The 72089-nt window shown below is 35.1% G+C and overlaps 1 protein-coding gene across 1 annotated transcript; it reads left to right on the top strand.

The window, feature by feature from the left end:
* The first annotated feature begins 26828 nt into the window (after positions 1 to 26828).
* Positions 26829 to 34517, top strand: LOC149143121 (phospholipase A1-Igamma3, chloroplastic-like). Its single transcript, XM_089451686.1, has 3 exons — positions 26829 to 27487; positions 33933 to 34024; positions 34126 to 34517. Exons 1-3 carry the CDS (start codon positions 26829 to 26831, stop codon positions 34515 to 34517), a joined length of 1143 nt encoding a protein of 380 aa, XP_089307812.1.
* The last annotated feature ends 37572 nt before the right edge of the window (positions 34518 to 72089 follow it).

Genomic DNA, 72089 nt, shown 5'->3' with positions numbered 1-72089 from the left:
ATACCTTTACTTATGAGACTACCAAACAAGATTAAAAAACATATGAACAAAGAAATATGCACGAGAAAGTGCTTAATTCCTAGAAAGAAATTCCCATAACCAATACTTTTACTTCATGTCATTGTAAATTCCATCCTCCCACCTACATGCATCCTTTAAAGATAGATAATTATAATACTAATCTATGAACAAAGTGCGAAAAGATATAGATAATTATAATACAAGTTATGAACAAAGTGCGAAAAGGTACCTTATTCATGGTGTTTATTAATTTTTGCACTTGGGTATTAATTTATCTTTCCCTATTAAGATGATACCAATTTCAAAAATTAAAAATAATAAATTTATTTTGAATGAACCAATTTTTTATCACATCAAAGAGATCTCTTTGCATATTCAAAACAACCTAATTTGTAACATAAACCTAACAACATTTTGAAATGTACAAAATATAAACTTGCGACATTGAAATATTTTCTTTAATATATTTTAGTATATTTAAAATATTAATAATTTCAAATTAATTAAATGTCTAAATAACTAAATTCAAATTTAACCACAATTTCTTTATATCGTTATTTCTATATATTAATCATTTTACCTGAAAAAAACATAAAAGATGTGACGGATATAACTAATCAACATGTGACTTGTTTGATAATATTTGTTGAGTTCAGAATAAATAGATTTATTAGGTTTTGCCGCAATATCAAAGGTAAATTATATCAATATGCGTCTTTGCATAATATCGGTTCAAGATAAAGAGAGTTGTTAGGTTTGACCATAATCCCAAAAGTAAATTCATAAATATGTGCAGTTGCATAGGTCAGGATTTAAAATGTGTATAAAACTAAATTAAAGTGCATGCCACCAGTGACGTGGTTGTAAAAGTAAGCTAGTGTCATAGTTTTATATAAAACCATGATGGGTTTATCTTTAGGCGAGGCATAATATCGAAGAGGAAAAGTGTAAAAGTGTGATGGGGTGATTTATACGGAAAAATTTGCCGCTGTTAACAGACAGGTAGATACTATTGCACACTTAAACAGAAACAGTGACATTCTTAAAAATTAAACTCCACGTGACGGAGAAAACAAGAAAGATGATTAGACCGCAGAGGTTATGATACAAAATTCAACAACTCATTCATTCGCAAATTCTGGATAGATTCACTTACTCGTATCATTCCTAACGGCTGCCACCTGCCAGAAGAGCTCTAGTCCTCTCCAAATCGTGAGAGAGTTGTCAATTAAAATTCTTATATCACTTTTTCGAGCACAACCGGAACCTTGACGGATACGTCCGTGCCCATGTTGGAATTATAACTCGAATCTAATTTCTTCCTCGAGGACTGTTAGGTAAATACTTCCAAGTCAATGCCAATTTCTAGCCTCATGTGTGTCCCAACCATGTGGAAAGTCGGAATGTTAGGTAATGAATTCTACGTCAATGTCAATATTTTTTTTGCAACCATGTCAAATTTTATGACGACTCGCTACTGTAAATGGATTTACTATATGTCATCCAACCGCGCCTTCATAAGAATCACTATTATGAGGATGGCATACATATGAGGGCTCAGTTTGTGTGGGGTCCACTTTCTAATAGATCAGTTTCAAATCTCATATTAGCTAATATTAATGGATCGACTCTTAAACAGAAAAAAAATAAAAAAAATCCTGATTGATTATTGATTACAGTTATGCTAATAAATTTAGAATTTTCTGTTTATAAATAAGGTTTTGAAAATTTTATTTTAATTATTAATAATTGTTAAGTGAATGTAGAGATTTAATCTCAATAATATTCTAGAATCTTCTTAGTTAGTAGTACACACAAATCAAAAACGTAAATAAGTGTTATTCTAAGTGAGGTCATTATTTCATCTAACATTACTAAAAAACTGAAAATTTTGGATAAGAACATTTATTTTTTTCATTTTATCTAAAATTGATTAAACGTAATTAAGTCAACAAGTCACTCTATTTAGGAATAAAGATTTTATAATTTATTTTAATTAACACATAATATTTTAGAATATTCATAATAATATACACAAATCAAACTTTGATATTTATCTCCAAATTAGTTATGCCATTGTTTTCATTTTAATTCAATTGATTAATTTAAAAGAAATCATGTAAATAAGTTCCATGTGAAGTGAGTTATGGTTTTTTGGGAGCCTACTCTATAGTAAAGTGGGGTACATGTCTGTGTTTAATAATCTTGTTCGATTTTTAAAAAACTTTACTAGGGAAAAATATCAAGGGGATGATGGGAGATGCTATTGCCCTTGCACTAAATGGGGGAGCTTGCATTTTGTAAGTGTTTTAAAATAGAAAACTAAAAGACATGGAAAGAGACATGGGATCATTGAAGGGAGACTAAAGTAATGTTATCCCTTGATAAGCTATATATTCATATTCTTTTTATATTACTCATATTTGTAAAATTTTGTATTGTTAAAATATTTTTTATGTAGACTCATTTTGGATGAGTGTTTGTAATCATAAAGTCAAGTTTTCCCCCTAGGTGGCTGAACGCCCCAAGTAATATTAAAAATGATGTTGTACAAGTTCATGAATATGGGGCGAATATTGAAGATCAAGTCAATGATCTTATAGAAGAAGATGACAATAATAACATAGATCAACATGATGGGATAAATGAATTGACCCAAGACTTGTTCGCTTGACTTGTCAATGATAAGGATGAGGACAATGATTTTATTTTTGATGTACCTCTACTAGAAAAAGAAATGACACCACTTTATGAAGGCTCAAGAAAAAATATTCTCTGCTATATTATTGCCTGTGAACTTAAAGGTTTTGAATGGTTTGTCAAACACTTATATGACACAGATCCTAAGGTATGTAGTATGTTCCCATATTATACATAAAGGTTGCTTTTTTCTTATTTTTTATTGTTAATTAATTTGTGATTTCCATAAATTCTTGAGGAATTTTAGAAAAATTAGAGCAGAAAACCCACCAAAAAAACTTCCAAAAAATCTTACTAAAGGCAACTCAATTTTCATTCACACATAATATTCATCCTCATTATTAGTTTATTTTAATTATAAAATAATCAAGATATTTTTTATTTGTAGATTATTGCATTTATCATTGTCAATTTATAAGTGCATGTTAGTACACGATAGTCTTTATATAAATAATGCTTATAATATAATCCAAATAAATAGATTAGGGTTTATGATATTATAAATTTATATTGTGTTTATATATACTAATAATTAGATTGATTTTAAATAGTGTCTACATTAGATTAAAAATGTTAAATGTTAAACATTACGTTTACATTTACATGTTTACTTTTTTATGTGAGATTTACCCTATACGGGTTGTTTACATTTACCATTTTCTCGGCGCAATTAAAAAAATATAAAATATAAAAGTAATAATTATATTTGTATTTATATTTAAGGCATTTTGAATAGCTCAAGAGTGATAACCTTCAATCTTAAAATTTCACAATTAATGTAATATTACATGTTCAAACAAATTTTTTTAATACAATTTTTTTATTATAATTTATTAAAATAGAAAAAATGATTAACAAATTATAATTATATATATATATATATATATATATATATATATATATATATATATATATATATGTGGATGTCATATAAATAGGCATCAATTTGTAAGAAGTATTAAAATAATACTTACCACATGATACATAAAAAAATTAAAAGAAATCATAACTTTATTTTAAATTAGTATTATCATTATTAATTGTAAAAATAATTGATATATAAGTTAAATATTTATACATTTAAAAAAACATGGAACAGATTATTGACTATAAAAATTTAACATACCATTGGGTGATGTCATGGCTTATTAATACCACATCAGTAGAGATTTACAATACCATTGTGCAATATCATGGCTTATCAATACCAAATCCCAAAAAAGTATGACTATCTTCATATGACACAATTTTTTTTTTAATTAACCAATTTAATTAAAAAGATAAAAAAGACGTAACTACTTTACAAATAAATATCAGCCTTTAATTTGTGTATACTAATTTGAATATTATATTCTAAAATATTTTGTGCATGTCAAATTTCTACTTTCTATATGACAATTATTAATTATTAAATTAAATTTTTAATATTATAAAACATATAACATATTTTAATTAAACATAATATTCGCATTCTAATTAAACGGATAAAATTTGGAGGCTTTTGATGATGTTGAATTTATATCTACCATAAAAACACGATTCAAACAACGCTACCGCAAGATTTCTAGACTTCCCACGACCACGCATATCCTTAGCTCGGTAAAAAAATCTTTGGACATGTGTCCTATTGATAGTACGGCAGTGGCCACGGTAGTGTAAAGTTGATTTGACAAATTCAACGACCTTATCCATTGAATTAAAAAGGGGACTTTGTCATTAAAATTACCATTGAACCAATAAGTGATTGATTAAAAGAAAAAACCTGTAGAAGAAAAATATTCAACAGAATATATTGTTCCGATGATACGCATGCCAACTAGCGTCCCGCCTCGATATTGCTTTCGCACTTCTGATAGCCACGCAGCTTATGAAGGTCAAAGTTAGTCACATACTTGGAAGGGGAAATTACATATTTCGACACGTCAAAAGTGATTCTGAATCCCGAGCCAGAAGAACACCGGTGATTTCGAATTCTCCAATGAAACAGGAAAAATATGTCCATTAAAGTTGTTGTATCATTGTTTTGCTTGGAACCGCTCACTCCGAACAGCCGGGGATAGCCTCACAGGGACGTCAGCAATTAGAATTGGGGGAGGGGGCCTCAAAGAGACGTGCGCACGTTTGAACGATTAAACTTTTAAAAGCTTATGCCAGAGGAATACCACGTAAATAATTCATAGTCGAAGTCAATTTTATGGCCTCATTCATTCTATTATCCATTCATTTTTTATACATTATGTTAAGTATTAGCTGGATAGATAAATTATTGCTAGGGAGCTTTATTGAGAGGGGCTAGTACGAGCACTCAAACAGATAAAGATTTTAGCTGCCTCAATCAATCCTTAAACATGGGTTTACTTTGCACAAGAGATTTCCCTAAAGGATGACCTACTAGATGGACATTGTGGCTACACTCCAATCTGCTGGAGACACTTTTCAAGGCATTGGTGGCATTCCAAAACCTTAATGAGATTTCACATGTTTGTTGGTTGATGCAAGTACAACTCACAACAGCAAAGCTAGCGGAGGCAAAAAGCTCTTGTACATTCTAGAGTGTTGTAAGAGAGCACTATTTTGAGTCCATTTCCATTAGCTGCATGTAGTGTGAGTTTTATTTTCCTCTTTATTGTTGCAAAACTAGTCTTATTCCCCTCTCCTTTTCTATGGATGTATATTGTTGAGCACATGTGGGTCTAAATATAAAGTTACATTATCCATCCCTTGTTGACTTGTCTCAACTTGCCTTTTACTGCCCCATGAAGCATTGGGAATTGACATCCTGTATTCATCAATTGCTGAGGGATTAATGTCTTGGAATCTAATCACCAATCTTCTTCTTTTCGAGAATAGACATTATAATTTTGTAACTTTATCTGCCAAACCTGTTGGCAGTGCGAGCATATCATTTACTTTTTCCAACTAGAATATCCCTCTGATTTAGGTTTGCATATTCATCACATACACTATTGGTAGTAAATTGGATCAATAAATAGTCTTCACTATTGGTTTTACATTGTAGAAAACTGATAGGTTTTCTCTCCTCAGATTTATTGTCTTTTACTAAAGAATTCAACTCTGCAATTTTCTTGCAATGGCATGGGCACAAAGATCTTTTTGGAAGGAAAACGTGCACCACACCAAAGATGTCGATTCTTTCCCACACACCGTTATAATGTATAACCATACAAACTATCACTTCAAACAGCAACACCGAACTCCCTGGAATGACAAATGTATCAAACCTGAATTATAATGAAGTGCGTGCTTGTTGGGTGATGATATTCAACTCCTATCCATGCAAGCTCATTTAACCTTCATCCAAACTCAATCTGATTTAGATACTTCATTCATCATTTAGTTCAGCGCATGAGTTGAGACTGTTTTCATTGAATTTAGTCTTCTATTTTCCCTTATGGTGTGTCTTTTTATGGGCCAATTCAATTATGTGGGGATGCATTATGTGATTTTGTAAGAAATAGCAATGAGAATTTTTATAGTGGAAGTTTTGAAATAGTTTTTTTTTAAGATGTTTTTTTAAGTACGCATTTTAATATCTATTTTTAGTTAATTTTATATCACACTATCGATAAATTTGAAAGTCCACCTTCTTCAATCAAGCTTGCCACTTTAAGATGATAGTTAGAAATTTATTATGCAATTTGCACTTTAGAGAAAATGTAAGCTTTATTTTATTATCTATGATTTTTGTTTATTCTTGTAGTGTTTTTTGGTTCCTTTTCTTATTGCATTATCAAGTACAATATCACTCTAGTGTGTTTTGGTTTCTTTTCCTATTGCATTATCAATTCCAATATCTCTCTACTAGTGAAACTCCTTTACAATCAATATCTCTCTAGATTTCCTACTTCTCCAATGCTAACGCATGATAACTTTGGCATAATTGCATATGAAAAGTACATCTTTCCATTTAAGTTTTCAACAAATTCTCAATTGATGTCACTCTTCAACAAAAATTCAAAGCACTTTATAAATCCTTGATAATCCAATGGGATTACTCAAAATAATATAAATGGGGTCTACATTAGAGTTTCATTTCCTGGGATAGAGTTTTTAATTATCTCTTACGTAGATCCTACCCTCTTTTGGCACTAGCAACTTGCCTCTTGGTGTGGCCTAAATCTTTAACGATGTACTCTTTATAGAGTCTATATTTATAGATGCCTGTATACATGAACATTTAACTTTATACTAATATAAGATCTTGAATTTCTTTCTAGAGATATAATCTGCCTCTCTTTGCACCTTTTGGGGCAATTGCTAGTTTTAGTAAGTTAAAAATATGGTCTGAATGATTATAGTTCTTTTAAATATTATAGATCATGTGTCATTTTTTTTTTTTTAAATCAATGGCTATAAATGTAGTTTTCAGGATTGTCATAACTCTTCACGTAATTCTTTAAAGTGTTCTAGCTCAATGGAAGAGCGTCTTCCTTACAAGGAGGTTGGTGGTTCGATTCCACTTTGCACTAACATGAATTAATCAATGATTTTGTAGTTTACTTTTAATTAAATGTTTTTTATATTGATTTATTTCAATGCTGAGATATTTCTGGATTCATTGTTCTATATTGTCTCTAGAGAGACAAAAGTGATCTTTAAATACAAATTTTATTGTCTCTAGAGAGACAATAGATAATATTAAAGACATATTGTCTCTAATCCAAGTGTTGTCTCTAGAGAGACAAAAATGAAATTGTCTCAAGAGAGAAAAAAATGAAATTGTCTGCTAAGAGACAATAATGATTGCGTTATATATTTTCTTTATAGAGACAATTTTTTAAGACAATAATCTTTAAGACAATATTTTTTAAGACAATAATCTTTAAGACAATCATTTCTAAGTAAAATATTGTTTAAAACAATAATTTTTTAGACACCCACTTAAAAACAATATTTAAGTCAATACACAAGATTTTTTTTTGTCTCAAGTTAACACCATTTACCCAAAAATAGTCTCAAAGATTGTCTTAAACCCCCCTTTATGTAGTAGTGTAAGCTGATTTCAAGCTAGGTGTGATACCCTCCTTTGTGGGTTAAACTATTCTGAACCTAAGCCGACGAAATCTAGGTGATATGTAATATGAAAACAAAATGTGTTATTAAATAAATTAATAAAATAAATCACCTGGAGGGTGGAGCACCAACAGAGAGGAGGTGCTTGCAAATCCCATGAGGAATGGGATAGAGATGAATATTTCATGACAAGATTCTAGATGTGATTCTAGATAAGCTTGGATGAATTGGATATCCATCGGATGGATGGGAGATAAATATCCATCGGACATAAAAGCTTTGTAGGAGATAAAGACAAGATTTTATGAGGAAAAACCTCGTGGTGAATAAGGCGAGCTTTCTGAAAAAGACCTAGGAAAATGGAAAAATCTATAAAAGCATGATGCCTCTAATGGTAACTAAATCATGAAAGAGGGTATTAAATACCCAGTGCATTGATCAATTGAGGACAGTTGATCCTTGGCAAGATGTTTAGCTCGAGGGGAATCAGAGGTGATTCATGGTTGGGTGTTGGTGCTCCTCCCTCCAAGTGATTATTTTAGATGGATTCACATGCGTGGGATGTGTTGTACATCGGTCTCTTACCATTATGTTCTTATTATTTGTTTCAGTTATATAAATGCTACACTATGTATTGGTACGGAAAGAATTGCAGTTTATGCATATGACATTTATGGCTTTTAATTAGGGAAGAGTACAATATGTTGAGTTGTTTGGGATAGTGGATATGTATTACTTCTAGCTTATGTGCTATCTGGATAATGATTCTGTATTCATATTACATAAGTTATTTTGGTAGTGTAATTTGTAACTATGTCAATGGTTTCATCCTTATCCATGTTACGCTATGTTGAAGGGAAGCATAGTGCATCAACTGGCTATGCTCTCAACAATGCATTCAAATTGTCTATGTAAGAAAAAGAAAAAAAACACTTACCTAGTGGGTAGAAAATTAGAGCAAAGACTCTTTGCGCATAGTTATGCATGGATTCAACCATCACTCTCAACCGAGTTAAAGGAAAAAGATGACAATGAGCACACAAATGGATCCATCTACGGTTGAAGTGTATTATTGATCCCCAACCCCGTTCCTCACCAAAATTTTCTCAAGGTCATGCGCTCGCGTGCATACAGACATATATGCTGGTTTTTCTTACTGTTCCCTGCGATGTTTTGATACAACAATAGTATATACTTGAATCTATTTCATGATTTGGTGTTTTAAATGCATATAATTTTATTGATTTTTAAACTAGTTTTTGAATCGTGATTTAGTTTCTAAGAAGTAAAGTATGTTGGCATCCTCTGAGATCCTTCCAAGGGAAAAGGATAAGTGAGTTATTTGCAAGCGTAAAGTGAATTTAGCGGCGTTGTCTCTTGCAGAGCTGTGAGTTTGTTCACATGAATATGCATCTCTATCTGAATAAGGCCGATTTGAAGAACTTTTTTTTTGAAGCCTATTATTGTTATGGATATTGGTCCTTAATGTGCCTCGATTCAAAAATTGTTTCTTTCATCTTTCTATGAGGAGAAGTCGCAGTGTTCATTCAATTAGAAATAATACTTGGATAATACGTAAAGTCGTTTTACCTGGGGAATTTGAAAAGCAAGGAAAGACCACTTATGAAATTTTGGCAAAATATGGATGCTCAGAAGCACTCGACCTTCCATGCTGAAGGAATCATTACTGAAAACCTATTTAAGATGGTGAAATTTTTGAAAATAAATTTGCCATACTTTAGAAAAAAAAATTGGTTGTTCTCATGTCATTCGATTGCCCTTTCTTTATTGAAAACATTGGGAAAATTTGTTGCAGACATGCAGAATAAGACACCCCAATCCTTGTAGTTTGGATATTCACGATTGATTATGTGTTACTCTCTTATAAGAGATATTTTTTGAAAGCATTTTTTTCTTGAGGCTAGATAAAGTTAAGAATTTCATAGGTCGACTAAATATGAGTTTTTGTGATTGCCCAGAAGAAAAAATCTCTTAATATAGTTTTTTCCATGTTAACATTTTGGAAATGGAAAAGTTTCTTTGAGTGAAATGGCTCAATAAGCTAGCGACTAGTCGTGAAAGTATGATTATATAAAGGAGGAAATGTTAAACCTTAGTAATGTGTCATGCAATGGTAAAGATTCCCATGAATAACAATAATAGTATAAAGAGCATGAAATGGCATAACAAAATCCTTGTGTTAATACATCTATATACAACGGAGTGTGATGGTTCTTCGAAAAAGTGACTAAGGAGAATCTAATGTTAACATGTTATATGGAAGCGTCCTTGAGTGTGCTAAGTTTATAAACACCTCTTAACAATATGAAACTTTGCAACTTAATTGCATACTTTAATGTATAAATCTCATATAGATAAGGTTCTCGAGAAATATCTAACCGATATGAACCCTTCCAGTTTGGAAAAGAAATTGAGACATGACGGACGTACTTCTTATAAGAAGTGAAAAGAAAAAATTAAGTTTTGAATAGTGACACTATGCATATTTAAAAAAATAAAAGAAAAATGGTACATTTAGATGCATGGCTAAATAAAATCACCTAATACTTTAAAGGAGGATTCTATAATAGAGAAAGTCCATAATTGTATCATTATCGTTATGATACATATACCCGTGTATGAACATGAATTCTTTCTATACCATAGTTTGGTTGAGTGGTCATTCAGATAAAAATGTCTTAAAAGGGATCATGCTTAATATCTGTGCATAGTAATGAGTCATATGAATATTCCATGTAAGCACTTTCTGATGAATGATGGTATTGATGGTCTCTTACATGTCGAAAGAAGGTAAAATTCATTGCTCAACAATCATAAAGATGTTGGTTACATCAATGCCTATTAAGGGGTAGTATGCTCTGTAGAGGAAAAGTGTGTGATTGACCTAATGATTATATTGGTAAAATAGTGTGGAGTTCTTGTTTTGTTTTGATAGACTGTAGGTTTTGTTGCCTAGATGTTGGGCATAGTTGTGACTTGTAGAATCAATGTTAGACTGCTACCAATGCTTACAAATATGCGTAGAATGTATAAATTTGGTGTTTCCTCCATGCAGGGGATTTGAGTTGCTTATTGAAATTATATTTTGTTAGCATACATGCATGGATTTTTATGTGCCAACAATAAATAGGCAAAATGTGCATGATTATGTTTAAGAGTCAGGCTGGACATGGGAATTGTAGGTTATTATTCTTACAGGAAAAATCTTATAATTAAAGTTGTTATAGCATGCAATAGGGAACAAATTACCTAAAAGTAAGTAATGCACATAGGGGGAAGATATCATTACTTGAAGTAACCCACTTACATATGTTGCCTTCATGAATGCAAGAATCCCAATTCTCATAAAACTAGACTATAATTCTTGATAGAGATTAAACAATGGTCATCATGCTATAAAAACAACATATAAATGGTATAATTTCCATCAAAACATTATACCAAGGTAAATGATGGTGAGAACATGTTATAGTACAGAAATATATAACCGGTACAAATTGCCACTCAAATTAATCCTTTGATTAATGCATCTACATACAATGTGATTTGTTCTTCGGATGGAAGAAAGGGGAAATCTTAACCTAAACAGATTCTAGGACATATGCATCTTCTGATGGATATGCATAACAAAACCTATAAGTATCCTTGAGTACAAACCATAGTAATTTATGAAGTGCTCAAATGGTATGGACCACTCGGTCAATTAGATGGTATTTAACAATATATTTAAATAGATTGATATCATATCAATTGAAACGAATAAATTGTATCAAGAAATTTTGAGAGGTTCACTTATTGGATTGCAGAAGACAGCAGAAGACTCACCTAACAGTCAGACAAATCGCTGCCGAGGTTGAAAAGGATAATCCGTAAGATAAGGTCACACCGCCATATGCGTGTTCCGAAGACCATTGTATTAATACAACTATGTGATGAGAATGACGGGGATTTCATCCACACTTCACAACGATGAGAAAAGGTGATTATCTTGGCTATTGTGAGAAGATAGTCGGTGAACTTCAATGGCTATTCTCACAATCAACATAAAGATCTGGCTACGTCGGGAAAGGCAAACCTTTCAAATTTTCAGGGAAGGCAAACTTTTCAAATTTCATTATGAAAATGTAAGGATAATTGTGAACTTGGCTGGGCAATAAAAGTAATTAATTTATTGTAAAATATTAAAAATAATTTTCTCTATTTATTATCTTGCATATAAAAGGGTTGCTTGAATGGGTATTTGCAGGCTGCCCACTCCATGCCATCTAATTTTTACATAAGATTTTATCAAATGTTTAGTCTAACAAAATTTTGCAGTATAATATTTTTTATATAAATATTAAATCTATAATATATATTTTTATATGACCACATTTAATTGTAAATAATTAATTAGATATTAAAAAGTTTTAATTTTTCAATATATTTCTTAAAATTATATATTATTAATGATGGAAAAAATTCCAAAAACATCATAATATTAATAATTTAAAAAATATAAGTTTTTTTTCTACATGTTAGGACTCGTTTTCCTTCCACAGAATTATAAAATTGTGCTTAATGATGATGGCAGTGTAAATTAAGAATAATGATTTCATTAAGAATTCCTTCTGAGATGATCATAATGGTAATGGCCACTGATTTTAATATTAGATGGTATCTCTGTTGTAAGATTTGCATAAGACCATGGGGCATGCAGAACAATTTAGGTGTAAATGCATCTAATTATGGTTCAATCATCTATGCCATGTTTGTCATAAGGAATTCTAAATATCCCATCACCAACCTGCAAGAGGATGTAGATAAATATAGTTGTAGAATTAATAAATGGTCATGACATAAAGAGGAACATAACACCTGTGTTAAGGGTGAATTTTCACCGTAAACAAAGGAAAAAAGTTAAACTTGTGGAGCCTAGTGGAGGGTTTTTGGGTAGGCTCAGGAGGTTGGTTACACTTTTAAAGTAAAAAGAGATTTGGTTCCTCTCAGGGTATGGTAGATCCCGACTTAATATGGACCTGTGTTGGTGTTATTAAAAATGTATGATAGAATTAGATATTATTAATAGCTCAAGAGTGATAACCTGCAATCTAAAAATTTCATAGTTAATGTAATGTTACATTTTTAGGCTATTTTTGTTTTATATAACTTTTTTTTTATAATTTATTAAAACATAAAAAATAATTAACAAATTATATATATATATATATATATATATATATATATATAATGGATGTCATATAAGTTGAATGGTGAACACTTATAGGGGCCAATTGGTAAGAAATATCAAAACATTTACTACATGGTACATCTCATATAACGCAAGAATATATATATATATATATATATATATATATATATATATATATATATATATATAAAATTAGTATTATTATTATTACTTGTAGAAATAATTGATATATAAGTTAACTATTTATAAATTTAAAAAAACATGGAACAAGGTTAAACATTTATACATTTAAAAAAGTATGGAACAAGATTATTAACTATAGAGATTTACAATACCATTGGGCAATATTATGGCTTATGAATACTACATCCCAAAAAACCATGAATATTTTCGTATGACATTAGTTGATATGACATTTTTTTTAATTAATCATATCAACCTTTAATTTGTCTATACTAATATGAATATTATATTCTAAAATATTTTGTATAAGTCAAATTTCTATTATCCACCTAACAACTACTATCCACTTGACAATTATTATTTATTAATTAAAATTTTAATATTATATCTCAAATTTCTATTATCCACCTAACAACTAGTATCCATTATGGTTTATTAAATTATACAAATTAAAAACTTATACTACATTTAAATTAAAATAGAACTAAGAAATATATTATTCACATTCTAAATTAAATATAAAAGTTAAAAAATATTATTCACATTATAATTGTGTTTCTAAAATTTCCAAAAATAATATTCACATTCTTATTGGTTTTTTAAAATTTAAAAAATAATATTCACAATCTAATTGTGTTTCTAGATTCTTATCCACTTTATTTCAAACAATTGAGTTAGATTCTTATCCACTTGATGTAAAATAACTGGCTATTATTATTTTGCAATACGGATTATGGCCTGACCAAATCAGGGAAGCACTGTGATGAAGATTTCCATTAAACAAGCTAGTTATTGATAGAACAAAATTCTGATTTGACTTGAACACCTAAACAATGTTATCATAATTACCATTGAACAGCTGAGCTATCGATGCTCGACACACCTACAAGGAAACAATGTTATTAAGATTACCATTGAACGTGTGTTTAATTCATAATACCGGCTGTGGCCACGGAACTCCAAAATAGATTTGACAAATTCGGCGACCTTCTCAATTGACCGAAAGAAGCAAACACTGTTAATAAAATTACCGTAAAGTTGTCATTGTACAAGTCTCCTATTGGTAGTACGGGCAGTGGCCACGGTAACTGTAAAATAGATTTGATAAATTCAACGACCTTCTCCGTTGAAAAAAAAGAAAACTCTGTTATTAAGATTACCGTTGAACAAAGAAAACCCGTGGAGGAGAAAAATATTCAATAGAGTGATTTGAAAAAGAAAAAAAGAAAAGCAAACTCTGATATGCAACCGTGTCAAATTTACTAACTTGAAAACCAGGAACTCAATGCTATGATTTCCAAAACTTAGGGTCAATGCTATGATTCGTACCACTTAGGATTGTAGGATGAACCTAAGACCAAATAATGATTTTTTTTTAAATAATTGATGAATAATTAAAAAGATGGTACACTTAAGAAAAAGATTTTGCATATTGTAAATCATTCATCTTCTACATTTAAATGACATCTGATTTACTAATCCTTATCTTCGATCATCTTTTACACCTGATGGTTCTTCTCGAATTAAGCTTGATCGCGTTTCCTCCACAACTTCCAGTGCAATTGCTAGTTTTAATTGAGGGCCTAGATTGATTCTCAAAGGGTATCTACTTATTAGGGTATATATATGAATTTTAGATGGAAGGAGGTTTTTTGCATTTTTTAATTTTCTTAATTGAGGGCGTAGATTTATTCTCAAGGGGAATCTACTTATTCTTAATGTTTATCAATGGATGTAGTGTATTACAGAGTTTCTTAGGTTGCATTGACTTTTAATAAATTTAAACGCCAAGTGGCTCACCGCCCACCAATTTCCAAGGGATATCTCCAATTCTAATAAGTTCCTCCATGTTGATATTATTCCAATTCTAATGAGTTCATCATTATTATTTATAACATTCATCTATATATATATATATATATATATATATAGATATATATAGAAAAATGGTCCGTTGCTTTTAATAAATTTAAAAAGTTAGATTGGTGCAACCTGGCTCCCCACCAAGCCATTTCCTAGGGATTTGAAATGATTCCAATTCTAATATGTTCATGTTGAGATTATTCCAATTCTAATAACTTCCTCAATATTACTTATAACATTCATTTATATATAAGCAAATTTTATTTAGTAAAATGGTCCATTACTTTTAATAAATTTAAAAAATTAGATTTGTGCCACATGGCTCCCCAACCACCAATTTCCTAGGGATTTGAGATTATTCCAATTCTAATAATTTCCTCATTATTATTTATAACATTCATTTATATATAAGAAAAATTTATTTAGAAAAATGGTCAATTACTTTTTATTAATTTAAAAATATATATTCGTGCCACATGTCTCCCCACCCACCAATTTCCTATGGATTTGAGATTATTTAAATTCTAATAAGTTCCTCCATGATAAGTTTTTCATTATTATTTATAACATTCATTTCTATATAAGAAAATATATAACATGGTATTTTCCTATGTCTTCACTATGATGCAAATAAATTCCATGCATTATGGGTTTAAGATGTCCCTCAACATGTTTGAATATCATATTGTCTACTCCAATCTCCTGCTCACCTTAGAAGAATGTGGTCTACAAGTTGTGAGTGAAATGCCTTCTTCGATTAATAAAAAAGTTTTCTATACCATATATAACAAGGTATTTTCCTATAATAGTGGCAACAACTTACTTCCGTGTCTACTTTACCAGTATCGGATGATACCTATATTTGTACACTACCACATGTGTCTTTTAGTGGAAAATTCAGCATGGACAACGTCTATGAGAAGTTTGGGAATTTGATACTGGAACATGAGACTGACTTATGGGACATTTACCCTCAAGAGGAATATGCATCGCCGCACAAATGAGAAGTAGAAGTTTTGAGCAGCTTATGCAACGAATCTCACGAAGATCAATTATGTATCGGGTGTAAATTTGGTAACTGAGTATTATTTAGATGTTAATAGTTTGAAGGAGTGTCCTATGGAACATTAATTTAATTTTAAAATACAAATGTATAAAGGTAGCTAAACTATGAATTTGGTTTGTCCTAGGTTTTTAGTGTAGGATTAATGGAGAATTAGGCAAAGTAGCATGAATGAATTATTAGCAACCATTTAATAACAAATTTACAAATTGCAAGATCTTATTAGTTTTTTTCTTTAAAGATCAATATTGATCTATTTTAATCTAAAATCTAAGAAGTTTTTAGACTGATGTAATTTTTTTAAATGCAAAATTTGAAAAAAGAAATTGCATTTCAAACATAAAATTAACAAAACAATATAGCCCAATATTAAAATAATAACATTACTCGAAATTCTTAAAAATGTTTTAACCATGAAAATTTATTTCTTTTTTGTTGTACATATTAGTTGACATTGAAATATTTTACTTAATATGACATTCAAATATCTTACTTATGAAGTACATTATTTATATTAGTAAGTTCCATGATAAGTTCCTCCATGATTAATAAATTATGAAATTTAGAAATTAAGATTGATGTTTTGAAATGTATTTTTATTTTTAAAATTTGAAATGAATTATATTGTAAATTGATTTTATATATATATCAATTTTTAAAATATACCATACATTAAAAAAATTGTAAATTTGTAGATTTAAAATTCCATCAATAATGTTGCACATGATATGTTTTTTTTAAATTTAATATATTCAAATGAGATTACAGTAAATGAATTTATGAATTTACAAATTCTTATTTCGTTTCTTTTTATTTTTTACGAATTTACTTTTGAAAAAATCATTATCTATTATTCATTTGTTTTTAAGATTTTGCACTATATTTTGAATTTTTTCATTAAAAATGTGTATAAATTAGTAATTTATAGGGTTTATTAATTTAAGGCTTCATATTCCAAGGGTATAATATTGTTCACAGGGTTTTTAATATTAATATTTGGGTTTAATATAAATACCTTGGGTTTACAATCATGGTCAACCATTGTCCACTGTGATAAAGATTTTCTCAATATGAAAATCAACCAATATTGCATTGTGACAAGCATTGTCTCAATATGAAAATTAACCATGGTCAACCATGTTCCAATGTTGCATTGTGAAAAAGGTTGTCTCAACCATGATCAAACATGGTCAATCATGGTCAACCATCCTCAATAACCCTTGTCAACCATGGTCACGTTGAGACAAAGACTGTCTCATGGTCCAATGTGACATTGTCACAACCATGGTCATCCATGGTCAACCATGGTCGAACATCGCATTGTGACAAATAATTTTTCAATATGGAGATCAACCATGGTCATCCATGGTCAAGCATGGTCCAACATCGCATTGTGACACATAATTTTCAATATGGAGATCAACCATGGTCAATGATTGTCAGCCATCGTCCAATGTCGCATTGCAACAAACATTATCTCAATATGAAAATATACCATGGTCAACCATATTCCAATTTTGGATTGTGACAAATATTTATCTTAGGGTTTATGTTCCTTCGGTGTATAATATTTTTTCCTTGGGTTTAATATTATTCCCTTGGGTTTATAATATTTATCTTAGGATTTATATGACTTGGGTTTATATGAATTCCCATCCTCAGAGTAATGCTAACTCAAAGAATATACGAAAAATCTCCAGAATCATATCGATAGTAGACACAGTATGGACACAGCCATCCATTTATGATTTTGTCTACATAATCATGAATATAAAACTCCTCGCAACCTGGATTGATGAAAGTAGATCTAGGGTCTTGATCTTCATCTTCTCTATCCATAATATGAATCTAACCATGCGAGTGAATGTCTCGAAGTCGAACATGGTAGAAACCACTTGATTACCGACCAATGATATGAATCGTTAACAAGTGCGAGAGAAACCACCAATAATGACAATGGCTCTCAAGGTACTTCAAGTACAATATATAAAGTGTGAATAAGTGATCTAAACACTCATAGAAACATTCGATTGAAGGCCAATGATGGGAACCTATCGCTGAAGGCGAGAAACCTACCATTAACGCATGCAGGCCTCAAGGTAATGAAGGTTTCTAGATAAACTTCCTAGACAATGAGGTGAAGTCGATAGGAAGTGACCCGTCGTAGGAAATCTTGCGACACAAATCATTGTTTCAATTTTTGAAAAATAGCCTACAAAGACATATTCGGGGATGGACGACGTGATTTAAGGTTAAAATTTGAAAAGGAACATGAACTAAGGTTGAACTTCTCTTTAAAACATTACGACATGAAAATTGACTTGGCAGCATTTGACTTAACAATAATACTCAAAACTAGCTGAAGACTTTCAATGGTGTTCGATTAACTGTAAGACAAATGGATTTCCCAACCCGGACACTAGTGTGATGAAGTGTTGTATTCAAGAGCGACATACTTCCTTTATGATTAATGTAAAATGAACATCTTTTCCCAATTTTCCCCCACCATTGCTGGCAAGTACCTCTTTATTTCTTACAAGCTTGAGGAGGATAACATATGCTTGTCTTGTAAGCTCATCCTTCAGATGAGTCCACCAAAGTATTTTTAACGAAGCCTAAGAAGGAATGGTTTGGTCTTGTTATGATCATTGAGTCCTATACTGTTTAATTTTAATGAGTCTAGTCAAGGGGTAAAAGGCATGAACTTATACTGAGTGGACTATTGTTCATTTACTTTTATATTTTCATATTTCAAGAGTCTAGGAAGGGCTCAAAGAGGACACCATGATTTCACTTTTCGTAATTTTTTAAGAGCATGAAAGGTAATAAAAGTTTGTTGATAGTCAAAATGATTTATCTTTACATTGTAACATGTTCTACACATTTAAAACTCAATAAATCATCATAATTGATCCGTATTAGGGAAAAAACATAAAATTTTCACTTTTAAAGGTCCCAATCATAAAAAATAATATTTTAATTTCTCAAAAACCTATAAAAATTGAAAAATTAATTCAATTTTTACCATTTGAGAGCAGATAAAATGGGCATTTTTACCAACGAACTTCCGAGACTAATTTTGAGCCAATCGGTGGATGAAATTGCGTACCATTTCCTCAAGGTGAAGGGTATCCTCATGATCTATCGTTTCATCTATTCAGATTTTCATTTTAGGCTTGCAATATTTTTTTGGAGAGATTTTGTCAAAATATGTTCCCTTGGCCTTGCGCGGGCTGTCTCCATCAGGCTAGTGCAGGCCGATAATCTTTTAGACATAGAAAAGTGCAACCTATGCGGAAATATTCCTATAAGTCTATGCAGTTGCGCCCTATTTATAAAAGACCGGCAACACAGACACCGAGACTTTTTAAACAATTAAAATAAACCCAATAAAATGAGCTTTTTGGCTTCAAGATTGATTCTAACTCTTTTTAAATGTTATTTCATGTCTATTGATTATTCCAAAATGGAATGGAGGGAGAGAGAACATGAAGCCACTGATTTAGCAGCTTTAGCAAATCCAACTACTTTGCAGTCTTTGAGAACCTATGGCCTTTTGAAAAATTGGCTTTCCTAGGATGAAAGCTCAGGTAGATCTAATGACATGGTTGGTAAGGACCTAGAATGACCAGGAACAATGATTTGTGATCATAGATCATCGTGTTACCATTGATGTTGATGACATCTACTTCCTGACTGGGATTTCTCTTAGAGGAGATGATATTTATTTATTTGGGCAGAGAACAGATGGAGACACTATTGATGGGTACCTACGATGTTTTTGTGGGAGCGCACAACTCAAGGATGGCAATATTGACATTCAGACCATCAGGATCCTGCCTTTGAGGACCGTAGTTTTTACTGTCATCAAATTGTGTGGTAGCACAACTCTTCATTTGACCACACGGGAATAGATGCAGACTGCCATGGAATGTTGGGAATCCACGGTATTTAACTGGTCGGAGGTAGTGGTTATGCACATGAAAGGATAGCTAACCAGATGCAAAAATGAAAAATTGAAGAACTTCAGTTATGGTTAAATTTTGGTTTCTTTTTCCCTAGAGAGGATTCCACAACTTTGGCGAGAGAAAATTTTAGCGGATGAGGGAGGTCCCAAAGATCCACGTATGCTGAGATGGGCCCCACTTATGGCGCTTCATGGAGGTGATGGACTGGTGGTGAGATATACCCCTGAGTTTTTTTTTCTGGTTGGCTCAACAAATCATTTATATTGATGACTTACCATATGTGGTGATGGATTACATAGGTGACCCTGATATCCCACATCCAACAGGAGTGTAGTGGGGCGACCTAAGTAATAATTTTGATATTTTGATATTTTTTTTCTAATTTTAATATTTTATGTGTTTTTTAATCTTCAAAGGCTAATTATCTGAAATGCATATGTAGATGTGTGCCTAATCTGACCAGCAAGGCTAAGACACTTTGACAGGCGAGGTGAGGAGCCTATAATAGTTGCGGCAACTAACCTAGATGCAGTGGAGGCATTAACAGAGCTAGAACACAACCTCGAGAGGTTGAATTTAGACATCCCAGAGACTAGGTAGATGATATACCTCTTTGATACCAACGACACATGGTTGGAGTTCCAGGACCACTTAGGTGATTGTTGTGTCGGGTTGACAGTGCCATAGTTTTCTATCATGAGCATAATCATGCTTAGTTGTTTATTTATTTGGGTCACATTTTGATTTTTGTATTGACATATTCGGATAATAAAGGCCACGGGCCTTATTTCCTCGGATGACATTTTGGTATGGTGTAGGTTTATACCAACTTTATACTAATGAAGACTACTACTTTGATTCCAACTTATATTTGATCTGTATGTGGATGAATTTTTTTTTACTTTATAAATGTAGCAAATGTCTATTTAACACATGATTAGCTATTGCATCAGTTTATGTGTTTGAATTTCTTGGAATGTGTTGATATTTACTGTAATCAAACTGCCTTTCCAAAAGACAGACCTGTAAAAAAATTCTTAACATTGACGAACTTCTTACTACATACACATTGTTGAAATGTAATACTACAAGTTGCGAATATAACCTAACAATCAAACATCGAATACCAAATGAGATGGCACCATATAATAGTTCAATAACTACACTATATTCTGCTATAGTATTTGTTGTTTGATCGAGCCATATTCCATGAATAGAGACTAACTCATCACTCGGTGAATAAATAAACCAGGTTGCAAAGGACAAATTTTGAGTTATATGACTAGCACCATCAACAAATCCAACGTAAGTTTGAGCGAACATCGACATCTACAAATCAAGCGCAAAATAAGATAAGTAGGAGAAGTAGCAAGAAATTGTAAAATATAAGCTATTTCACACACCTAAAAACTACTAAATAATGTATAAATCTCCATGAAATATTTTATGTATAATATTTCTTTACATAAAGACCATTTCGAGGATTTGATAAAGGAGTACCATGATAATCCACCAGCTCATAGGCTCCTTTAGCTAATACACATTTTATAATGTAAGGGCCATGCCACATGGGCTCAAATTTTCTTGCACCTAACTTGTCATGAGATTGATCATAAACTAATACTAGGTCACCTTATGCATATGAACGAGGATTCACATTTTGATCAAATTGATATTTAACTCATTTTTTGTGAGCCTCGCTAGCCAATGCAACCTCAAAACAAGTTTCATCTAAACGTGCTAAGTGTAAAAAACGCTCTTCCTCTGCAGAGGTAGCTGGTAATAATTCGATGGCTAGTTTCAAAGATGGAATTTCACATTCAAGCGGAAATAATGCCTCCAAGACATAAACAATTTGGAAGGAAGTAAAATCCATAGATGTTTTTATGGTAGTACGGCATGGACAGAGTGCTGGAGAAATCATGGTATGCGAGTTTCCTTTATGAATACCAATTACCCATTTAATCATGTTTGTTAAAATTGTATCGAAGGCTTTGACTCCACCATTTTCTTGTGGATAATAAGGAGTAAAGCTATCATGGCATAGGCCAAGATGTTTTGATAGTTCAGTGTTTAGAAAGTTAAAAAAATGACCACCATGGTCTGTAACAATAGCTTGTGGGAGATCAAACCAAACAATCACATGATTGAAAATCAAAATTGTTGCAGTTTCATCATTGTCTTTATATGTAGGCATTGCTTCAGCCAGTTTCATAAAGTAATCAACTCCAAGGATAATATAGCCATGCCCCCCGGCCAAGTGAGGGTTACAGGTGATGAAATCTATCCCCTATTTCGCAAAAGGACCAACAACTATAATAGGGTGAAGAGGAGATGGAGGCACTGGCATCTTATGATCATAGACCTGGCAATTATGTCATTTTCCAACTGCAATTATGCAATATTTAAACATGGAAGGCCAAAAATAACTAGCACGTAATATGTTTTGGGTAGTGGCATGCCCAAACAAATGACCACCACATGCTCCAGCATGGAAATCATTTAATTCTTTTTCAGCCTCTTGGTGAGTTAAACAATGTCGAAAGAGAGAATAAGTACCGCGGCGGTAAAGAGTGTTGCCAACATATTGTATTGCAGGGATTGGTACTCGATTCGACGATGGTACCAGATTTCATCTTGGTACTCTATTTCCACAGACTCTGAGAGGGATTGTGATATGTTCATGTAGACACAATTCGAGTGCAGGAGGAGAATGATCGATGCCTGGTGATATTTGAGAATTCGACAAAGTCACCTATGGAGTTTCCAATTGTTTCCAGAATATCCATTCCCATAAATCCTCTGGCAGAGAATACAATGAGACACAGATGGGGGTAGCTAAAGATTGTTCGTTCTCCGAGCTGTAGCAGGGTTGCCAGTGCCTCATGAACAACTCAACGTTGTTCATGAAATATGGTCCATTGTGCAAAATGCACTTATGGTCATCGAGATCTTCGAAGATCACTGTGAAGAAACCCTTGGCGCAGAGACGAAGATCAAAAGGAGCTTTCAACTACCACTTGATTTTGATCCATCGAAGAATATTCGATTCTCTGGGCCAAATTCCCATAAATTTATAGATTATGGCATGATCCTGCATGAATTATCGAGATTGTTCTAGGCGATGGTTAGGGATCACCACTCATGGATTCTTTGCATATTTTGAAATGCATTGACCCTGTATTTGGGACTTCCATTAAGCTCTCAGAGAAGGTGTTTAAGTTTTTTTACCCTTATGTTCCCCTAAACTAGAAGATCAATCATTGTGTGTTCGGTGTGCACCGGGTAGTATCGATCTGAAGGAGGGGGTTGATCTCCCTCACCCGGGAGGGCCCAACATGTGCTCGCTCAGTCAAAGGACGATGTCAGGGAGCGGTGAAAGATGCGTGAGTGAGGAGGAGAGCCTGCTACGTGGTATCAGGTGGCCCCAAACCCTAGTGCTACCAAAACCCTTATGGAGTGTCAAAGCGTTTTATTTGTTAATTTTTTTTAACCATTTTGGACTATAGATTTTGAATATAACATTTTAAAATATAATATTTTTATTTTAAAATTTAGAATAATATTTTTCATTTTTTAAACAAAATTATTCATCTTTTAATAGGCTAAGAGGCATTCTCTAGGCCAATATGCTAGGCATAACATAACATAATGTAATGCAAATATTTAGATACATAATTAACTTTAGAAAATGATGGCACTGAATGCATGTAGCTTGTAAAGGTAATTTTTTTTAAGGATATGTTAGTATTGGGAAATTGTTTGGATATGTTTGCTTTGTTTCTATTATTGAATGGGTGAATACATAATGTGTAGATATGTATAGAAGCATCAAAGGTCTGTATTTCATTTGTTGATTAGGACCCTTCCCCTTAACTCGCAACATGTCCCTTACAATAGTTACTTCTTCATTCTAATGGATTCTTTGATAATCACTATAATATAATAATTGTAATATATTCTTTTGATTTATGTCTAATATTAAGAATAATTGAATAAGCTTAGCTATGAAAGTGACCTAGGGTGAGTGGAGGAGGTGGGGAAATATTAGGTAAAATGTAATTATTACATTTTACTTAATATTTTTGCCTACCCCCATCCAATTTTTACTAATTTATATTGTGTAAAACATAATACTATAATATTACATTTCATGGAGTATTTACCTCCACTAGTCCACTTCTTATTGTAATTTTTCATCATATTTGAAGTTTAAAAGTAAACAAACTAAATTACAAAATTAACATTGGTTAGGTGAAATACTAAGTAAGATTTGATATTTAGGTTGGGGTGATCGGAAATATTATGTCAAATGTAATAATATTACATTTTAATTAGTATTCTGCCCCTCCCCCCCTCCCGCGAAGTTTGGCAAATAAAGATTGGGAAACTTGCAATATTATATTTTATCTAAGATTTCCCCTCACCTGATCCACTTTTTATTACAATTTTTCTTTATATTTGAGGTTCATAACTAAACATAACTCCTATATAAACATTTGGTCCAAGTATAGTAGAGATGTAATCCTTAACATTTTGACTTGATAAAAATAAAATTAAATAAAATTATAAAATATAAAAGCAATAATTATATTTATATTTATATCTATAATTAATAATAAAAAAAACCTATATACATCTTAATACGTAGTGTACCAAACCCCCGGAAGGAATCAAATGCCTTGAGTTGCAAACCACTTTTAAAGTGAAAAGAGATTTGAAATGGGTATGGTAGATCCCAAATTAAGATGGATCTAGGTTGGTGTTATTGAAGATATGTGATAGAATTGGACGTTTTTAATAGCTCAAGAGTGATAACCTGCAATCTTAAAATTTCATAATTAATGTAATGTTCAGACAATTTCTTTAATATAATTTTTTTTTTAATTTTTTAAAACATAAAAATTAATTAACAAATTATATATATATATATATATATATATATATATATATATATATATATATATACAATGGATGTCATATAAATTGAACAGATGATAAACACTTATAGGGATCAATTGGTAAAAAAGTATCAAAACGCTTACTATATGGTACATCTCATATCAGAGAAGAATATATATATATATATATATATATATATATATATATATATATACTTTATTTTAAATCAGTATTATTATTATTACTTGTAGAAATAATTGATATATAAGCTAGATAAGTTAAAAAAATATATAGAACAAAGTTAAACATCTATACATTTATGAAAGTATGAAACAAGATTATTGACTATAGATATTTACAATACCATTGGGTAATATTATGACTTATCAACACCACATCCCAAAAAACCATGAATAATTTTGTATAACATTTTTTTTAATTAATCATATCAACCTTTGATTAGTATATAGTAATATAAATATTATATTTTAATATATTTTATACAAGTCAAATTTCTATTATCCACCTAACAACTACTATCCACTTGACAATTATTATTTATTAATTAAAATTTAATATTATATCTAAACTTTTTATTACCCACCTCACAACTAGTATCCATGTGATAATTATGGTTTATTAACTTAAAACATATAATACATTTAAATTAAATATAGAACTAAAAGATATATTATTCGCATTCTAAATTAAATATAAAAGTTAAAAAATATTATTCACATTGTAATTGTGTTTTTAAAATTTGAAAAAAAAAATATTCACATTCTTATTGATTTTTTAAAATTTAAAAAATAATATTCACAATCTAATTGTGTTTCTAGATTCTTATCCACTTTATGTCAACCAATTGAGTTAGATTCTAATCCACTTTACTAGTTGTTATTATTTTGCAATACCAATTATGGCCTGACCAAATCAGGAAGCACTGTTATGAAGATTTCCATTCAACAAGCGAGTTATTGATAAAACAAAATTCTGATTTGACTTGAATACCTAAACACTGTTATCAAGATTACCATTGAACGACTGAGCTATTAATAACAGGAACGTGTGTTTAATTCATGATACCGGCTGTGGCCACGGAACTGCAAAATATATTTGACAAATTCGGCAACCTTCTCAATTGACCGAAAGAAGCAAACACTGTTAATAACATTACCGTTAAGATTATCATTGGACAAGTCTCCTATTGATAGTACGGGCAGTCACGGTAACTGTAAAATAGATTTGACAAATTCAACGACCTTCTCGGTTGAACAAAAAAGAAAACTCTCTTATTGAGATTACCGTTGAACAGAGTGATTTGAATGAAAAAACGTGGAACAGAGTGATTTGAAAAAAAAAAATTAATAAACTATTGTTCCGAGGAAGAACACCGGTGATCTCCAATGATATGGGAGAAGGATGTCGATTAACTTTCTTATCTCATCGTTTTGCTTGGAACCCCTTAGAATTGGGGGAAAGGGAGTGGGGAACCTGAAAAAGATGTGCGCACGTTTGAACGATTAAAAGTTTAAAATCTGAAGGCAGAGGAATCCCATGTAAACAATTCATAGTCAAAGTCAATCCTTTGGCCTCATGCAACTGTGTCAAATTTACTAACCTCGAATCCAGGAAATCAATCCGCTTGCTGCTGCTAATGAATTTCGTGTATGATATCGATATATATACGCGTACCAAGCTCTGGTAAGATACACATATTGGGATTGGCATTGCACATCAGAAAAACTAAGCTAACAACTTGCATAAAACCACAGAAGCAGAACTGTCTTTTAAGATATCCGGCCTTTTTATACTTGAGGACATTGAGATTCAGAAATTCATGTCTCGCTTCATAGATCACCTGTATTCAGTACTACGAAGGATGGGGATGCTCCCTTCATTCCTTACAGCTTCAAGCAGCAAGGGCACTCTTCTCCATAAAAAGTTGATCCGGACCCAAAACCGAAAATCGATCGCCTGTTCTTCAAGACACCCACTAGTAAAAGAGATGGGCCGATACAAAAACATAGCGCTTGCAGATATGTGGCAAGATATTGAAGGAGCAGAGTCGTGGAATGGGTTATTAGATCCCATTAATCCAGTATTCAAAGCTGAGATTCTCAGATATGGTGATTTTGCAGAGTTGTGCTACGATGCGTTTGATAGTGAACTTTTGATGAATGGTTATGGTGGGGCTAAGTATAGTCCTGATAAATTGTTCGATAGCAGTGAAATGGCCGGTGATTCCCAGTATTACCCCAAGGGCTATAAAGTGACCAAATATTTGTATGCGGACACAGATATCTTAGGGAGGAAAATAGAGCAATCTGTGTGGATTGGGTTTATTGCAGTTTGCACAGATACTCAAGAGATACGAAGACTAGGACGGCGGGATATTGTAGTAGCGTGGAGAGGAACCCAAACGGCTCAGGAATGGATAGAGGACGCAAGAGATATTTTAGTTCCTGCCAGATTATCAATTACTCCTCTCAAACACAAGCGCATCGGAGCCGGATTATCGTCTACTGTCGGGAATTTCTGGTTATTCCAAACAAAATAGAGTGGAAAAATCCTCTGTTTCCACTGTTGAGAATTTTCTGATAAATTCCGAAACAACAAAAATATGAACAGAGAGCAATACTCTGTTTTCTGATAATTCAAAAACACAAGAACAGAGCATAAAATAATACTCTACTTTGCCTCAGGATCAAAAACTGATCAAAATAATACTCTGTTTTTGACACAGAAAAATACTCTGTTTTTAACTCAGAAAAATAGAAAAATTCGTTCTCTGGAAACGGTGTTGCAGCAACACAGTTTTTTTTTAGTTGCTGTAACTTGTGTTGCAGCAACGCTATTCATGGTGTTGCAGCAACGTAATTTTTTTACGTCAAGTATTTTTTGAGTTACGGTGTAACAGCAACAGGAAAAAAGAAACTTCTATTTATGAATGATAAACTAACTGATAAAATAAGTCTTCCTCACGTAGAGGGATCTTCACAAAATATTATGCTAAAGAGCATCTTCCTCTTGACAGAGGGATTACAACAGGAACGCTTCAGTTCCACAAAACAACTATCTCAGAAAATTTCAGCACTGCTGTGCAATACAAAAAAAAACTCTCTTGTTCTACACTGCTGTGTGTTACAAAAGGACTTTCAATCTATGTTTTTCTACACTGTTGTGTCTGCATTTTATAGTGCGGGAAAGGGTCATCACTGCTTTAACTTGCTGATGAAGTCTCTGCTGCTCATGATTAACAGATTTGATCTTTTGCTGTATTTCTTGAGTCGGTGGTGATGAAATCTATGACTGATAAATGCTACGTCGGCTCGAGGCTGGTTCTTTTCTCTTTCAGCCATTCTGCTCATTAATATGGTTGTTGAGAAGTAATGGTGTAGCGCTGGATCTGATCTTCTTCCTTCTGGAAACACAAAAATAATTAAAGAGTGAAAAGATGGTAATGGCGGTGATTTAAAAGATCGGGAAAAAATGTGGGGCGCCGGATCACGACAAATGAATAAAGTAGCTGCTGCTGTTCTGTTCACTGCAGTTGAAATTATAATTTCAACACTCCCCTTTAATTTCAACTGCTGGGTTATCAGTCATACCCAGAAGTTTCCTTAAAAACTCAAAACTTTTTTGATCCAATGGCTTTGTCAGAATATCTGCAACCTGTTCCTGAGTCCTGCAATGTTGTAAAATGATTTCTCCATTGTTCACCAATTCTCTGATGTAGTGAAACTTTGTGTCTATGTGTTTCGTTCTCTTGTGGAATACAGAGTTCTTGGATAATGCAATAGCTGAGCTATTGTCACAAAAAATAACTGTTGTTGTTGCCTGCTCCTGGCATAGACTTCTCAACATTCTCCTCATCCAAACCGCTTGACATGCTGCTGCTGTAGCTGCCACATACTCTGCTTCTGCTGTAGACAATGCCACAATTGGCTGTTTCTTGGAAGCCCATGAAATGGCTCCTGAACCTATGTGAAAAATGTAACCAGATGTGCTTTTCCGGTCATCTACACTTCCAGCCCAATCACTATCTGTGTATCCAACTAAATCTGAACATTCTGAAACCGTATAAAATATGCCATACCTTTTTGTACCTTTAACATACCTCAGAATTCTCTTTGCTGCCTGCCAATGTGTTTCTTTTGGCTTCTCCATGAATCTGGAAATTAAACTAACAGCATACATTATGTCTGGCCTAGTTGCAGTCAAATACATGAGGCTGCCAACTATGCTCTTGTACACACTAGGGTCAAAATCTTTGCTGTTGTCCTCTTTGCTGAGTTTTAATCCCATCACTGTGGGAGTGATTACTGCCTTGCTGTCCTGCATGTCAAATCTGCTCAACACTTCATTTACATATTTTGCCTGTGAAATAAAAATTCCATTTTCATTTTGATCTACTTCTATTCCTAAGAAGTATCTCAGCAAACCCTTTGTCAGTCATCTCAAATTCTTATTTCATGACTGATTTGAAATTTTCAATGAGGTAGTCATCATTACCTGTAAAAATCACATCATCAACATATAACACAACAATTAAAATTTTACAGTCTTTTTCTTTGATGTAAACAGTGGGTTCTCGCTCACACTTCTTAAATCCATTTTCCAGTAGATAGGAATCTATCCTACTGTACCATGCTCTTGGCGCTTGCTTCAGCCCATAAAGAGCTTTCTTCAATCTGCAGACTTTGTGCTCTTGGCCTTTCTTTTCATAGCCTAGAGGTTGCTCAATGTAAACCTCTTCCATTAATACTCCATTCAAGAATGCTGACTTCACGTCCATTTGGTAAACTTTCCATTTGTTTTGTGCTGCTATGGACAACACTATTCTTACTGTTTCCATTCTTGCAACCGGTGCGAAAGTCTCCTCATAATCTCTCCCATACTGCTGCTTGTATCCCTTGACAACAAGTCTTGCCTTATGCCTTTCTATCTTTCCTTCAGCATTACTCTTGGTCTTGTAGACCCATTTAACTCCAATGACTTCTTTACCTTTTGGTAGCTCAACTAAATCCCATGTCTTATTTCTTTCTATGGCATTCATCTCCTCATCCATAGCTTCTATCCATTTCTTATCTTTAATTTCATCTTCGAAATGAACAGGGTCATCAACGTGACAATACAAAGCAAACAAAGAATTCATTCCTTCATCATAAATATCACTTAAATTTCTGAATTTCTTACCTCTTTCATTCGGTGTGCAAGTGCTTGTAGATGCACTTGAATTTCCTCCTTGTGGTGTGCTTGGAGAAGCACTCTCATTTCTCCTCAAGGGTGTCTCTTGCTGTTCTGTTGTTGGCGCTGCTGTTTGGGGATGTGTTTCAGCCAACTCCTCATCATCATCATCATGAGACAAACAGTTTTTAACATTAACTGTTCTCTCTATGCTTCCATCCCAAGCTTCCTCTTCAATAAATTGAACATCTCTGCTCACAAAAAGCTTCTTGGTGGATGGGATATATAATCTGTAAGCTTTGGATTCTTCACTCTATCCAATGAAAATACATTTCTCCCCTTTGCTGTCCAATTTCTTCCTTAGCTGATCTGGAATGTGTGCATAAGCCACACAACCAAAAACTTTCATGTGGGTGACTCCTTGCTTTCTCCTACTCCATGCTTCTTCTGGCACTTTGTTCATCACTGCTTTTGTAGGACATCTATTCAAAATATATACTGCACAGTGTACAGCTTCAGCCCAATAATCATTTGGCAAATGCTTTGCCTTCAACATGCTCCTTGCCATATCCATAATTGTTCTGTTTTTCCTTTCAGCAACTCCATTTTGCTGCGGGGTGTACCTTGTTGTAAATTGCTTATGAATTCCATTTTCTCTGCAAAAACGTAAAAATTCTTTGGAGATATACTCACCTCCTCTGTCAGTTCTCAAAACCTTGATACACAGCCCACTTTGATTTTCTACAAGTGCTTTGAAATTTTGAAATTTTTCAAACACTTCACTCTTATTCTTCAGAAAATAAACCCAAGTCTTTCTGGTAAAGTCATCAATAAATGTTAGAAAATATTGGCTGCTTGCAAGTGATGGAGCTTGCATCGGTCCACATAAATCTGAGTGGATAATTTCTAAGGGTGCTTTTGCCCTTATGCTTTTTCCGGTTGGAAAACTTTCTCTGTGTTGTTTCCCCAATATACAACCTTCACAAAGGTTGTCTGGCTTTTCTATCAGTGGTAATCCTCTTACCATTCCTTTTCTACTCAACAAATTAAGACCTCCAAAGTTGAGATGTCCAAATCTCAAATGCCACAACCAATTTTCATCCTTTGGTACGCTTTGGAGAGCCTCTTGTGTCATTGCTGCAATTACTTCTTTATTTTTCAGATCTGCCCTTATTCTGAGAGGGAACATCCTGTTCCTTGTCATCTTCACTTCAGCAATACAACGTTTTCTGGGTAATCTGTCCATGATGGTGCATACATCATTCCTAAAGAAAACATTGTAACCCTTCTGAACAAGCTGTCCAATACTCAAGAGATTACACTTCATTCCAGGAACATAATAGACATCTGCTATGGTTTTCTTTTCACCTTTGTTTGTAAATATTTTAACTTCTCCTTTTCCCATAACAGAAATTTTACTATCAGTCCCAAGTGTGACTTGTGATTGCACACTCTGATCTAAAGCAGAAAACAGGGCTATGTTTCCTGTCATATGGTTGCTGCAACCAGAATCTAGAAACGATATATCCTCACTGTTTGTTTCAGCCATATTACAAACTAACAACACATTATCTTGACTGATATTTTCTCTAGTGATATTTGCACTAGATCTATTACTCATATCATGCTGCTTCTTCCTACATTCATTTGCATAGTGCCCATATTTTTTACAATAATAACATTGGACATTGGATTTTTCATACCTTTGTCCTTGAGCATGATGTTGTCCACTTTGTTGACTGCTGCCATGGCCTTGGTTCTGATTTGGATTGTTGCCTCTTCCTTGAACGTTTGCTGGACTGTTTCTTCCGCCTCTGTATTGGGTTCTTCCTCTTCCTCTCTTGTTTCCTCTGCCATGACCTCTTCCTCTTCCAAATGACATCTGGGTCTTGAATGCTTGCTCTAGAGATGAGTTTTCATTTCTACTCAACCTCTGCTCATGTGTTATCAGTGATGCATGAAGTTCATCAACTGAAAAATTTGAGAGATCCTTTGTCTCTTCTATGGTGGTGACAATCACATCAAACTTTGAGGGTAGGCACCTCAATAGTTTCTCCACAATCCTCCTTTCTTCAAGAGTTTCTCCATGAGACCTTATCTGTGTGACCAAACCAATTGCTTGTGTGAAGAATGAGTCAATATTGTCTGACTCCTTCATACGCAGGTTCTCAAAATCTTTCCTCAGCAACTGTAGTTTTGCTGTCTTCACTTTCTCCATGCCTTGATAGGCTGTCTTGAGAGTTTGCCATGCTTCTCTGGATGTCTTGGCTGCTGCTATCCTCGGAAACACACTCTCATGCACTGCTTGATATAAAAGTACAAAGGCTTTTGAGTCCTTCTTCTTATTGCTCTTCAACAGCTCTTTCTCTACCTGAGTTAATCCAATAAACTCTTCTTCATTTGTTGGTTCTTCAAATCCATATTCAACAAGTTCCCATAAATCTTGTGAGGCAAACACGGCTCTCATGGTTATTGCCCAGTAGTCATAATTTTTCCCATTGAACTGTGGGAGCTGGGTATTAAACATACCCACGCTGGTGCTGGCCATTCTTACAATACTTGACTGTAAAAAAAATCACTTAATTGTCTTCAGCAACTACATAAAAAACTAATCTGAAAAATACCTTGACAGCGTTTTCGCTCTGCTAGATAATTTGCTGCAGCAACAAATCTTCTTTCAGCTTCTTTGATGTCTTCAAAGAGCCTGGACAAGCTCCGATACCATGTCGGGAATTTCTGGTTATTCCAAACAAAATACAGTGGAAAAATCCTCTGTTTCCACTGTTGAGAATTTTCTGATAAATTCCGAAACAACAAAAATATGAACAGAGAGCAATACTCTATTTTCTGATAATTCAAAAACACAAGAACAGAGCATAAAATAATACTCTACTTTGCCTCAGGATCAAAAACTGATCAAAATAATACTCTGTTTTTAACTCAGAAAAACAGAAAAATTCGTTCTTTGGAAACGGTGTTGCAGCAACACAGTTTTTTTTTAGTTGCTGTAACTTGTGTTGCAGCAACGCTGTTCGTGGTGTTGCAGCAACGTAAATTTTTTACGTCAAGTATTTTTTGAGTTATGGTGTAACAGCAACAGGCAAAAAGAAACTTCTATTTATGAACAATAAACTAACTGATAAAATAAGTCTTCCTCACGTAGAGGGATCTTCACAAAATATTATGTTAAAGAGCATCTTCCTCTTGACAGAGGGATTACAACAGGAACGCTTCAGTTCCACAAAACAACTATCTCAGAAAATTTCAGCACTGCTGTGCAATACAAAAAAAAACTCTCTTGTTCTACACTGCTGTGTGTTACAAAAGGACTTTCAATCTATGTTTTTCTACACTGCTGTGTCTGCATTTTATAGTGCGGGAAAGGGTCATCACTGCTTTAACTTGCTGATGAAGTCTCTGCTGCTCATGATTAACAGATTTGATCTTTTGCTGTATTTCTTGAGTCGGTGGTGATGAAATCTATGACTGATAAATGCTACGTCGGCTCGAGGCTGGTTCTTTTCTCTTTCAGCCGTTCTGCTCATTAATATGGTTGTTGAGAAGTAATGGTGTAGCGTTGGATCTGATCTTCTTCCTTCTGGAAACACAAAAATAATTAAAGAGTGAAAAGATGGTAATGGCGGTGATTTAAAAGATCGGGAAAAAATGTGGGGCGCCGGATCACGACAAATGAATAAAGTAGCTGCTGCTGTTCTGTTCACTGCAGTTGAAATTATAATTTCAACACTGCTCCTTTCAACGACAACGCCGTCTGAGTGGAGGAGGGATTTTTCAGTTGTTACACTTCTCATGGAGACAATTCAATATCTGCAAGAGATACTGTTATTTCAGAAATTTTAAGACTGGTAGATGAATACAAGGAAGAAAGTTTGAGCGTAACTTTAACTGGACACAGCTTAGGAGCTGCTCTCGCAACCTTAAGCTCATATGACGTGAAGAAAAACCTTAACGCAAATTTGCCGGGACAGCCTATACATGTGCTGTGTTTGCATTCGCGAGCCCACGCGTTGGGAATAGAGCATTCGCCCTGCGAATGGCGGAGGTGGGAGTGAAGGTGTTGCGGTTGGTGAACAAGAACGATATTGTTCCCAAAGTTCCTGGACTTGTTTTCAACAAGAACTGCTGGACATGGTTGAGTCAAATGTTGGATTGGTTTCCCTGGACATATTTTCACGTGGGCGTGAAAATTGTTTTGAATAATAACGACTCTCCCATTCTGAGAGAGCTCCATAATATTGATCCCGCTTACGCCCACAGTTTAAAGAATTATCTTCATCTAATTGACGGCTATGTCGGGAACGACAAACCTTTCAAATCTTCAGGGAATAGAGACCCTGCTCCGTTTGCTGCGGCTCACTGATCCTAGAATTTCGCTTTTCGGGGTAGCACTTGCAAAAGAACAAGAACTAATAAGATGACTGATTGACTCCTCCGAAACCCCCGTGAACCAGCAAGATCACTGGCTGAATTTTTTCCAAGACTTTATTATCACCATGAGCTTTCTTCGAGCAAATCATGTGATGTGATCTTTTTGAGCCAATCACGTGACCAGCACAAGTGGTTGTATTATAAGACTGCCTAGATCCCTCTATCAGAAGCTAACCCTTTTCTCTTTTATCAATTAATGTGTAATAAAATGATTCTGACCTATTTCATTATGGAAGTGCCAAGGATAAATGTCGAGATGCCATGGGGATAAAACTAGTTATTTGACTCTATCAGAATCGAAGGCAATTTTTGTCGTTCCATTAGCTTCCAGAGAAAGACTTCTTCAATGCGTATTTGCAGGCTCCGCGCTACATGCCAGGGGTGTCATGGCTATCTGCTCCAGTTGCTGCGACTTAGGATTCCCCTTCTGGTGGCAGCACCAGCAGCAAGATCAAGAAAATGAACGAGCAAGATGACTGATTCAATCCTGTGAAACCCCTGTGAACTAGTAAAATCAGTGACCGAATTTTTCCATGGACTTTATGATCACCGGGGTCTCTCTTTGAGCAAATCATGTGATCAGCCCCAAACGTGGCTGCGGTATAAGACTGCATAAGTCGTTATATCATGGGCAATTTTTTTATCCTAGGATTTAACCACCATATAACAATATATATAAATCAATGAGACTTTATTTTTGAAGTATTTATGATTTTTTTTTAATTTTTCTGAATCATCTTTTTTTAAATGTATTATGGTTTATTTTATGTATATAGTATTAATAAACTAAGTTATCGTAAAATAGTTTATTTACAAATTAAATTTCGAGTAAATGTTTATAACATATTTTTTTAATATATATATATATATATATATATATATATATATATATATATATATATATATATATATATATATATATTTATATTTATATATTTAATTTTTGATTTTTTAAATTTTAGTAAACTTAATATTTATCTTAAAATATTTTTAATTATGAATTCATAGTTCTTTTAACTGATATAAATACCTTAAATCTATTAATAATTTTGCAAAATTTATTAGTAAAATATTTTTTATTTATTTCATTATGAAAATGTAAAGGTAATAGTCAAGTTGGCTTGGCAATAAAAGTAATTAATTTACTGTAAAATATTAAAAACAATTTTGCCTATTTATTAGCTTGCATGAACTCCACCCTACAAGATCAAAAGTATCTTTCTGTTTTAACTAGCTCAAAGAAGAAAATTAATATAGCCAAGATGAGAACGAACACTCATGAGCTCCATAGTGAAACAGATCATTGGGCGGTTCCTAAAACACCATGGATGGAAAGGATCTGCCATCTCTCGGAGAATATGAACATCGATGATGAAAATCACTTCCTCTTAGAATGCCTCGCATACAACCACATTAGATCTCAGTTTCATATTCTTTGTTGCAATACTGACCTTCCTAGGCTTTTAACATGTCAAAATTTTACCATATTATCAAATGTTGTTGCCATCAAATCTTGATATCCTGCATACTACAAAATATATGCTATCTTGAGCTCGATTTCTGAGGTAAGGATCTTTTCAGTGAGCAATGAAGCATAACATGTAAAGCTAATACTGATTTTCCACCGCATACAATGGTATGATTGATACAACTTACAATGATGTGATCAATGTGGGCAATTAATTTGGAGTACTAACATTTCATGAACATAGCAAGATAGCATTCCCTTTGTTTGCATTTTATTTGGAAGGTTCATTTCTTAAGTACACGTAATCATATCACAGAGTATTTATCCTAAGGTACCTGGATGGCATTTGATGCTTTCTATTTTCCATTCTTTTTTTATACATTATATTAAGTATCAGCTGGATAGACAAATTATTGCTAGGGGCCTTTATTGAGAGGGGCTAGTACGAGCACTCAAACCGATAAAGATCTTAGCTGCCTCAATCAATTCTTAAGCATGGGTTTACTTTACAGAAGAGATTCTCCTCAAGGATGACCTACTATGATGGACATTGTGGGTACAATCCAATCCATTAGAGACACCTTTCAAGGCATTGGTGGCATTCCAAAACCTTAATGAGATTTCACATGTTTGTTGGTTGATGCAACTACAACTCACAACAACAACTCTAGCAGAGGCAAAAGCTCTTCTACATTCTAGAGTGTTGTAAGAGAGCACTGACTGTGTCACTAGACTATATAATATTTTGAGTCCATTGCCATTAGCTACATGTAGTGTGAGTTTTATTTTCCTCTTTATTGTTGCAAAACTAGTCTTATTCCCCATCCATTATCCATCCCTTGTTGACTTGTCTCAACTTGGCTTTTATTGCCACATGATACATTGGGAATTGACATCTTGTATTCATCAATGGCTGAGCGATTAATGTCCTGGAATCTAATCACCAATCTTCTTCTTTTCGAGAAATAGACATTATAATTTTGTAACTTTATATGCCAAGCCTATTGACACTGCAAGCATATCATTTGAACATCCCTCTGATTGCATATACATCACATACACTATTGGTAGTAAATTGGATCGATATATAGTCTTCACTATTGGTTTTACATTGTAGAAAACTGATAGGTTTTCTCGCCTAAGATTTATTGTCTTTTACTGAAGAATTCAATTCTGCAATTTTCTTTCAATGGCGTAGGCACAAAGATCTTTTTGGAAGGAAAACAGGCACCACACCTAAGATGTCGATTCTTTCCCACGTACCGTTCTAATGTATAACCATACAAACTATCACTTCAAACAGCAACACCGAACTCTCCGGAATGACAAATGAATCAAACCTGCATTATAATGAAGTGCCTGCTTGTTGGGTGATGATATTCAACTCCTATCCATGCAAGCTCATTTATCCTTCATCCAAACTCAATCTGATTTAGATACTTCATTCATCCTTTAGTTCAGCGCATGAGTTGAGACTGTTTTCATTGAATTTATCGTTCTATTTTCCCTTATGGTGTGTCTTTTTATGGGCCAATTCAATTATGTGCGGATGCATTATGTGATTTTGTAAGAAATAGCAATGATAATTTCTAGAGTGGAAGTTTTGAAATAGTTTTCTTTAAGATGTTTTTTTAAGTACACATTTTAATATTTATTTTTAGTTAACATTGTATCACACTATTGATAAATTTGAATGTCGCACTTTCTTCAATCAAGCTTGCCACTTTAAGATAATAGTTAAAAATTTATTATGCAATTTGAGCTTTAGAAAAAATGTAAGTTTTTTTTTTTTTTTTATCTATGATTTTTGTTTATTCTTGTACTGTAAAAATGAGCTGATTGTATTTATGCAGCCCTGTAACCTAAAAAATGTACGAAAAGTAGAACGAATCTCTCTTTCCAAAGAAGGTTTTGTAACTTGCTCTAAATCGAAAGGTCAAATAAGAGGCATCGTTTTAAGAATAGAATGGATAAACCTGTCATTAGAGAGCTTCCAATCCTCTTAAGTAGCATGTGGCATGTTCGCTATCACAAGGAAAGTCGTCCTGAAATAAAGTGAAAAAAGAGTGAAGGTTTATGACGAAAATAAGTATAAACTTGCCCTAGTTCGCTCGTATTGGTGAGAAAATGCTGACTACTTGAAAAACCAAGTTTAACCTAACACACAACCTAGTGCTCTAGTTTAGAGTTGAGCCACCAAAGAAGGAGCCCACAAGGGGTGCCATAAGGTTCACTACACATAGTAAGGGATTGAAAAGTTGTTGCGGTAGGACATAGTAACGAAACCAAAATAGGAAAGGAATATAATCGAGAGCAGTGTACCAAAAGATGGCACCGGGTATACGAAGACAGCAGAAGACTCACCCAACAGTCAGACAAATCGCTGCCGAGGTTGAAAAGGATAATCCGTAAGATAAGGTCACACCGCCGTATGCGTGTTCCGAAGACCATTGTATTAATACAACATGTGATGAGAATGACGGGGATTTCATCCACGCTTCACAACGATGAGAAAAGGTGATTATCTTGGCTATTGTGAGAAGATAGTCGGTGAACTTCAATGGCTATTCTCAAAATCAACATAAAGATCTGGCTACGTCGGGAAAGGCAAACCTTTCAAATTTCATTATGAAAATGTAATGATAATTGTGAACTTGGCTGGGCAATAAAAGTAATTAATTTACTGTAAAATATTAAAAACAATTTTCCCTATTTATTATCTTGCATATAAAAGGGTTGCTTGAATGGGTATTTGCAGGCTGCCCACTCCATGCCATCTAATTTTTACATAAGATTTTATCAAATGTTTAGTCTAACAAAATTTTGCAGTATAATATTTTTTATATAAATATTAAATCTATAATATATATTTTTATATGACCATTAACATTTAATTATAAATAATTAATTAGATATTAAAAAGTCTTAATTTTTCAATATATTTCTTAAAATTATATATTATTAATGATGGAAAAAAATTCCAAAAACATCACAATATTAATAATTTAAAAAATATAAAAATTTATATAAAAATTATTTAATAAAAAATATTTATTATAAAAAATATTTAATATTTAAATATCTACTCTATATTTTTTATATTATACCATAATAAATTTTAATTTTAATTAAATATTTTTTTATAATAAATATTTAAATATGACATTTTTCTTTTCTTATTTAAAAAATATAATAATTTATATAATAATTATTTAATAAAAAATATTTATTATAAAAAATATTTAATATTTAAATATCTATTCTATATTTTTTATATTATACCATAATAAATTTAAATTTTAATTAAATATTTTTTTATAATAAATATTTAAATATGATATTTTTTTTTCTTATTTATAATAAAATTTATTATTAAAACTGCTTCTGCTTGGCTAAGAGCTCGTCTTACGTAAGGAAACAGGTTAAAATTGACAGTGAAATGCTTTACGGATTATTACAGGTTTTTTTTGATAACATGATGAGTCAAACCGACATTATAGCAGCCAGAGATTTGTCCTCACTGTTGGTTTGACACCTGAGTTTGAGAGGTTTTGCCACCTTCGAAAAAAAAAAATTTACAGTTTTCCCTCTCGGACAAGGCGCAGCTTCCGGTCCAGATAAATATTCAATATATCTATATTTTTGACAATATATTACCTGTAGCAATTGACGATTAAATCTGAAGTTTTTTTTGCCAGTAGGAGAAGAATTCGTCTCCGCCTTTAGGAGTTTAACAACACATATTTTAATTTCTGAAATGTTGATAATAGTTGGTTTTTGTTTTTATATTAAAAAAAATTATGATATAATTAAGTGTAGTTTTATTAAATTATTTATATTATGATAATATTACTTAATTATTTAAATTTATTATTTATAATGAGTATTATGCAGCCATAATTTTAATTTATAATCTTGAAAATATAATAGTTTACAATTTAAATTTAAATTTATATAATTTAAATTTTAGTTATTTTATTTTTATTGTTACACAATTATTAAAAATTATTGATAATATGTTATGAGATTAATGATTAATACTTTCTAAATTAAAAAACAATATAAATATAAGTGCTTCTTTATTATTTTAAATAATTCATTGAATTGTAACATAAAGGTATTTTGTTTTAAGTATTAATTTAAGGTTAGAAATTAATGTATTTTGTTTCAAGTATTAATTTAAGGCAAGACATTAATGTATTTTGTTTCAAGTATCAATTTAAGGTTAGATGTTAATAAAAAATATTTGATTTTATTATAAAATAAATAGAAAATAAATTTAAGAGATAATTTTAAAAATTATTATATTTAATATGTTATGAGATTAATGATTAATATTTTCCAAATTAAGAAACAATATAAATATAAGTGTTACTTTATTATTTTAAATAACTCATTGAATTGTAACATTATGGTATTTTGTTTCAAGTATTAATTTAAGGTTAGATATTAATAAAATGTATTTGATTTTATTAAAAAAGAAATTGAAAATAAATCTAAGAGATAATCTTAAAAATGATTATATTTAAGTTTTATTGTTTTGAAATTTTGAAAAGTGTTTTCAAATTGTTTTTAATCAATAATATTATAGTTTTCATGTACATTAATAGTGTAAAGATTGATTAAACTTATTTTTTCTTATTGATGAAGTGTAGTGTGTTTCATTTTATGTAATTGATTTCATAAAGTAAAATAAACATTAAGAAATCGAAAGTTATTTTATTATTGAAAGTGTGTTATGGAATTAGACATTTTGAATAGCTCAAGAGTGATAACCTGCAATCTTGAAATTTTTACAACTAATATAGCCTTACATGTTCAAATACTTATACTCCTAATACAATAATTTCTATTATAATTTGTTAAAAAAAAGATTAACAATATTTATATATAAAAATTATTAACAAATTATATATATTATGGATGTCATATAAATTGAATGGCTAGTAAACACTAATAAGTAGCAATCCATAAGAAGCATCAAAACACTTATTACATGATACATCTCATATTACTAAAAAAAAAGAAAACAAAAAAACTCATAAAAATTAATTAAATTATAACTTTATTTTAAATTAGCATCATTATTATTATTTGTAAAAAAAATTGATATATAAATTAAACATTCATAAATTTAAAAATACATAGAAGAAGATTGACTACAAATATTTACAAAAGCTTTGAAGATTCTTAATCTATAAATAATGTTTCTTAAAATAGCATAATTACTATTATAAATCTCAATAATTAATTTATTTAAACAACTATGTACATTAATTTGTATAAACCATTATGAATATTATATTCTGAAATATACTATGGAAGTTAAATTAAATTAAAATTTTAATATTAGAAAACATATATTACATTTAAATTATATATATATATATATATATATATATATATTCGCATTGTAATTTAAATATAAAATTAAAAAAATTATTATTCACATTTTAATTGTGTTTTTAAAATTTATAAAAATGATAGTCGCATTCGAATTGTGTTTCTAGATTCTTATCTACTTAACCTCAAACAATTGAATTAGATGTAAAATAATTGGCTGCTAGCATGGCCTGACCAAATCAGGGAACCGTTGTTCTTAAGATTTCCAAAACAAAATTCTGATTTGACCAAAACAGGCAAACACTGCAATCAAGATTACCATTGAACAGCAGAGCCATTGATGCTACACCGACTGTCACACTGTCATAACTATATACATAAAAAAAAAAAAAAAAAAATATATTTCGAAACACCTATATACATAGTAACTCTCTCAACCATATTATCTCTTCCCTATTATGATGCTGCATGTCAATTCATATTATCATGGTCTAAGTTTTTACCGCATAGGGATTATATATATATGACGCATCAATTAAATGCACTGCACTATGGTTGAGTTTGGCGGTTGTAACATGTTGTATAACGTTAGCCTTACCCATCCTCAGTACGTGGTTTATGTTAATGGGCACGAAGATCTTTGGTCCGGCAGCTGCCTTTGCCAGCGCCGAGTCACTGGTTGCTTTTATGGCAAGGGCTCGTACCTTGACAGGTGGCTTGACTTACCTGCGGGACCACGTGACACCTCGGGCTCCGTCTACTCGTCCTCCCCGCTCCGATTTCCCGCGCTGTATCGACAGCCGAGATCCACCGTTCAGATCAGAGGGCTGGGATGAGCCAAAGGGCTTTGGGTTAATACTTAAACCCCTTGCAGCACGCCGAGGTTCATTTGTTTCACCCGGGCGCTCTCACTTCGTTTCCTTAGACCCTGGTTCGAGTCTTATTGCTCTTCCGGATGCCATGATACACCCTTCAGAGTCTCACGCAGGTATTGTATACCTCTGTCTGCATGATTATTTGCTACGTTTCAGTTCTTTATTTGGGTTAATCGCACTCAGGGTCTAAATTTGTCCACTCGTTTATCTTTTGAAGGCCTATATTAATTTCTCCCTTTCTGGTAGCGCTTGCAGGTGGATCTGTGCGAGCCTCTTAACTGTGTAACCGCAGCGCCTCGACTTCTTCGACATTTTGCAGGTATGGTTGCTCTTAATTCGGTGCTCTCTTCTGGGTGCGAGAGCTCTAAGGCTCCTTCGACCCTAATGTTTCCATTTGGTGAATGATGCAGTCCGGACCCCTGATGCGGGTTTCCTTTTGTTTTCATGCTGAAGAGGGGTTTTCCCCGTGGTTATGGATTTTGGTGGTCAGGCTTAAAGCCATGCCGGCTCCAGCAGGATATGAAATACAGTGAATATTGCGTGCTCCATTTTGCCTAACTGTGAACTAGTTTTGGGCTTTTTTCCCCATTGCGGGATCTAGGCCACTATTGCCTCTGTATATAATTTATTTTCATCTGTAATTGAGCTAGCTATGTGCCGAACTCATTTGTTAGCGGAATCGGCCTGTACATTTTCTTGTTTCCAGTTATATATACGAATGTTACATTTCCAGGGTTAAAATATCTGAGTTTTCCTTTTTCAAGAAAAATGCCTTCGAGGTTATATACTCAGTCTGAGTTCGTTCTGGGTTGCTTGCGTTCTGAATGATAATGATATGATATGATATGATTCCCGGTTATCATTGTTATTAATGATTGTCTGCCTCCGACTATGATTCCGCTGCATTACTGCGACGGCGGAGTCCTCAGGCTCACCTAAATCTTGTTATCTGTTTTTGAAATATATGGGAACATACCTCTGAATATTTTGCATGATTCGGGTAATCGAAGTTTCGTTTTGTTAATGTGACAGTGCCATAATTATTATTTGCTTCGCAGAGGTTAGATTTATACCCTGTAAGGGTTATTCGGAAACATGTACAGTTTTTTTCTTTGTTTACATGGTTTACTCCGGGGATAGTCTTTCTCACAGCCGGACTCGCGGCTGTGTTAACACATTCTCTGGGTTGTTAACCCTGTTATGACACTGTGTTATATCTTATTTCCATAAGCGGTATACATATATTGAACTTCTCTGCCGGCTATAACTCGGTTATTGCTTCCACGGCTTGATTGCACATGGTTATTGAGGTTCTGCTATTTCATATGTTTGTAGGGTTTGCTCTTTTCCTTTCCTGAGAGATATGTTAGTTCCGGAAGTCGACAGGCATATATAACTTGAGTAATTCTTCCCTTTCCATCGATGTTTATGTTTATGAAAAAGATTTATTGGCTGGCATTCCTTGCATGGCTCAAAATGTTTTAAGTTATTACTCTCAGTACATGAATAACTGGTTATGTTCTGGCTGCTTGTTTTACTGTACGCTTTTGCTTTACCAGAGACTGCCCGGTGCCTCTGTGTGTTCCTTAATATAGCTGTCGGTTAATGGTCTGTTATCTAAGTTAAACTACCCTCTGTTCAACTATAATATTCCTTTGATAATCTGGCATTTAAGTTAAACTACCTCCTGTTTAACTAAATATTTTCATGATAGTCTGGCTTTTAAGTTAAACTACCATCTGTTTAACTACATTTAATATCATGACAGTAATTAAAGAGATAGAACACACAATCATTTTCCGACTACATGAGTCCTCTGTGTATTCCACACATATTTTCCATTCAGTTTCTCCACAGTATGAATTCGTACCTGGTTCGCCAGAGTCGTTCATGGGTACTTTAGTGAATTCTTCTGCAAGCAAGTCTGCTCTACCACCCAACCATGAGATCCGTCTACATGACTGGATTCTCCCCCCGAGCCATCTTGCAGGCCTTCCGCCCTCAACAAGATTTGTGCACTTCGTGCCTGGTTATCTGGTCCTCACCAGACTTAACCACTTTTCTCTTGTCATTTCCTTTTTCCTTTTTCCTGGAAAAGGATCCTTCTGTCTGTCCCAACAGCACAGAACTTCCTCCCTACAACCAGGACTTTTCCTGTTTGGGAGGGCAGTTTCAATCAGTTATTACAACTGATCTCTTTCTTTGAAATCCACCTCCCAGAGGCTGCCAGCATTTCAAGAAAAATATTTAAATTACTCAATAAAGTAGTTTATCAAAGTTTTGTTTTTTCTTAACATAAAACAACAACTACCATACTGTCTTTTACCGTAGTAAAATTTCACATTTACATCTTCTGGGGTCATTACATCTCCCCCTCCTGTGATTGGACATCGTCCCGATGTCTGTTTCCCTTAAACAAATTTGGGTAAGCTTCTTTAAGGAGTTCCTCATCCTCCCAAGTAGCCTCTTCAGGCCCATAGTGCTGCCACTGCACTTTAGCTTGGAAAATAACCCGCTTCCGCAGCCGCACCTCTCTCCGGTCGAGAATGTTCAGTGGTTCGACCAGAACCTCGCCTTCCGGCTCAACCTGCAAATAGCAACAGATCTAGTTATTTCCTTGTTTGAGATCAAAGCTTAACTAGAACGACCAGATTAATCCTTACCCGAACATCCTGCCATTGGATCACATGTTTAGGATCGTAGACGTATTTTTTTAGTACAGATACGTGAAAAACATTGTGGATCTTAATATGACTTGGCAGGGCGAGTTGATAAGCCACTGGCCCCACTCTCGCCAGGATTTGAAAGGGTCCAAAATAGCGAGGGGCAAGTTTGGCACACCCACTCCACTGCAAGGTACTCCTTCTGGTTTGAATTCTTACAAAAACATGGTCTCCGACCTGGAATTCTTTGAACCTTCTCTTCCGGTCTGCAAAACTTTTTTGTCTGTCCTGGGCGGCCTTTAAGTTGGTACGCACCCTTTTCACCATATCTTCCATTTCCTTGAGCATTTCTGGGCCAAATCTTAACCTATCCTCAGGTCCACCCCAACTTGAGGGTGTGCGGCACTTTCGCCCATACAAGACCTCAAAGGGACTTAGCTGTGTTGACGAGTGATACCCATTATTATACGCGAATTCAACCAGGTGGAGGTATTCCTCCCATTGGGTTGGTTTCATCATAACACATGCTCTCAGCATGTCCTCCACTACCTGGTTCACCCGTTCCGTTTGGCCATCGGTCTGGGGATGATAGGCTGTGCTAAAGTTCAGCTGTGTTCCCAGTTCAGCAAACAACGTCCTCCAAAAAGTTGATGTGAACTTAACATCACGATCAGAGATTATTACCTTCGGAAGTCCATGCAATTTGAACACATTTTGCATGAAAATATGAGCAATTTGCACAGCCTTATACGTGGACTGTACAGGTATGAAGTGTGCTTCCTTACTTAACTTATCCACTACCACCATAATGGAATCATTATTCTTCCTCGTTCGAGGCAACCCAGTTATAAAGTCCATGGAAATAGTTTCCCATTTCCATTCCAGAATGGGTAAGGGTTGTAGCAGCCCTGCTGGATGCAAATTCTCTGCCTTAATCTGTTGACATTCCAAGCATCGCGCCAGATATTCAGCTACATCCTTCTTCATTTTTGGCCAATAGTATTCCTTTCGCAGTGCGGTGACCATTTTTTGGTATCCTGGATGCCCGGTGTAGTGGCTGATGTGAAATTCGTCCAGAATCAGTTTTCTAAGACTATCTTCATCAGGTACATATAGCCTTTTATTAATGTACAGCATTCCGGCCTCATCTAATTCATATCCTTGTGGTGTTTCCCTATCAGGAAGTCGCTGTACCTGCTGTTTAATTTGCTGATAAACAGCATCCTGATCAGCTGCCATCTTTATCTTTTCGAGTAGGGTACTCTGCCATCTACTGACCGAAATTTTGCACAAGCACTGCACCTTTCGACTCAACGCGTCAGCTACCCGGTTCTCCTTTCCTTTTAGATGTTTAATTTCAAAATCAAAGCCACTTAGGAAGTCTGCCCAACGAGCTTGCCTCGTATTTAAGGTGGGTTGGCTGAAATAATTTGTTAGACTATGATGGTCTGTCAACAACAGAAACTTTCTTCCCAAGAGGTAATGCCGCCACATCTTCAGTGCATGAATAACGGCTGCCAACTCCAAGTCGTAGGCAGAGTATTTCTGCTCATGCTCTTTTAGTTTCCTTGACTCGTATGCAATTACTCTTCCTTCCTGCATCAACACTCCTCCAACACCCTCTTTACTTGCGTCAGTACAAACCACGTAATCCTTATTAGGATCAGCTATGCTCAAAATGGGTGCGGTGGTGAGTAAGTGTTTAAGCTGCTCAAAGCTCCGCTGACACTCTGAGGTCCATTTGAATACCCTTCCCTTCTTTTGTAAGGAGGTGATAGGATATGCTACCCTTGAAAAACCTTCCACGAACCTTATATAATAGCCAGCTAGCCCCATGAAGGACCTAATATCTGCCACGTCCTTTGGTGTGGGCCATTCCATTATAGTCCTTATTTTTTCAGGGTCCACTGCAATCCCCTCCTTGGTGATTATATGGCCTAAGTATTGTATCTCTTCCCGGAAGAAATCACACTTACTAAACTTAGCATATAACTGATGTTCTCGCAGCGTTTGTAACACTATTCTAAGATGTTCCTCATGCTCCTCCCTTGATCGGGAGTAGATCAGAATATCGTCAATAAATATCAACACAAACTTATCCAAGAACCTGTGAAACACACTGTTCATCAAACACATAAAGGTAGCAGGTGCATTGGTCAGGCCGAAAGGTAGCACCACAAACTCGTAATGTCCATACCGTGTTCTGAAAGCTGTCTTAGCGATATCCTCCTCCTTAATTCTAATCTGATGGTAACCAGATCGCAAATCGATCTTAGAAAACACCGTTGCCCCCTTCACCTGATCGAACAGTTCATCAATCCGGGGCAAAGGGTATTTGTTTTTAATCGTGAGCTTATTCAGCTGACGATAATCAATACACATCCGAAGTGTTCCGTCTTTCTTTTTGACAAATAACACTGGAGCTCCCCAGGGTGATACACTGGGACGTATGTAATTTTTGTCTAGCAGCTCCTGCAGTTGCATTTTCAATTCTGTTAATTCTGGTATGCTCATTCGGTATGGTGCCCGTGACACAGGTGCTGCCCCCGGGGTCAGTTCGATGGTAAAGTCCACATCTCTTTTAGGTGGTAATCCCGGTACTTCCTCTGGAAAAACATCTGCAAATTCTTGCACCACTGGAATATTGTCCAGCATAACGGTTTTGTTCTTCTGATCTGCGTAGCCCACCTGAATAGCATAAATCTGACATTTCTTTTTGATACATTTAGCTAATTGAGACGCTGTAATGGGTCGGATCTGTACATGATGCTTGATCCCTTGCAGTTCTTGCTGCTCACCAAGATCATTCTTATAGTAAATGGTTTTAGTCTTGCAGTTTATTAATGACCAGTGTTTCTCTAGCCAATCCATCCCAATCAGGATGTTGTATGAACCTAAGGGTAATACGTTCAAATCCACAACTATTGGCTGGCCTGCTACGGTTAAAGAGAAATTATTTATTTTTGCCAAGACCCGTCTCTTGGCTCCCGTAGCTAGTTGGACCAACCATGGATTTCTGAATTTTTCAGATTGTAACTTACACTGTTATACTATCTTTGGGCTAATGTAACTTAAAGTAGCTCCTGGATCAATGAGAACAGCTATAGAAAGGTTTGAGATTTTACCTTCAATTTCCACCATCGTCGGCTGGTATTCTGCTTGGCGATCATCCAAGGCTGCGTTAATCCTTGGTACATTACGTGCCACATCCCCAACAGTCGATGCTTCATGAATCTGGGATATCTGATCCGTACCCTTTCGCTGTGGGCAGTTTTTAACATAGTGAGGTCCTCCACAGCCCCAGCATTGAACTGGAGGTCTGGTCATTCCTTCACCTTCTGGCCTAACAGGCTGTTCACTTACTCTAGTTTCACCTGTTGGCCTTGCTCGGGGCACACTTTTTGCTACAGTTCTGCTGTTTAATCCCTTACCAGCTCCCTTACCCCCAATACTGCGACCTCCTTTGCTGTTTCCAACAATCCGACTACTCCTTCTTTCATTCCATCTCTTATTTGAGGCATCCCCCTTCTGTTTATTCTGCTGATAGCAGATCCTTGCTTTGCGGATAGCCTCATCCATGGTCCTGGGATTGTCAAACTCAATCCTCTCTCTTATGTATGAAGGTAAGCTACTCACAAACCTTTGCACCTTGGCTTTTTCCTCCTTAATATAGGGTACATAACGTAGCAGAGAAGTAAAACGATTAATGAATTCGTCCATAGTCTACTGCCCCAGTCTTAAATCATGGAATTCTCTTGCCTTTTCATCGTAGAAGCGCTCGGTCAGGTATCTTTCTTTGAAGTATCTCTGAAACTTCTCCCATGTGATGGTCCGTTCACTTACCCCCTTGACAATCTTGATTTCTTCCCACCACAAGGTTGCTTTACCTTGTAACTGGAAAATGGCCAGTCGCGCCTTCAGGTTATGATCATACTCATACAGCTGAAAATATTTGTTCATATTTATTAGCCATGCTTCAGCCGCTTCTTCCTGTTCTCCATCAAAATGTGGAGGTTTAATTTTTCGAAATTCTCCCTGCAGCTCCATTCTCTGACGTTTTGAAGTTTGCTGTTCTGGTACATTATCAGAATGGTCCTCCTTATCTCTCGAATTTTCAGGTCCAATCTGATAGTCCTGCTCTTCTGTTATCTTCTGCTGCTCCGCGCTGGGATTAGATAAGGGTGGGTTCTGCCTGTCTGACAAACTCTTCAGAATTCTCTCCTGTTCCACCGTCAAGCGCGCGTTGTCTTCCCGTAAACGTGCCATCTCATTTTTCAACTCCTGAACAGTTTCCAGTATTGCGAGGTTGGTACTCCGTGTTTCCTCGCCCAACTGTACCCACAGCTCTGGGTTTTCCCGAGGGGTGCTGCCTGCTCCTTGCATTACGCTTCTTTTTCCTAGCTTAACTATTAGCTGTTAAATTCCTGTATCTCACCCCTAAGATAAACAGAAACAGCAGTTAAATGATTTATTAATTTTTCCTATACAGATGCATGGTGTAATCTTCTGCACAGTGAAACATGTCATTTCTGAGGCCACAGTGTTGAAACTGGGCTCTGATACCAATTTGTCACACTCTCATAACTATATACATAAAAAAAAAAAATTAAAAATAAATATTTCGAAACACCTATATACATAGTAACTCTCTCAACCATATTATCTCTTCCCTATTATGATGCTGCATGTCAATTCTTATTATCATGGTCTAAGTTTTTACCGCATAGGGATTATATATATATGACGCATCAATTAAATGCACTGCACTATGGTTGAGTTTGGCAGTTGTAACATGTTGTATAACGTTAGCCTTACCCATCCTCAGTACGTGGTTTATGTTAATGGGCACGGAGATCTTTTGTCCGGCAGCTGCCTTTGCCAGCGCCGAGTCACTGGTTGCTTTTATGTCAAGGGCTCGTACCTTGACAGGTGGCTTGACTTACCTGCGGGACCATGTGACACCTCGGGCTCTGTCTACTCGTCCTCCCCGCTCCGATTTCCCGCGCTGTATCGACGGCCGAGATCCATCGTTCAGATCGGAGGGCTGGGATGAGCCAAAGGGCTTTGGGTTAATACTTAAACCCCTTGCAGCACGCCGAGGTTCATTTGTTTCACCCGGGCGCTCTCACTTCGTTTCCTCAGACCCTGGTTCGAGTCTTATTGCTCTTCTGGATGCCATGATACACCCTTCAGAGTCTCACGCAGGTATTGTATACCTCTGTCTGCATGATTATTTGCTACGTTTCAGTTCTTTATTTGGGTTAATCGCACTCAGGGTCTAAATTTCTCCGCTCGTTTATCTTTTGAAGGCCTATATTAATTTCTCCCTTTCTGGTAGCGCTTGCAGGTGGATCTGTGCGAGACTCTTAACTGTGTAACCGCAGCGCCTCGACTTCTTCGACATTTTGCAGGTATGGTTGCTCTTAATTCGGTGCTCTCTTCTGGGTGCGAGAGCTCTAAGGCTCCTTCGACCCTAATGTTTCCATTTGGTGAATGATGCAGTCCGGACCCCTGATGCGGGTTTCCTTTTGTTTTCATGCTGAAGAGGGGTTTTCCTCGTGGTTATGGATTTTGGTGGTCAGGCTTAAAGCCATGCCGGCTCCAGCAGGATATGAAATACAGTGAATATTGCGTGCTCCATTTTGCCTAACTGTGAACTAGTTTTGGGCTTTTTTCCCCATTGCGGGATCTAGGCCACTATTGCCTCTGTATATAATTTATTTTCATCTGTAATTGAGCTAGCTATGTGCCGAACTCATTTGTTAGCGGAATCAGCCTGTACATTTTCTTGTTTCCAGTTATATATACGAATGTTACATTTCCAGGGTTAAAATATCTGAGTTTTCCTTTTTCAAGAAAAATGCCTTCGAGATTATATATTCAGTCTGAGTTCGCTCTGGGTTGCTTGCGTTCTGAATGATAATGATATGATATGATATGATTCCCAGTTATCATTGTTATTAATGATTGTCTGCCTCCTACTATGATTCCGCTGCATTACTGCGACGGCGGAGTCCTCAGGCTCACCTAAATCTTGTTATCTGTTTTTGAAATATATGGGAACATACCTCTGAATGTTTTGCATGATTCGGGTAATCGAAGTTTCGTTTTGTTAATGTGATAGTGCCATAATTATTATTTGCTTCGCAGAGGTTAGATTTATACCCTGTAAGGGTTATTCGGAAACATGTACAGTTTTTTTCTTTGTTTACATGGTTTACTCCGGGGATAGTCTTTCTCACAGCCGGACTCGCGGCTGTGTTAACACATTCTCTGGGTTGTTAACCCTGTTATGACACTGTGTTATATCTCATTTCCGTAAGCGGTATACATATATTGAACTTCTCTGCCGGCTATAACTCGGTTATTGCTTCCACGGCTTGATTGCACATGGTTATTGAGGTTCTGCTATTTCATATGTTTGTAGGGTTTGCTCTTTTCCTTTCCTGAGAGATATGTTAGTTCTGGAAGTCGACAGGCATATATAAATTGAGTAATTCTTCCCTTTCCATCGATGTTTATGTTCATGAAAAAGATTTATTGGCTGGCATTCCTTGCATGGCTCAAAATGTTTTAAGTTATTACTCTCAGTACATGAATAACTGGTTATGTTCTAGCTGCTTGTTTTACTGTATGCTTTTGCTTTACCAGAGACTGCCCGGTGCCTCTGTTTGTTCCTTAATATAGCTGTCGGTTAATGGTCTGTTATCTAAGTTAAACTACCCTCTGTTCAACTATAATATTCCTTTGATAATCTGGCATTTAAGTTAAACTACCTCCTGTTTAACTAAATGTTTTCATGATAGTCTGGCTTTTAAGTTAAACTACCATCTGTTTAACTACATTTAATATCATGACAGTAATTAAAGAGACAGAACACACAATCATTTTCTGACTACATGAGTCCTCTGTGTATTCCACACATATTTTCCATTCAATTTCTCCACAGTATGAATTCGTACCTGGTTCGCCAGAGTCGTTCATGGGTACTTTAGTGAATTCTTCTGCAAACAAGTCTGCTCTACCACCCAACCATGAGATCCGTCTACATGACTGGATTCTCCCCCCGAGCCATCTTGCAGGCCTTCCGCCCTCAACAAGATTTGTGCACTTCGTGCCTGGTTATCTGGTCCTCACCAGACTTAACCACTTTTCTCTTGTCATTTCCTTTTTCCTTTTTCCTGGAAAAGGATCCTTCTGTCTGTCCCAACAGCACAGAACTTCCTCCCTACAACCAGGACTTTTCCTATTTGGGAGGGCAGTTTCAATCAGTTATTACAACTGATCTCTTTCTTTGAAATCCACCTTGATGAAAATGAAGACTGGGTGATCTTCATTTTCAGTATTTTTACAATTCCAATCTTGGGCCTGTGGGTTATGGGCCCACGAAGCCTATCAGTAACTTCTCAAAACTCCTCTTGTGTGCATAATCCTAGGGTTTCAGCCCTCCTCGGTCATAATTCCTATCACCATTTAGGCTCCCACCTAAATGCTTGATATTGAGGTCTACAATCTCCCTTCGAACCTCTTTGATTTCATCCCTTTCGGACATCGAATCATCATACCGACTGGACATACTGTAACTAGATTTAAGAATCCGACCCAAATCGACATTATCCATCTCAAATATTCCTATGCAATTACTTTTACCAAATCTTCTTTTATTATCATCAACGTGAAAATGAGAATCAAATACTTGCCACTTGCATTGATCAAGTCCTTGTCACTGTTCACAACGCTTTGAAGATCCAAGGGAAGGTAAGCCGACGGTGAAGAATGACCTTGTTCATTAAGAAACGAGGTATGTGATTCTCTCGAATTCGGCCTTCTTAACAAAATTGTTTGCGGCTTCGTTACACCTTTCACGGTATTGAAATACAACCGCTCGGCCGTCTCCATGCCCGCGTCCTCTATGTCAATCACAAAATTGCCGAAAGAGCTTGACAAATAAAATAAAATAAAAATACACAGACAAACTTAAATTCACATCAAACGCATTTCTCTTATTTACAGAGTTGATTACAGATTTAAGGCATCTCAGCCTTAATCAAAACTCTCCAGCGACTACATTTTTCCTTCTCTCTCACACAGGATTTTCGTCTTTTTCTTCTTGATTCACTCAGGAATCGTTCAGTTCTTTATACATACATTCAGTCTTAACTGATTTTTCTAACTAAAATTAGTTCCTTGAACAGAATTCAGTTCCGGTTGGCTTGGGTGTCCACGTGATCGTCCACTTGTCTTCTTCCTTTAATTTTTTTCATTGAGGTGTCCAGATGCTCCTGCATCACACCTCCCAGAGGCTGCCAACATTTCAAGAAAAATATTTAAATTACTCAATAAAGTAGTTTATCAAAGTTTTGTTTTTTCTTAACATAAAACAACAACTACCATACTGTCTTTTACCATAGTAAAATTTCACATTTACATCTTCTGGGGTCATTACACCGACCAACATGGAAACACTGTTATTTACCATTGAACAACAGAGCCATTGATGCTACACCGACCAACATGGAAACACTGTTATTTAGATTACCATTGAAAAAGTGTTTTATTCATAATACGGGTGGTGGCAACGGGACTGTAATGTAGATTTGACAAATTCAACAAGCTTCTCAATCGACCGAATGAAGCAAACACTGCTATTAAGATTAGCATTGAAGAAGTGTTCTAATGATAATATGGGAAGTGGCCTCAGTACTGTGTACTGTAAAATAGATTTGACAAATTCAAAGACTTTCTCCGTTGAAGAAAAGATTCTCTTCGCTGAAACCCCCTGCAAACTAGTAAAATCACTAACTGAATTTTTTCATGTCATCCGCCCATGACAAGGGTTGTTTGGACCTTCCTATCATAAGCCAACCTTCACTCTTTTATCCTATAAAACGACGAGTCATCTATTTCATTGTGCTCGTTGTATTGTCTTCGAGAAAAGAATTCTGGCATGACAAATTTGTAAATGAAAATGTCTTTGCGATGGGAAGATAACATGATAAATTTATCTAACTATTATGTTGTTTTCCTTTTTTGCAGGTTGAGTACACCATTCTACAATATGTTAGAAGAATTTTACTTTTTATGCCGACTAAATGTTTATTATACATGTTTGTGCGGAGAATAACATAATACTTTATGTAGTATTTATTTTAACAAAATATAAAATAATTAATATATATATTTCTTAATTTTAAATTTATAAAATTAAAAAGGTCATGGTGTTATTATTTAAAATAAATATAATTTTATTTTATTTAATATGTTTTAAAATTTACCTGATTTTAGTTTGCACAACTATATTCGTAATTATCATTTTATATTATATGATGAAATTTTATTAATAGAATATTAAAAATATTAAGTTATTTATTATATTATTTTTTTTTTTCCTTCGATCAGATTAATATTAAGCCAAAAAGATGCATTTGAATTTCAAAAATTCCATGAAGAGAGAAATGCCCTTGGTGAGAGTGATTGCCTAGATTATCCACTTAAAACTAGCACAAAAGATTCCTACCCAAATTACTTAATATTAATTAGGAAAAACATAAAGTTGCCTAGCAATCCACAAGGGCTCTATCATTTTCTTACCCACCAAATTGAAAGTCCAAAGAACAAGGTATTTCACCAAATCATAAAGAGATAGGACACTAATTTCATAAATCCAAAAAATGTTAAAGGTGCCAAGACCAAAAAAAAAACTAAGAAACCAAAAGACCCAACCAATCTAATTTACAAAATCCAACTTTTCTTCCACTCCTCAGCTAAGATTCTAAACCCAAATCAATTTCATAATTCACAATATACTTGAGATATCAAACAAATATTACTATTAATACGTCTAAAGTTTATCTTTACTTGTTGAATATGTCTAGACATACCTTTACTTATGAGACTACCAAACAAGATTAAAAAACATATGAACGAAGAAATATGCACGAGAAAGTTCTTAATTCCTAGAAAGAAATTCCCATAACCAAGACTTTTACTTCATGTCATTGTAAATTCCATCCTCCCGCCTACATGCATCCTTTAAAGATAGATAATTATAATACTAATCTATGAACAAAGTGCGAAAAGATATAGATAATTATAATACAAGTTATGAACAAAGTGAGAAAAGGTACCTTATTCATGGTGTTTATTAATTTTTGCACTTGGGTATTAACTTATCTTTCCCTATTAAGATGATACCAATTTCAGAAATTAAAAATAATAATTTTATTTTGAATGAACCAATTTTTTATCACATCAAAGAGATCTCTTTGCATATTCAAAACAACCTGATTTGAAACCTAAACCTAACAACATTTTGAAAAGTACAAAATATAAACTTGCGACATTGAAATATTTTCTTTAATACATTTTAATATATTTAAAATATTAATAATTTCAAATTAATTAAATATCTAAATAACTAAATTCAAATTTAACCACAATTTCTTTATATCGTTATTTCTATATATTAATCATTTTACCTGAAAAAAAAAACATAAAAGGTGTGACGGATATAACTAATCAACATGTGACTTGTTTTATAATATTTGTTGAGTTCAGAATAAATAGATTTATTAGGTTTTGCCGCAATATCAAAGGTAAATTATATCAATATGCGTCTTTGCATAATATCGGTTCAAGATAAAGAGAGTTGTTAGGTTTGACCATAATCCCAAAAGTAAATTCATAAATATGTGCAGTTGCATAGGTCAGGATTTAAAATGTGTATAAAACTAAATTAAAGTGCATGCCACCAGTGACGTGGTTGTAAAAGTAAGCTAGTGTCATAGTTTTATATAAAACCATAATGGGTTTATCTTTAGGCGAGGCATAATATCGAAGAGGAAAAGTGTAAAAGTGTGATGGGGTGATTTAAGTGTGAAATCATATAAAAAAAATTGCCGCCTGTTAACGGACAGGTAGATACTATTGCACACTTAAACAGAAACAGTGACATTCTTAAAAATTAAACTCCACGTGACGGAGAAAACAAGAAAGATGATTAGACCGCAGAGGTTATGATACAAAATTCAACAACTCATTCATTCGCAAATTCTGGATAGATTCCTAACGGCTGCCACCTGCCAGAAGAGCTCTAGTCCTCTCCAAATCGTGAGAGAGTTGTCAATTAAAATTCTTATATCACTTTTTCGAGCACAACCGGAACCTTGACGGATACGTCCGTGCCCATGTTGGAATTATAACTCGAATCCAATTTCTTCCTCGAGGACTGTTAGGTAAATACTTCCAAGTCAATGCCAATTTCTAGCCTCATGTGTGTCCCAACCATGTGGAAAGTCGGAATGTTAGGTAATGAATTCTACGTCAATGTCAATATTTTTTTTTGCAACCATGTCAAATTTTATGACGACTCCTCGCCACTGTAAATGGATTTACTATATGTCATCCAACCGCGCCTTCATAAGAATCACTATTATGAGGATGGCATACATATGAGGGCTCAGTTTGTGTGGGGTCCACTTTCTAATAGATCAGTTTCAAATCTCATATTAGCTAATATTAATGGATCGACTCTTAAACAGGGAAAAAAAGTCTTATTGATTATTGATTATAGTTATGCTAATAAATTTAGAATTTTCTGTTTATGAATAAGGTTTTGAAAATTTTATTTTAATTATTAATAATTATTAAGTGAATGTAGAGATTTAATCTCAATAATATTCTAGAATCCTCTTAGCTAGTAGTATACACAAATTAAAAATGTAAATAAGTGTTATTCTAAGTGAGGTCATTATTTCATCTAACATTACTAAAAAAACTAAAAATTTTGGATAAGAACATTTTTTTTTTCATTTTATCTAAAATTGATTAAACGTAATTAAGTCAACAAGTCACTCTATTTAGGAATAAGGATTTTATAATTTATTTTAATTAACACATAATATTTTAGAATATTCATAATAATATACACAAATCAAACTTTGATATTTATCTCCAAATTAGTTATGCCATTGTTTTCATTTTAATTCAATTGATTAATTTAAAAGAAATCATGTAAATAAGTTCCATGTGAAGTGAGTTATGGTTTTTTGGGAGCCTACTCTATAGTAAAGTGGGGTACATGTCCGTGTTTAATAATCTTGTTCCATTTTCAAAAAACTTTACTAGGGAAAAATATCAAGGGGATGATGGGAGATGTTATTGCCCTTGCACTAAATGGGGGAGCTTGCATTTTGTAAGTGTTTTAAAATAGAAAACTAAAAGACATGGAAAGAGACATGGGATCATTGAAGGGAGACTAAAGTAATGTTATCCCTTGATAAGCTATATATTCATATTCTTTTTATATTACTCATATTTGTAAAATTTTGTATTGTTAAAATAATTTTTATGTAGACTCATTTTGGATGAGTGTTTGTAATCATAAAGTCAAGTTTTCCCCCTAGGTGGCTGAACGCCCCAAGTAATATTAAAAATGATGTTGTACAAGTTCATGAATATGGGGCAAATATTGAAGATCAAGTCAATGATCTTATAGAAGAAGATGACAATAATAACATAGATCAACATGATGGGACAAATGAATTGATCCAAGACTTGTTTGCTTGACTTGTCAATGATAAGGATGAGGACAATGATTTTATTTTTGATGTACCTCTACTAGAAAAATAAATGTCACCACTTTATGAAGGCTCAAGAAAAAATATTCTCTGCTATATTATTGCCTATGAACTTAAAGGTTTTGAATGGTTTGTCAAACACTTATATGACACAGATCCTAAGGTATGTAGTATGTTCCCATATTATACATAAAGGTTGCTTTTTTCTTATTTTTTATTGTTAATTAATTTGTGATTTCCATAAATTCTTGAGGAATTTTAGAAAAATTAGAACAGAAAACCCACCAAAAAAACTTCCAAAAAATCTTACTAAAGACAACTCAATTTTCATTCACACATAATATTCATCCTCATTATTAGTTTATTTTTATTATAAAATAATCAAGATATTTTTTATTTGTAGATTATTGCATTTATCATTGTCAATTTATAAGTGCATGTTAGTACATGATAGTCTTTATATAAATAATGCTTATAATATAATCCAAATAAATAGATTAGGGTTTTTGATATTATAAATTTATATTGTGTTTATATATACTAATAATTAGATTGATTTTAAATAGTGTCTACAATAGATTAAAAATGTTAAATGTTAAACATTACGTTTACATTTACATGTTTACGTTTTTATGTGAGATTTACCCTATACGGGTTGTTTACATTTACCATTTTCTCCGCGCAATTAAAAAAATATAAAATATAAAAGTAATAATTATATTTGTATTTATATTTAAGGCATTTTGAATAGCTCAAGAGTGATAACCTTCAATCTTAAAATTTCACAATTAATGTAATATGACATGTTCAAACAAATTTTTTTTAATACAATTTTTTTATCATAATTTATTAAAATAGAAAAAATGATTAACAAATTATATATATATATATATATATGGATGTCATATAAATAGGCATCAATTTGTAAGAAGTATTAAAATAATACTTACCACATGGTACATAAAAAAATTAAAAGAAATCATAACTTTATTTTAAATTAGTATTATCATTATTAATTGAAAAAATAATTGATATATAAGTTAAATATTTATACATTTAAAAAAACATGGAACAAGATTATTGACTATAAAAATTTAACATACCATTGGGCGATGTCATGGCTTATTAATACCACATCAGTAGAGATTTACAATACCATTGTGCAATATCATGGCTTATCAATACCAAATCCCAAAAAAGTATGACTATCTTCATATGACACAATTTTTTTTTTAATTAACCAATTTAATTAAAAGATAAAAAAGACGTAACTACTTTACAGATAAATATCAGCCTTTAATTTGTGTATACTAATTTGAATATTATATTCTAAAATATTTTGTGCATGTCAAATTTCTACTTTCTATATGACAATTATTAATTATTAAATTAATTTTTTAATATTATAAAATATATAACATATTTTAATTAAACATAATATTCGCATTCTAATTAAAGGGATAAAATTTGGAGGCTTTTGATGATGTTGAATTTATATCTACCATAAAAACACGATTCAAACAACGCTACCACAAGATTTCTAGACTTCCCACGACCACGCATATCCTTAGCTCGGTAAAAAAATCCTTGGACAAGTGTCCTATTGATAGTACGACAGTGGCCACAGTAGTGTAAAGTTGATTTGACAAATTCAACAACCTTATTCGTTGAATTAAAAAGGGGACTCTGTCATTAAAATTACCATTGAACCAATAAGTGATTGATTAAAAGAAAAAACCTGTAGAAGAAAAATATTCAACAGAATATATTGTTCCGATGATACGCATGCCAACTAGCGTCCCGCCTCGATATTGCTTTCACACTTCTGATAGCCACGCAGCTTATGAAGGTGAAAGTTAGTCACATACTTGGAAGGGTAAATTACATATTTCGACACGTCAAAAGTGATTCTGAATCCCGAGCCGGAAGAACACCGGTGATTTCGAATTCTCCAATGAAAGAGGAAAAATATGTCCATTAAAGTTGTTGTATCATTGTTTCGCTTGGAACCGCTCACTCCGAACAGCCGGGGATAGCCTCATAGGGACGTCAGCAATTAGAATTGGGGGAGGAGGCCTCAAAGAGACGTCCGCACGTTTGAACGATTAAACTTTTAAAAGCTTATGCCGGAGGAATACCACGTAAATAATTCATAGTCGAAGTCAATTTTATGGCCTCATTCATTCTATTTTCCATTCATTTTTTATACATTATGTTAAATATCAGCTGGATAGATAAATTATTGCTAGGGGGCTTTATTGAGAGGGGCTAGTACGAGCACTCAAACAGATAAAAATTTTAGCGGCCTCAATCAATCCTTAAACATGGGTTTACTTTGCACAAGAGATTCCCCTGAAGGATGACCTACTATGATGGACATTGTGGGTACACTCCAATCTGTTGGAGAGACTTTTGAAGGCATTGGTGGCATTCCAAAACCTTAATGAGATTTCACATGTTTGTTGGTTGACGCAAGTACAACTCACAACAGCAACGCTAGCCGAGGCAAAAAGCTCTTGTACATTCTAGAGTGTTGTAAGAGAGTACTATTTTGAGTCCATTTCCATTAGTTGCATGTAGTGTGAGTTTTATTTTCCTCTTTATTGTTGCAAAACTAGTCTTATTCCCCTCTCCTTTTCTATGGATGTATATTGTTGAGCACATGTGGGTCTAAATATAAAGTTACATTATCCATCCCTTGTTGACTTGTCTCAACTTGCCTTTTACTGCCCCATGAAGCAATGGGAATTGACATCCTGTATTCATCAATTGCTGAGGGATTAATGTCTTGGAATCTAATCACCAATCTTCTTCTTTTCGATAATAGACATTATAATTTTGTAACTTTATCTACCAAACCTGTTGACATGCGAGCATATCATTTATTTTTTCCAACTAGAATATCCCTCTGATTTAGGTTTGCATATTCATCACATACACTATTGGTAGTAAATTGGATCAATATATAGTCTTCACTATTGGTTTTACATTGTAGAAAACTGATAGGTTTTCTATCCTCAGATTTATTGTCTTTTACTAAAGAATTCAATTCTGCAATTTTCTTGCAATGGCATGGGCACAAAGATCTTTTTGGAAGGAAAACGCGCACCACACCAAAGATGTCGATTCTTTCCCACACACCGTTATAATGTATAACCATACAAACTATCACTTCAAACAGCAACACCGAACTCCCTGGAATGACAAACGAATCAAACCTGAATTATAATGAGGTGCGTGCTTGTTGGGTGATGATATTCAACTCCTATCCATGCAAGCTCATTTAACCTTCATCCAAACTCAATCTGATTTAGATACTTCATTCATCCTTTAGTTCAGCGCATGAGTTGAGACTGTTTTCATTGAATTTAATCTTCTATTTTCCCTTATGGTGTGTCTTTTTATGGGCCAATTCAATTATGTGGGGATGCATTACGTGATTTTGTAAGAAATAGCAATGAGAATTTTTATAGTGGAAGTTTTGAAATAGTTTTTTTTTAAGATGTTTTTTTAAGTACGCATTTTAATATCTATTTTTAGTTAATTTTATATCACACTATCGATAAATTTGAAAGTCCACCTTCTTCAATCAAGCTTGCCACTTTAAGATGATAGTTAGAAATTTATTATGCAATTTGCGCTTTAGAGAAAATGTAAGCTTTATTTTATTATCTATGATTTTTGTTTATTCTTGTAGTGTTTTTTGGTTCCTTTTCTTATTGCATTATCAAGTCCAATATCACTCTAGTGTGTTTTGGTTTCTTTTCCTATTGCATTATCAATTCCAATATCTCTCTACTAGTGAAACCCCTTTACAATCAATATCTCTCTAGATTTCCTACTTCTCCAATGCTAACGCATGATAACTTTGGCATAATTGCATATGAAAAGTACATCTTTCCATTTAAGTTTTCAACAAATTCCTTTGGTGTGAAGAAAATTCTCAATTGATGTCACTCTTCAACAAAAATTCAAAGCACTTTATAAATCCTTGATAATCCAATGGGATAACTCAAAATAATATAAATGGGGTCTACATTAGAGTTTCATTTCTTGGGATAGAGTTTTTAATTCTCTCTTACGTAGATCCTACCCTCTTTTGGCACTAGCAACCTGCCTCTTGGTGTGGCCTAAATCTTTAACGATGTGCTCTTTATAGAGTCTATATTTATAGATGCCTGTATACATGAATATTTAACTTTATACTAATATAAGATCTTGAATTTATTTCTAGAGATATAATCTGCCTCTCTTTGCACCTTTTGGGGCAATTGCTAGTTTTAGTAAGTTAAAAATATGGTCTGAATGATTATAGTTCTTATAAATATTATAGATCATGTGTCATTTTTTTTTTAAAATCAATGGCTATAAATGTAGTTTTCAGGATTGTCATAACTCTTCACGTAATTCTTTAAAGTGTGCTAGCTCAATGGAAGAGCGTCTTCCTTACAAGAAGGAGGTTGGTGGTTCGATTCCACTTTGCACTAACATGAATTAATCAATGATTTTGTAGTTTACTTTTAATTAAATGTTTTTTATATTGATTTATTTCAATGCTGAGATATTTCTGGATTCATTGTTTTATATTGTCTCTAGAGAGACAAAAGTGATCTTTAAATACAAATTTTATTGTCTCTAGAGAGACAATAGATACTATTAAAGATATATTGTCTCTAATCCAAGTGTTGTCTCTAGAGACACAAAAATGAAATTGTCTCAAGAGAGAAAAAAAATGAAATTATCTGCTAAGAGACAATAATGATTGCGTTATATATTTTCTTTATAGAGACAATTTTTTAAGACAATAATCTTTAAGACAATCTTTTTTAAGACAATAATCTTTAAGACAATCATTTTTAAGTAAAATAATGTTTGAAACAATAATTTTTGAGACACCCGCTTAAAAACAATATTTAAGACAATACACAAGATTTTTTTTTGTCTCAAGTTAACACCATTTACCCAAAAATAGTCTCAAAGATTGTCTTAAACCCCCCTTTATGTAGTAGTGTACGCTGATTTCAAGCTAGGTGTGATACCCTCCTTTGTGGGTTAAACTATTCTAAACCTAAGCCGACGAAATCTAGGTGATATGTAATATGAAAACAAAATGTGTTATTAAATAAATTAATAAAATAAATCACCTGGAGGGAGGAGCACCAACAGAGAGGAGGTGCTTGCAAATCCCATGAGGAATGGGATAGAGATGAATATTTCATGACAAGATTCTAGATGTGATTCTAGATAAGCTTGGATGGATTGGATATCCATCGGATGGATGGGAGATAAATATCCATTGGACATAAAAGATTTGTAGGAGATAAAGACAAGATTTTATGAGGAAAAACCTCGTGGTGAATAAGGCTAGCTTTCTGAAAAAGACCTAGGAAAATGGAAAAATCCATAAAAGCAGGATGCCTCTAATGGTAACTAAATCATGAAAGAGGGTATTAAATACCCAGTGCATTGATTAATTGAGGACAGTTGAACCTTGGCAAGATGTTTAGCTCGAGGGGAATCAGAGGTGATTCATTGTTGGGTGGTGGTACTCCTCCCTCCAAGTGATTATTTTAGATGGATTCACATGCGTGGGATGTGTTGTACATCGGTCTCTTACCATTATGTTCTTATTATTTGTTTCAGTTATATAAATGCTACACTATGTATTGGTACGGAACGAATTGCAGTTTATGCATATGACATTTATGGCTTTTAATTAGGGAAGAGTACAACATGTTTAGTTGTTTGGGATAGTGGATATGTATTACTTCTAACTTATGTGCTATCTGGATAATGATTCTGTATTCATATTACATAAGTTATTTTGGTAGTGTAATTTGTAACTATGTCAATGGTTTCATCCTTATCCATGTTACGCTATGTTGAAGGGAAGCATAGTGCATCAAATGGCTATGCTCTCAACAATGCATTCAAATTGTCTATGTAAGAAAAAGAAAAAAAACACTTACCTAGTTGGTGAGCTCCAGTATTGTAGCAATAATGCTACAACTCCTGGGGCTTCCTGTCTCTTAATTTTATCAACCCGGTAGTTCGTACAAACTTGGAAGCGGCGGTGCTGTATGCACAAGTACTAGCTCTTGTCGCAGCTGTCACTTGGTCAGCTGGCACAAGTCCGCTAGGGCTCAAGCCAACTTCTATAGGCTCTCAGAAGAAGCTTGCTAATTGATGGACGAAAGCTAATCTCAAAGGAAAGCTACTTTACTTGACAAAAAAATAAACTGAAAGCAAATCAAAGCATGTAAACCTAGGAAACCCTAATTTGACTAGTCTAACCTCTACAATGCAAAGAATGTAAATGCAACTTCTACCAATGCTGTCACTACCTCTAACAACTGAAAATGCATGGATCTAAACTGCTTGCATCATGAAAGTTATGTTTTTGTATTTTTCTTTTAAGTGTGTGGAATGATGGTGATCTTGTGCTAACTAGGGTTTGGTTGTGCAGATGGGATGGAGAAGGAAGGAAAGTGTGGGACAGGTTGGGGAGGCTAAGAGAGGTCCCTAGGGATACTTAGCATCCATCCACAGAGGTTCCTCGCATTCAGATGCTCAGCAACCGAGAGAGTGGCCTCCTACAGGATGGCTGTGGAGGATCCTACAGGATACTCTGTTTTCTACAGGATGTCTAAAAATGGCTACAGGATGACCTACCGTGAGTGTTTGGAGTGATGGAGGGATGATGAAATGGTAGAGGGAGATGTGTAAGGTAGGAATGAGGCTGGTGATTGATCCAGGTGGATGTTGGTGGCCACCCACCAACCCATTTGGACCCCCACAACTGTCTCTTTCAGTCTTTTCAGTTTCCTTAATTGTAGCACAACTTACTATTTTTAGCAGTTTTTCGGGTCCTGAACTTCCGGAGCCGTTTTGAGGCCCTAAACGACGTTTTTTTGGGAATCTGGGGGCAACATGGGTCTATAGACCGATGTTGCCCTTCCCAAAGTGGTAGTGCTCGGATAGATCTTTCTAACGAGCTATTGTACGCGTCAAACGGAGATCGTATGCCAAAGTTACGACCCCGGGAAATTGATGTACCAATTTACCCAAACGGGGCCCACAATTTGGCGTTTCATCTTCTAGGGTTAGGTTTCGGGATGTGAAGGGTTTTCCATTGTTTCTCAACAATAAATAGGCCTTCGAGCCTCATTGTAATACAGTTCGGAACAGTTCAGAGGCATGTAGCCGCACATCTCTTCTCAGAGATAGCTACCATCGCCCTAGCTGGTTTATTTCCATTTCTGGTTGTAAGCATATTTCGGTATTTTCCATTAATGAAATGAAGTCTTATTTCCGCTGCATATCTGTTTTTATGATTATCGTATCTCTGTAATTATGGTTATCTCTGTAATCTATTGCGTTCCTGTCTAAATCCGGATCAGTGGTATCAGAGCGGTCTGTTTTTTCTCTGTTTTTCTTTGCATGTCCCCAACGAGGTCGGGATATAAGGAGTTAGGGCTTGAACTGGTCGAACCTTTGCAAGACCAGCCTCGCAAATCCCGACGGCCTCCCATGGCGGATGAGAAGAAAGACGAGGGGGCAGGAGATCCTATCAAAATCTTGCTCGAAGAAGCGCTCGAGCGGCAAAGGAACGCGATGATGGATAGCTTTGCGCAGATCCTTCAGCGGCTACCCAGAGGCGACGCATCGGCTTCCAACAGCGACTCTGGAAACGCCACACCGTTCAAGGTACAAGTTAATTTTGAAATCCCCATCTTCGAGGGTCAAATAGACGCAGATGCCGTAGATAAATGGTTAAATCTGCTAGATGGGTATTTTTCTGTTCATGAATTTTCAAGTCGGGAAAAGATTGTTTTCGCTCTTCTCAAAGCAGCCCCCCACGTCAAGGACTGGTGGGAAACCTACTGCGAGCAGAAGGATGAAAGTACAGGCTCACTATTTTCAGCCGCACCCACTTGGAATGACTTTCGGGATGCCATCAAGGAGCAGTACTACCCTGTCGGAAGCTATGAGGACAAATACATCAAATGGACCACATTGCGGCAGGGACGAGACCAAGATGTGCCGGAGTTCACAAACATTTTTCATACCCTTCGCACACAGTTGGGTATCAAAGATTCTGAGTTGCATCTGGTACTCAAATACCGCGGCTGCCTGCACAGATACATCCAGGAAGAGATGGTGTTCTTGAACATCTCCTCGCTCAGCACGGCTTACCGATATGCTGTCAAAATTGAGCAAAAGTTCAAACAGAAGAAGCGAGACTTTGGATCTGCAAATCCAAAGCCCAAAGGACAAAGCCAAGGCGGGGTGACCCAAGACAACCCGTCGAAGCCGCAAGAAAAGAACAACACCATGAAGCCGAAGAAAGACACAGGGAAGTGGTGTGAGTTCCACAAGAGTCCCACTCATAACACAAGTGAGTGTCGGACCAAGCAGTCGCTGGTGGCCGAGTTGAAGGCTTCCGAATCAGATGCATGTTCCGACCCTGAGCCAGAACCCGACAAGGGGAATGGTAAAGGGAAGCAGATCATTGATGCAGACCCCAGCGCCACTGTTGCCACCGCCAAGATCCAGAAAGATGAGCCCGAAAATCCAGAGGAAGGGGAGCGTCTTTTCCACTCACAGATGTGGGTGAAGGGTTCGCCGCTGCAATTCATTGTCGACAGTGGCAGCCAAAAGAACCTCATTTCAGCAGAGGTCGTGAAGCGGTTGGGCCTACCGACTACACCTCACCCACAGCCGTACAGTATCGGGTGGCTTCATGAAGGACGAGATCTCAAAGTTCGCCAGCAGTGCCGCCTTCCATACAGCATCAAACCATTCACAGACGAGGTATTGTGTGATGTTACACCTCTGGATGTTTGTGATGTACTATTAGGCCAGCCATACTTGTGGAGGCGACATGCTGTGTATGAGTCAAGGCCTCGCGCTGTCATTATTTCTTTGGGTGATTCATTATACAGGATACCAGAGGTAGCTCCACCTACTGCCACATCTTTGATCACTGCTAAGAAAGGCAGCAAGCTCATATCACAGACCAGGAAATTCATCTGTCTGGTTCACTCCAAAAGTAAGGGGAAGATTGTTGCTACATCCATGACCCCTGCAAAGGGTTCCTCTATGCAGCGGCAGCAACAAAGGGATACGGTCATGACAAAACACAGGAACAACTTCTCCTCACCCACAAGGGTACCACATAAGCTTCAAGTGGGCAACAAATTCTGGTTGCATCTGCAGAGAGAACGCCTTACCAGAACCCATCAGAAGCTCAGACCACTCCGACATGGTCCTTACAGCAGTACCAAGGCTATGGGGAACAATGCTTTGGAGCACATCATTCCTCCATTCCTTCGCCTGCACCAAATTTTCAATGTGGACCATCGTCGACCATGCTTCCCACCATCACTGGACACATCAGAGATTGTAGGACAAGTTCAGCAGATGGAGGAACTCAACGCAATGGGGACCATTGCTTCCTAAGGGGGGAGGAATGATCCAGGTGGATGTTGGTGGCCACCCACCAACCCATTTGGACCCCCACAACTGTCTCTTTCAGTCTTTTCAGTTTCCTTAATTGTAGCACAACTTACTATTTTTAGCAGTTTTTCGGGTCCTGAACTTCCGGAGCCGTTTTGAGGCCCTAAACGACGTTTTTTTGGGAATCTGGGGGCAACATGGGTCTATAGACCGATGTTGCCCTTCCCAAAGTGGTAGTGCTCGGATAGATCTTTCTAACGAGCTATTGTACGCGTCAAACGGAGATCGTATGCCAAAGTTACGACCCCGGGAAATTGATGTACCAATTTACCCAAACGGGGCCCACAATTTGGCGTTTCATCTTCTAGGGTTAGGTTTCGGGATGTGAAGGGTTTTCCATTGTTTCTCAACAATAAATAGGCCTTCGAGCCTCATTGTAATACAGTTCGGAACAGTTCAGAGGCATGTAGCCGCACATCTCTTCTCAGAGATAGCTACCATCGCCCTAGCTGGTTTATTTCCATTTCTGGTTGTAAGCATATTTCGGTATTTTCCATTAATGAAATGAAGTCTTATTTCCGCTGCATATCTGTTTTTATGATTATCGTATCTCTGTAATTATGGTTATCTCTGTAATCTATTGCGTTCCTGTCTAAATCCGGATCAGTGATGGCTTTAGAAGTGAAAGAATGGGATGGGAAGTGAGTGTAGGGAGTAGGGTGGAAGGTAAAGGGCTATGTCAACGAAAGGGCTAGAGAATGGAAGTACGTGAGGAGTGAAAGGCTTTGTGAGATAACAGAGCGGAGCAGGGATCAAAGATGTGTTTGCAGGTGTGATCAAGGTGGAGGACGAAGTGATGGAACAAGAGAAAGTAGTGTAGATGAAACAAATGCTTGTGAGTGTCACCAAAACGAGAATGCTTCAACCTGAGCTACCTGTGACATAAAATCAATGAACAGCAATATAAATTGTGAAGGAAACTCATGCATGGCAGTGGAATGAAGAAGCAATGCTGAATATGAAAGTGCATGAATGGATCTAAGTAATGCCTCAGCCTACTTCCAAACAACTACAACAGTTCTAACTAATAAAACCAACCTGTTTGACTTCTACAGGAAATCTAAATCAGCAGCTATACTCAAATGCATGTAAAGGAAAATGGAAACGAAATGCTAAAGGAACAATATTGATACAAAGGGAGGAGGCCTGAGCTCTCATGTTGGGACCAACCCCGAGAGCTTTAGGCTCCTTTAAAAACTCAAAATCTGATCCAAAACTGCTTGCTTTTATTCATAATCAAAAGTCTAATGTCATGCCAAAACTGGCTTACAAAGAGCTAAAACCACATTGACTAACTAGCTGCTACGAAATGACTAACTACTAGCTACCAAAAATGACTCCCAACTAGCTAACAAAAATGACCAACCACTAGCTAACCAAAATGAGGCCCCAAGCCTTCTTATTTATACAATTTGAGGACCCAACAGTCCTCCTAAAAGTTAGGGACTTGGCTGCCCAAGACTTGGAGTTAACAGCAGTCCAACTTGACTTGCTTGGCTTCCCTTGAGCTGATTGATTCGGTGGCCCTTGAACTCCGAGCTGATGGTGGAGAATTCGAGGTAAGGGCCCATAAATGAGGGGGACACCTTCCTACAAATCATCTAGCTTGTTCTCCCACGAATTTGGCTGCCAAGTGCACATTAAGACCTTCCATTTTGTCTCCAAGTTGACCAACAAGGCTACACAAAGCACCCATTAGACTTGTTGGCATAATGACTAACCAAATTCACTCTATTAACATAAAAATAATCAAAAACATGCGATAAACAAATGAGAATGGTGGACTAAGCCAAATGAGGAGGTTGAATGAGCCCAAATAATTGTGCATTTTTGGGGCTCATCATCACCCCCCTACTGAAAGTGTTGCTCATCCTCTGAGCAACCAATCTCTCTCCTTGTCTTTGATGGCCCTGATGGCCTCCTTGTCATGCCACGCTTCTGAAGTGATGTCCTCTTCTCTGTACAACCATGCTTCTTTGCTTCTTCCCACGACTTGCTCCTTTTCCTAAAGAATTCTCAGCTTGGGTATGATTGTGCAAGTATTTCAATCTGATGGTAGCAATGGTGGTGAAAGGAGATGAAACCAGTGGAGGATGGAAGAAAAGAGTGGTTGCATGCCTCCTCAACAGACTTCAAGCTTCAAATCCCTCTCCAAAATTGATTCTGGCCTGCCAAAAGGCTTCTACAGGAAAGTCCTGTAGCTTCCTGTAGAAGGTTGAACCATGACTAAATTGTGCCCGAACCTTGAAAGAAATGAGTGTTCATAGAGGGGATGGATGTGCTTGGGGTGGCCAACACAGGTGCTACCTCCTTAATTACAATTTCGGCCGATTTCTCCTTTTGCTGCCCTTTTTCAAACTTTCCTGTAGAAACTGTTCGCTGGCTTCTACAGGAAAGTCCTGTAGTGGCTTTTTCTGTCTTCCTGTAGAAACAGTCTTCAACGTTTTTGCCTGCTTGACTGAAGATGCCTTCTCATTGACCCGTGCTGTGGTTGCCTTGGGTGTGTCCCTACTTGTTTGGCCTTTTTCAGTCTTCTCTGCTCGTGCTTGCAACCGCTTTTCCCTTGGCATTTGTGTTTTTACTTAACCCACAGCTTTGGCTTCAGCAGCTTGTCCTCTTTCTTGCTTTTCCTTCTTGCTTTTTCTGTGGTTTTTCCTGTGATGTTTTTCACTCTATCGAATCTTGCCATAGAAAAGATAATGGGCTTTTTACGGTCATTAAAAATGCACATGTGTTCAGCTGCCTGTTCCGGATTGAACAAGAGTTCTTCAATTGAACCATGTAAAGCAGTAAGATGGTGCTGCTTCTCTATATAAGGGAAATAAATCTGCATGTCTGCTCCAGGAGAAACAATGTTGAATCTGGGATCAAAAACATCAATTCCATGAATCCACAAGATAAAGACTAGGAAGGGTGAAAACAGTGTGGCTCTCATACTGTCCCATAGTATCCTTGCTTCCAGCAATGTGCTAGTGATAATAAAATCTGCATGATTCATTGCAATTAGCTCTGCAGTAATTGGCAAGAGAAATGGCATATTGTTTCACTGTATGTCTGAATATGGGTATTTGGTCTTCTCCAAAGCATGGGCTATGTTGCACTGAGTGATTTCTTGTCTATGTGAAATCAGAGATGCAACCAAATTTCCATCATTGTAATTGCCAATGATCAGATCAGGTTGACCTTTTAGCTCTTCCATTACTTCATTTAATACATCCTCTGAAAATCTTTCCGAGTAAGGCCACACACCAAATCGAGAAACCCATTTCTGTAGAGCTCATTTTGCTGTTGTAAAGGGTACCCAGAGTATCCTTGAATGTTGTGTTCCACGAATTCTTTCAATTCGTTGATTGCATGTTGTACCATAGGCCTCAGGAATCAACCGAGTCACCACAATAATTTCAGGTTTGATCTCCAATCCTTGATGCTTTATCTTTAGCAACCTTTTATTCTTCAATGCATGGTAAAAAAAACTTTGTTTTCGTTGTTCTGAACTCGCCTGCTTGTGAACAGAAGGAGGACTTCGGGATTTCTCTACACAGAGCGCAGAGCTACGTCTCTGTTATGCACACAGTCATATAAAATTCACAATTTTTCACCGGTGAGCCTTAACTGTGTCTCAATTTTTCTACAGGAGGGATTTTAATTGAAGACCCTGAAGAAAATCTCACATGCAGACTACGAAGACAATTCCAGGCAGCAATAAGAAAATGGATTTTGAATTCATAGAAAGACTTGCATACTTCAGTTGAGAATGTCACAAATGCAAAATAATCAGCGGATGGTGAGAGCATTTCACGGTTGCGTTCAATTGGCTGTTTATGGAAGCTTCCACTGATGGAGGGTGAGCTGGCGAAGTGCACGTTGGCCCCATGCAAACTGTAGTTCCTCACTGCAGTGTTTAACTATTTGTTCTTGGCCTATAATCACGTCCATCAATCACGCTGAAGGTTAAATGGTCACCACTGCCTGTTTCCCAATTTCCTCTTGAGTTGGCTGAGCACACGTGTCGTATCCACCCACCGAGCGCTGTTGAACTAGATGAGGGTGTCCAGTTGGCTGGCCACCGATTCTCTTAACCACAACCATCTCATTTGTTCATGCAATGCTTCGAATTACATTCATGCAACAGAGGAATTAGTTTAGTCACGTACCTTCAAGTCGACCGGCTGCTGTGAAGCTCTTTGCTGATGCATGCTTGGATTCCTTGGTTGCATGAGGGCATGGCTGATGATTTTTTATTGTTGTTCCGTGTGCAGGTGTCCTCTGGCCGGATCTGAGCTGCATGCAATCGTTTCCACGTTCAACTCTGCCCGTTCAAGCTACTGCTGCTGCATGGTCACAAAACCAGACCTTCGTTTTGCCATTTGTCCCAAACGGTAGATCGGATTGATCTAAAACTTGGGGAGCATGTTCCTACCATTATTATGCATCTCCCATAGCAAATTTGTGATCAATGGATGCACGGATTTCGAGAAAAATGGAAAATGGCTGAATATTTCAGAGGTCGATTTCTCGGAAACCGTGCATCGGAATTGGCTGAAACTGCTTGGGTAGGTTACTATCACCCATGTGCATCTCCCCATGAAACAGGTTTTGAAACGGATGCACGGTTATGGAGAAAATGCAAAAATGGTTGATGGTGATGGAGGCTGATTTCTTGGAAACCGTGCATCGGAATTGCATGAAACTGCTCAGGCATGTTTTCATCGACCTTGTACAATTCCCCATAAAACGGTTTGTCAAATGGATGCATGGTTTTCAAGTTATGGCAAAAACAAATTTTGCTCTATGGATTTTTGCTTCAAGGCACTTTGCATGTGTTTGCATGGTATGACAAAATGAATTTTGGCTGTGATGCAGGTATGGAGATGATGGAGGAGGAGTTGGAAGATTGCATGAAGGCTTCTGAACCCTTGAGGAGGCTACCATGCTCGCCAAACCACTTTTTGAAATGCATGCCTAGTTTCCCACAATTTCTACAGGAAGATCCTGTAGAAGCACAATGAGAAGCACAAGGAGGTGGAAAAAATGATGGATGAAGGCAAGGGATGGACA

Source organism: Pinus tabuliformis, chromosome X (genome assembly GCF_031772625.1).
Source record: "Pinus tabuliformis cultivar Carrire ecotype Pingquan chromosome X, CPIR1, whole genome shotgun sequence".
Classification (NCBI taxonomy): Eukaryota; Viridiplantae; Streptophyta; class Pinopsida; order Pinales; family Pinaceae; genus Pinus; species Pinus tabuliformis.
This window is presented reverse-complemented; position numbering and strand designations above follow the sequence as displayed.

Bases quoted from the DNA above. Each gene is read 5' to 3' on its own strand.
- LOC149143121 (XM_089451686.1), top strand. From the start codon at position 26,829: ATGGGGATGCTCCCTTCATTCCTTACAGCTTCAAGCAGCAAGGGCACT. The intron at 27,488-33,932 runs GTTATTCCAAAC...GGGATTTTTCAG, and splicing joins TCTACTGTCGGGAATTTCTG to TTGTTACACTTCTCATGGAG. The intron at 34,025-34,125 runs GTTTGAGCGTAA...TTGCCGGGACAG, and splicing joins AGATGAATACAAGGAAGAAA to CCTATACATGTGCTGTGTTT.